This window comes from Quercus suber, unplaced genomic scaffold (assembly GCF_002906115.3).
Source record: "Quercus suber isolate HL8 unplaced genomic scaffold, Cork oak 2.0 scaffold_490, whole genome shotgun sequence".
NCBI lineage: Eukaryota > Viridiplantae > Streptophyta > Magnoliopsida > Fagales > Fagaceae > Quercus > Quercus suber.
The window spans coordinates 242382-305559 of record NW_027069939.1 but is presented as its reverse complement, the minus strand read 5'-3'; the positions used below and the strand labels follow the sequence as shown (position 1 = coordinate 305559).

The window sequence follows — 63178 nt, the reverse complement described above, 5'->3', positions numbered from 1 at the left end:
AATTCCTGAAAAACCATGGATGGATATTAGCATGGACTTTATCACTGGTCTTCCCAAATCTCAAGGGTTTGATGTCATTATGGTTGTGGTTGACAGGCTTACAAAGTTTGTACACTTCATGCCTTTGTCCCATCCCTACACTGCTGCCAAGGTGGCTCAAGTTTTCATGTCTAATGTGTTTAAATTGCATGGTCTGCCTAGATCCATTGTGAGTGATAGAGATGCTGCCTTCACCTCTAATTTTTGGAGGGAGTTGTTCAAGCTTCAAGGTACTGAGTTGGCTATGTCTTCAGCCTACCACCCTCAGTCTGATGGGCAAACTGAGGTAGTTAATAGGAGTTTGGAACAGTATTTGAGAGCTTTTGTGGGTGACAGACCTCACACTTGGGCTTCATGGTTATATTTGGCTGAGTTTTGGTTTAATTCTAACTACCATACTTCTACCAAAATGTCCCCATTTGAGGCTCTTTATGGTTTTGCTCCTCCAAGGATTTTGGATTATGTGCCTGGCTTGACTAAAGTTGCTGCTGTAGAGACTGTGTTACATGACAGGTCTGTCCTGTTGGAGCTTCTCAAGCAAAATTTGGTGGCAGCTCAAGCAAGAATGAAGGCTCAGGTTGATCAACATCGAACTGACAAGTCTTATCAGGTTGGTGATTGGGTTTTCCTTAGACTTCAACCCTATAGGCAGCTGTCTCTCAATTCTAAAGGGTTCCACAAGTTTTCCCCAAGGTATTTCGGGCCTTTTCAAATTTTGCAGCAAGTTGGACCAGTGGCTTACAAATTGGATCTACCTTCAGATTGTTTGATTCATCCAGTCTTTCATGTTTCTTGCCTTAAGCCTAAATTGGATGCACACACTACTCAAATCCCTACCCTTCCACCTGTAGATTCTGATGGGTTCCTCAATCCTGAACCCATTGCCATTTTGCAGCAGAGATCCAAACAATTGAGGAGTAGGCTGATTACTGAGGTTTTGGTCCAGTGGTTTGGGCAGCCTCCTGAGTGTGCCACTTGAGAATCCTTGTATCAGCTTAGACTTCAATATCCTCACCTTGTGGGCAAGGTTCTTTGAAGAGGTGATGCTACTGTGTTGAGTTGTTCTTGTGTTCATGTTTACCTTGTGGACAAGGTTTTCAAAAGGGGGATGGAATGATAGGACTACTAAGTGGGGTTGTTGTTGCTGATCTGGTTTGCTGATGCATGGGATTGGTATTAGTTGTAAATAATGGGATTGGTATTAGTTGTCAGTTACAACTGATTGGGTAGTTAGTTAGTTAGAAATAGTTACAAGAATGTACCATTGTTGAGAGTTCTGTAAAGCCGTGTATAAAAGGATTAAAAGGTTGATTGTAGCGGATTATGAAAAGGGTAATACAAATTCCAATTCTTCTTCTCAATTCTATATTTCTCTCTACCTCTATCTCTCTCTCAACCCTCTAATATCTCTCTACTTTGCTCTGTTCATGTTCCCAATTCTCTATAGCTGTTTGTTAGAATAGGAAATTCCTATCACAATCTATACCAAAAAATTGACTGGTGACTTGATCTGATGATAAAGAGCTATCATCATTAGTAGACACCATAAATTAAAACTCTTTTAAAAAAAATAAAGATTAGTTAATTTCCATCTTTTAATTAAGAAAAAAAATAGCTACCTTTTTTTTTTCTTTTATACAAGATATAAATTTTTTTTTTTTTATAGAGAGGCTAGTTTATAAAAATAGCTACTTTCTATTTCAAGAGAAATACTTTTGAGAGAGGTACAATTAACCATGCTTTCGTTTTCCATAAAAAAAAAAAAACTATGCCTTCGTTATAAACGGTCAAATATGAAATAAAGTAATTCTGTAAAGGAAGAACGGAATATAAGCATCAACTTATCATTCTTCATCATCACCACCACTACTACTATCACACACACACAAACACAACAACACTGTCCAAATTCCAAAATCCAAACCAACTAAACCATACTCCCATTACCGCCACATCCACCACCAAAATGTAACAAAAACCAACAAAACTTCCAGAACCAAAAACCAAAATCCACAACCCAAAATGGATTTATCCAGATGGACTTCTTCTTCTTCTTCTTCATCTTCATCCTCTTACTCCTCCTCTTCCTCCGCCTTCATTCCGCCGCACCGCACTCAACTCCACCCCCGTATGCACCTCTTCCCCCAACCGCCAAACCCTAGCAAGCAACAGCAGCAGCACTCTTTCCACTCCAAATGCCTCCTCCTCCTCGCCTCTCTCTTCACCGTCCCTTTCCTCTTCCACCTCTTCTCCACCGCCCACAAGATCCACTCCTCCACCAAGTTCACCGACCCCAAGTCCTCCCCGCTCTTCGGCGTCGTCATCAACGCCGGCTCCGCCGGATCCCGCGTCCGCGTCTTCGAGCTCCTCGGCGACGCCGAGGCCAGGATCCCCCTCATGGACGGCTCCGGCTCCAGCTCCATGAAGGTCCGACCCGGTCTCGCTCTCGACCCGGACTCGATCGCGCACTTGATCGCCTTCGCGAAGCGCCGGGTCCCCAAAAAGGAGCGGAGGAACACTAAAATTCAGTTGATGGTCGGTGCGCATTTGAACAATTTGGGTCCTGAAAGTAGGAACACGGTTCTCGAGTCGTGTAGAAAGCTTTTGAGATCGTCTGGGTTTCTGTTCAAGGATCAATGGGCGCGTGTAATTCCAGGTAAAACAAGTTTACTTCTTGACTGAATTGTTTCGCTTCCAAACCGAATTTGATTTTGTTATCTTCATCGATTTTGACCTTCAAATTTCATGCTTAACCTTACTCTTCAACACTATTGCTCTCATTTGATTTGAATTGCCAGTCAAATGTAGTGCCTTTTTGCTTTAGACATAAGACTTACAATTTGATGCATTGTTAATCACGAAAAGTTTATTCATACATTTATTTACTATGTTGTTTAAGTCAAATGCCAAGTCCATGTAGTAAAATTTGTAGTACCTTTGACATTTTCTTTGGATAAAACTTAAGTAAAGTTCCTTAGGTGTAGTACGTTAGGGTAAATAAAGCACAAATAATGTTGTCTTTTACAAGGACGATTAAATTCAATGTAGCTATGTGTCTTGCCTTGCTTTAATTTCTTCATCTTCTACTTATCAATAAGCTCCAAGCTAAAATGGCACCTATCCTCCGTCTTCCACTTGTAAGAGTAAGATGGAGTATGAGGTTGTGCGTTCAAGACTTTATTAAATGCATGCATCACTTTATTGGGATTCAATAATTAAATTGCTTAGAATTAATGTAAATTCATCAACTACTTGTCATCATTCACTTTCTACAGCATCCTAACTTTTGATGATCAGCAGCTTGTCCAAGCAGTCACCTTTATTCATTATGATTGCAACTGTTTTCCTCATGAAAAATGTGAGTTAAAATTTTAAAGATTTGGGAATTGGTTGGAAAAGTAACAGCTCACCACTTGCTGGAAAATTGAAGAAAAGTCTATGGAAATATAAAATAACTACTAGCATCATTCTAGTAGTTTCCTAGAAATCAATCCTAGTGAAAGAAAGCATCACAACATCACATTAGTGTTTAAGGAGACCCAAAACTAGCCATCAAAATTTTGATTAATCATGAATCATAATAAAAGTCCCAATACAAAGCTTATATAAATGTCTAAGAAAAACCTGACAACACTTAATCTTGACCATTGAAATAAAATAATCTGAACCACACATTATTATAGAATAAAAAAAAAAGAGTAAAAGACCAAATGCCCCTACTTATTACATCCACGAATTATTAAAATACTAAATTTCAGCACTATGACAACATTGTAACTACAGTGTCATGATCAGTAAATCCAGCACTCATCTTTAATTCAACTCCAGTTAGCATATCTAACATATCCTCAAGTTGTGGAATAGGGAACCAGTATGTGGCAGTGATTTTGTTGATTGCTCGACACTTTTAATTTTTAAGCACATTCTCCATCTGCCATCTTTCTTTGGAGTTAGCAAAGCAAGGACTGCAAAAGGGCTAAGGCTCTCTCAAATGAACCCTTTTTCTTAATAACTCATCTGCCGGCCTTCTAAGTTCAACATATCCAGTGGGATTCATACAATAAGCTGGTAAATAAGGTAGAGAAGACCCTGGAACCAGATCTATGGCATGCTGCACATCTGGTAAAAGGTGGCAATTCATCAGAATCGGGTTATAAAAAAGTTGACAGTAACTCCTGAACTTCCTTTGGCACTTCTTCTGTCAACTGTTCCAGATCTAACTGTGTTCAATTCTTGCCTCATCAATACGCAAACAACCTTTTTTTCCCTTGTTGGCAGCTTCAAATTTCTTCCTAGTAAGGAAGTGAAGGGCCTTTTTTGGTTCAGCTTTTGTTAGGCTTCCATTCTCCCTTTTCTTCTTTTCTTCAACACTCATTGGGCTCAAATAATTCTCCAGAGTGGGAGTTGGCCATCCGAAATTTGAAGAGGTTTAATGGTCATTACTTTATTGACTTTCCAATATACCCTTGCCCTTTATTTTATTTTTTTTTTTCAGGTTTAAATTCTTGAAAGTTTATAAGGGCACAAAATTTTTTTTTTTAGTTTTTTTGAGCGACAAAGTATTAAATAGATTTCCCTTAAAATGTTAGATTTTCTAAACTGGACAAACAAAATTGGTTGGAGGGGGTTTCAGGCAAAAGAGTTGGTATGCAGGTAATGTATTTATCATAAATATCTCCATTTTGTATAAACATGACACATGCACAGTAGAATCTGGTAGCTTAGTAATTAATATATTAACAGACTATCTTCTTTACTAAATTTATTAGCTTTTTTTCAATATCTTTGTTGTTTCCAGATTTATTAGTTAATTTAATAATACTTTGTCTGTTATGCTAGGTTGAAAGGTCATTGCTTATTGTTCTTGTTCTTTTAGGAATTCACCTAGCACTCTTATTGTAAATGACACTTGAAATGATCATGAAACAGGTGAAGATGAAGGTTTTTATGCTTGGGTTGCTGCAAACTATGCTCTTGGAGCTTTGGGAAGTGAACCACAGGAAACCACTGGGATAGTTGAATTTGGTGGGGCTTCTTTGCAGGTTATTATCATTCACCAAGTGTCTTTTGACCACAATTTTAATGCTTTTAATATGTAAATTGTATGCCTTCATGTATGGCTGTACATGTGGGACTCTTCTTCTTATTGACAAGTACAACTCATTTGTTGGACTCCTATTCACAGGTTTCTTGAATGTGTCTGACATCATAGTTTTGCTTTGTTGTTGAAATTCATTTCTCACGTTCATTTTTTTTTTTTTTTTGATAAGCAATAAAAATATATTATTAAAAGAAGAAAAGTGTGACTGGAGTATTTAGGAAGTATACATCAGGAACAGAGTGCAAATCAAAAGCATAAAGTACAAAAGTCCAAAAACCCATGAACAGAAAATAAATCATGAGCTGAAGTGAAAGAATGACATCATAACTCTGCAACCCAATCCAGAAGAGACTTGAAGAAGAAAAGTTTGAAATCTGAAACTGTTTTCTCCAAGTCCTCAAAATGCCAGTTCATTTCTCATGTTCATGAACCCGCATCCTTTTATTTATTTTGTTTTTTTTTTTTTTTGGGGGGGGTGGTATAATACAAAGGAGAAGCAGTTTCTACTCTTAATACAGGAATTATTCATCAAACCTTTTTTTTTTATAAGTAAATTATTTATCAAACCTTGGAAACAAATAAATTAAAAAGCTTACAAAACTTATACATTCAAACCGTAAATTTTTATTTTTTATATAACTAAATGATTTATTAAAAAAAAAAAAAAAAAACTACCACATGAACAATAGAACACACAAGATAGCCTGAAAGAAAGCAATTCAATGAAATCTGTTATTATACCCCTGTCACTGTGACCTAGGACAGTTTGATTATATAAAATACTAACTTGTGCTTATCAGAAAAAAGACCTAGGACAGTTTGACCATTCACTGAGTAATTTTAAAAGAAAAGTCTTCAAATGCATTTTTGAAACTTCCACATCTTCAGAAGTACAATAATTCAACTCCCTCCACAAAATCCACACAGCGGAAGAACATTGATCAAGCCAATTTTGCCAACCAGCCAGTAGATCAATCACTCTATGCAGCATCACCCAATGAACTCCGAAAAGACCAAAAACATAACTCCACAATGCATAAGCTAAAGCACAATGAAGTAACAAATAATCCACCAACTCCCCGTAAATTAGTGAGGTAAGAACAATCGATTGATGTTACTCTCCTGTTTATGAATCTGTTTGAGGTTCTTCTTATTTATGCAATAGTTTCTGAAAGCAATAGATTAGTAGGGTAGAAGTGATTTTATGTTTACTCCCTCTTCTTTATTTATTTTCTCCATGCTTATCCTCTACCTAATGTAACCTGTATATTTCATTCCCAGGAAAACTTAAGTTTCTGCATGTTTAACTTCTACTTTTCTTAGAGATCTCCTATCATTTATTGACTTAAGAGGTTGTTTTTCTATGTTGCGTTGAAACATGTTTAAGAGGAAGTGGTTGCAAGATGTGATGTTTGGTATTATTTTATCACCAAATGCATGGGTATTAAGAACAAAGGGTGACTATTTATATTGACCGGTAAACAATGAGGTCTGTAATTTTAGTTTTCCAATTAAGCATGATTATTAATGGTTACTTAATCTGTAAAATCCCTTATCATTGCTTTTCTCAGCAAAGCTCATGGAATATTGACAACCAGCAATCATGCTTGTCACCTATCAACAGCATTCAGGAATAAAGCATGATATCTGTTTATACATTCTGAAATATTCCTTAAAAAAAAAAATCAAAATGACTGAACTTAGATTGCTAAATTGTTACATAGTTCTTATTAAAGAAAGTAAAGTTATTGAATAGGACTGGAAAGTGTGGTGCAAGTGATTCTAGATTCTTAAACATATAATTCCATTTTTGAGATTTTAATTTCTGTCTAAATCCTGTTATAAAGTTTTTTAATATATTCAAAATAGACCTCTAGGGACCATAGATGACATCATATATATATAATTTTTTATTTTATTAATATAGGTGTTTTTTTAGCTATTTATTTATTTATGATTTCTGGTGGGCTGCTTTACATGTCAATGGATAATTTTTATTTTGAGAGATGCTGAATTGAAATTGGAATCATCCTATTGCAGGTTACATTTGCTACAAAAGAAACAGAACAGCTGCAATCTTCAAGAGTTGTCAAATTGTCTGGAGTTATTTATTATCTATATACTCAGAGCTTTCCAAAATTCGGTCAGGTGTTTCCTGTGTAACCTTTGTAAATGAAAATACTAGACTTTAACCTGTTCTTCTGTTCAGAATATGTTTTTTTTCCTTATAAATATATATATATATATATATCTATACTATTAATAAGAGGATTCCCTGTTTAGGTTTCATCATTTTGCGTGCTAAAATATCCTCACACAAATTCTCAAACTCTCTAAAATACCTATATCTTTTAGTTAGATAATTTTAAATTAAAAAAAACAAATTGGTTAAAAGAGTAATTTACTATTTTTTTAAAAGTCCATAAGTTTTAGGCTTTCAAACTTTTATCAACTCTCACGTAGAGAAAAATCCTAAAAATTAGGACATTATCTCTATCACACTTTTAAACATTATTTCACTAAACCTAAAATAAAAAATAATTTTTAAAAAAAGCTTCATCGCACGCGCAAAGCACGTCTGATGAGGCTAGTATATATATGTGTGTGTGTGTGGTCCATTGGATGTCCATTGGATTCTATGAACTATATGGAGGGAGGTAGCCCTCTTCCTTATGTTAAATTCTCAACATTAATATGTTTTTTTTTTTTTTTTTTTTTTGGCCTTCTGGGCTTTGGCATGCCTGATGTGGATTTTCTTTGCTACTAGAAAAGGCTGTATGTGTAAAGGGTGAATGCATTTGCTCCACAGCCATGCAAACAACCTCATATTTCTGTTTTTGTGTCTTTACTGAGTATGTAGGTGGTGGTGCCTGCCCAGGGAGGGGGGGTGCAGGGCTTTGTGCTTGGTGGTTGTGGGATATGGCCTCCCTTTAATGAAAGGGAGATGGAGTTGATTGTGAAATAGTGAGAGAGATGGGCCCAAGTACTTGAGAGGGAGGGAGAGGAATTATGATAAAGACAGAGCCGTGCAAAACTCAGTTAGGATGCTAGTTCATCTTTATCTATTTGACTATTTGTGATCTATTAATTAGTGAAATTGATTATGAAATATATGTTAATAAATAAAATCTGGTTTGAATAGTTTAGAGCAATTAAAATGTAGGACATATTAAGCAGTTAAAAAAACTTGAATATATATGTACACACACATATATATGTATATGTATTTATGGTTGATGTGTTTTGTTGGTTTTTTAATGTGTTGGAATGCCTACACTCAGCACTCGTAGTTGATCCGTTCATTGGTTAGGATTTTTGCATTTAATGGATATCAGCTCACAATTTCTTTGCATAGCCACTTAATTGTTTCAACATTGACTGGATTTGGATTTAGTGTAGCACATGCTTCCTTTCAATTGCGTGCTTCAGCACAATGTTTTCTGGTGGTGTAGAGTGACAGCAAGTGTTGGTAGGAAATAGCAGTTTGGTGATAATGATAGCAACCATGGCATTGTGGTGAGGCTGTTGAGTAGGTATATTTGATGTTGACATGAAAGCTTGGATGATGTTTGTGAAGTACTGTCCTTTGATCTGGCATTATGTTGTAATTTGCTTTCCAAGACAGTGGAAATACATCTGCAATGCTATTGAGATAATATCTGAAATTATTGGTTATCTTCTTTTAAGGCTACCATCATACTTTTTTTAATACTTTTATAGAGGGTGAGCGGTATCATTTATTTGTGAGAGAAACTTGAAGCTGTATGATAACATTTTAATAAGGTATACAATGAGTTACTATTGACAATTGAACTAACGATTGTGTCTTTTGCACCACTGCTGCTACATAATTTTTTGCAGTGAGCTCTGCGTTATTTGATTATTTCTCATTTTTTTTTTTAAACATATATGGTGGAAGGTCCCTGTTCAAACAACTCTAACAGTTCTTTCTTGTATAGGATGCAGCCTGGGAATCACTGCACGAGGCTCACAATTCAAGAGAGTTGATATCTTGTGAGTTAGACTTTCCTTTTCTAGTACTGTGGGATAAAACTTGCTTTGAATACTTGAGTCCATATATGACTGACACCTGTGCTGTTGCAAAACTTTCAATTGCTTGGGGAATATTTAGTCTTGAAGCTTTCTTCCTCCATTTCTTTAGTTTATATATCTTAATTGTTTTTGTGACATCATATGAACAATTTGTGACATGTGATTTTCAAAGACATATGCTCAGCATAAAATCTTACCTGGCATGTCTTGTAAGCTCAATGTATTACATCACATGTAAGAGACAAAATTTGATGTCATGCACAATGTTCCATTTTCAGAATTCAATAAGGTAATTGAACCATTGCTAATTGGAAACTCTATATAATTGGTAATGCAGTGTCAAGTTCTACTGATGGCATCATTGGTAACCCTTGCATTCCCAGAGGATATAATCTGCCGCTGAATGCTAGTTATGCTAAGATTCCGACATCTCATCCAGCTGGAAACTTTTCTGCATGCAGAAATGAAGCATTGGCATTGTTAAAGAGAAAAAAAGGTAGAGAAAATTCTTCTGTTCCTTCAGTATGATGAGTATGGACTTTTTCATTATAATTTGATTTTCTGCTGATTGTGAATTTATGCCTTCTTTTGACCTGAAGTTTCACTGAATACTTGAACAGAAATTGGCCTCTTTTTTTTTTTTAATTTCCAGTAAACATGTCTTGCATTTGCATTTTAATGCCATGTATTAAAAGTGTGCATGAGCCATAAAGGGTGTGCCACCCTAGTACACCAGAGGTATGCATTATAAACAAAAATTTCCAAACATCTAAAGCTTAGTGATTCAAATAAAATCCAATATGCACCGGATCCTATAAAAACTCCGCAGTTAAGTGTGTTTGGGCGAGAGTAATACTAGGATGGGTGACCCCTTGGGAAGTCCTCATGTTGCACCCCTTTCTATTTCTTCTCATTTTACCTATCAAAAAAAAAATCCAACATAGGAGAAAAAGAAAAGAAAAATTGTAGCAGCTATTCATTTGTGTAATGGTCTAAGAAACAAGAGCTGGATGTCTTCAGCAGCAATTTCTCATTCATGAAAATATATGGGAATTTCATTTGCTCCAAAAACACCACATAAGAGCCAATGGCACAACATTCCAGATCATGGCATTCTTATGTTTCAGCAACCAACCTTTCCCAAAAACCAATGAATCTGCCCATGAGCCTCATGGCTCAGTGGACACCTCCCGTTCGCCCACTGGGGAAATCCAGGTTTGAACCATGGACTCCCTATGGGGATGTCCCAAATTACCAATAGAAAAAGCCCAGCAAATATACCATAATATAAGGTAACTCAACCCTTCCAACAGGCCAACAAATCTAACATAATATAAGGCGTAACCCACATTTTTTATTTTTGATAAATAACGATATTTCATAAAACAAAAGCCCCAGGTACACTGGGAATGTACATGGAAAGAGTTACATCAAGATTGAAAATTACAATGATCAAGCATAACAAAAGATTAGAGCAAGAAAAAGAAGAGAAAACAGAACACCAAGCAAACAAAGAGTGGAGGAGGAGAGATTTAATCTCAAGAGTTGACTGTTCCGTTCCCTCAAAGCACCTATTGTTCCTTTCCCGCTAAAGACACCTTAACACACAATGGGGGACAGCCCGCCATAGGTCTATATTGCGCTGTCTACGGAACGGACTCTGCCAAGACGCAAATAAGTCTGCAACACTTTGAGGCATCACCCAAATCACAGCAAAGAGGCTCCAAACCATAGACCATAGCTTGGAAGCAATGGGACAATGAGGCTCCAAACCATAAGGCGTAACCCACATTACACCAAAAGGAGAGAAAACAAACGACCAAATATCTCTTGCTATTGAGCAGTGGAGTAAGTCATTCACAGTCTCACCACAATTTGAATTAACCATCTAATTCAATGAGTGACTGTCAACAACTGAATTATTATGAGGTAAAATCCTCGATAGTCTGCCATTAAAAGGGATGGGGGCAAAAGATGCAGTTGGTGCTGTTGATGGATGGTGTAGATCCTTTATAGGAATATGCTTTTTCTACTGGATTAATGACCTGTAGAATTTGCTCATTTATTTCTCTCTGGATGATGTGATATACAAGTTTTTTTTTTTTTTTTGGGCAATAAGATGCATGTTTGTTAAAACGTCTTTGGCATAAATGAATTATGATAGATTGATGATAGACCAAAATCAGGATGATACTTATGAGAGATGGCAGTGATGGGAGTGGGGTGCAAAAATGACACCAACGTCCAAAAAAAAAAAAAAAAGGGTTTAAGAAACAATTTGTTTTATGATTTTAGAATTATTTAAAAAAAAAAAAAAAAACTAACTTAGGTCATTTTGGGAGGGGGTTTACGGCAGCCATTCAAGGGCAATGGACAGACGGGCCACATTGAAAACAAAACTTTAAGGACAAAAATGACAATTGACTCAAACTTAAAAGAAGGAACCAAAATAACAATGAACTCTAGCTTAATTGGCACCTTCTCTTATTATAAGTTCTAGGTGAAAGATGAGGTCATGGGTTCTAGACTCATTGGATGCGTGTGTTACTTTCCAAATAAATATGCCAAATGAACTTTGCCTTGAACTTATGGAACTTGATAATGCCTCCTAGTAAAGGATTTTAAACTAATCATTAGTCATCTGGTAATGGAGTTGAAATCATTTTTTTGGGCTAGGGGTCACATATTTTGAAAACGTTGCATTTTAAAAATGTTTGCTCCTTATTGCAGCGGTGATGCAGGCCTTTTTAGGATTCTTGAGAGTTGTACATGGCATGTAATTAATTAAAGCCCTAATTGAGATCCATGCCATCAAATTACATCAATTTCATGAATGATGGTTATTGATTGGCCATAATTGTTAGAATTGAAAATTTTTAGCAAGTTGATTTTTGTTAAATTACCGATTGTCCCAAAGGCTTAAGTTATTAGGAAGTGATAAATTTAATCACTTAACCATAATTTTAGCAATTTCTTATAAGTATAGGGAGCGAATAGAAACTACGTGAACTACACATTGAGAAATTCAATTTAAATCTATGTTTTATCAACCATTTAGAAGTTCAAATCAAATCGATGTTTTATCAACCATTTAGAAGTTCAAATCTGAAAGCCAAATTATGGCATCTATAACTAGCTTATCTTGTTCCAACCATGTGTGATCCTATACCTCTTAAAGTTTTAGTGTACCTCATCTCTTCTCTTGTTACTGTTTTTATTTTCTTTTGTAAACTCATTAGATTTTAAGATTTCACAATACTTGGGAAAATGGTATTTGTTGACAATTCTTCATTTCTATGCAGATAAATGCTTGCATCTGCCTTGCAAAATTGTTTCATCCCTCTTTCCTGAGTCACTAGGCAAGCCAGTTTCTTCGGAAAATATTTTATTTACTTCTGAGGTTTGTAAACTAATGACACATAAGTTAATATTTTAAAACAATTTGGTTTATAGTAGTTCATGCTCTACGGATTTAAATTAGTGAGGTGAAAAATGTGTTAGGCGCATTACAGAGGGCACAATTATAGATTTTGGGCAGATCGAGAATGAAGCAGAATTGAAATTTGACATGAATGGCTGGAGCAGGATATTTCGTTTCAGAATAAAAAATAAGGACTTCGAGCCTGGCTTAGGGAAGAAGGCTTGGGTGTTATAGTTATAGAGAAAAGAACAGTTTGATATTGTATTTAGGGGCTGTCATACTGTAATAAGACTCAGGTGCATGCACTTGCACTTGCACTTTATGAGGTGCTGTATATACATAACTGATCTAACCTGGGATCACAAATCCCAAGTTGGTCCATGAAGAGCAGATCTAATTATAAGTGCCACTAGATCTCATACATTGGAGCCCATGGTTTTGGGCTTGAATCCATTTGTATGGAAAATTTTCTTTTTCAAGCAGAGTCCCCTACCATATGAAAGAGTGAAAAAAGTGCATTTGCTGTGGTGGAATAATAAGCCTTCATCATTTTTTTTAAATTAATAAAATTTTATTGAGAAAGAGGGATACATTATGAACACAGGATACAGGTCCTAAAAGTTTACAAGCTCTAATTATCAAAAACAAGCCTTTGTATCTTTATGCATGTGTTTAATTTATTTGGAGCTATTAGAGCAGGATCTACTTTTTGGGGACTTTGTGCTGAAGCAATAACAAAAATTACTCTCTCTCTCTCTCTCTCTATATATATATATTTACACACACACAGACACACATATACAGTCCTATTCTTTAGTATAGCTTTTTCATCAAGTGGTCACTCCAAGAGTCAAATATGTGCACTTGTGCTTAATGAGGTATGCCCCCCCCCCCCCAACACACACACACACACACACAAGTTTAGTTTTTTAGGCACCTAGATGCCAATCCATGTGAGGCATCTGGACATCAAGCAATGTGCTATAACTCAGCCTAGATGGGAATAAACAAATTTGCAAATATCGAGACTAAATATATTGGAGGCAAGCTTATGTATAGCACTGATTTTCAAGTCCCAACAAGTGAACAATTCAAATACCATTTTGTATAACTGGAATCACTTCCAAGAAGTACCTGATATATCCAAAATAAACCTTTGGAGGTTTTTTTTTTTTTTCAATTGAATTGGCATAATGAGGTAACCCTCATCTCAGTTAAGCCAACTGAATTTTCCATTGAGTGAACACTTTATCATCATCTAATCATATTTACATACGTTGTATCATGTTTCTCTTTGTTTCTAGTCATTAATCTAGTACTTATTTTCGCTGATTCTACCTTCTACAGTTTTTTGGGCTTATTCCTAAGGCTTCTTTGTTGGTGTTGGAAGCAGCTGGTCAACATTACTGTGAAGATGACTGGAGTAAACTGAGAATCCAGCATCAAAACATTGATGATTTGGATTTGTCAAGATATTGTTTCTCTTCAGCATATATGATGGCACTTTTGCATGACAGTCTTGGAATCCCTATGAATGAAAAAAGGTATTGTTACTCTCATGCTTTGGATTTTACTTAATGGGTTCATCCACTCTCTTCTACAATTGACATTTTTTATAGGACTCTTCTACAATCTACATTACTTAGCAAAAAGAGTAAGAAGGCATGATAGGAATTCTCTTTTGTTGGCTAGATATCAGACTGTTAGGATCGTATCAAATAGTATAACGTTTCTTTTAAGTGGAAAAAAGTATATGTCCACACATGTTGCAAATATCTTTTGAATCTTAGTGGGACAGGGACAATGATCTGGGTGACTTGGCAACAGAATCGTGGTATAAGGATGAACTTCTAGGTAGTAGAGCTGTCGTGCTCTGTTGGGGGGAAGGCGAGGACCCTCTGTTTGGGGAGCCTCTGGCTATTTCAAACCCTATGGAGGAAAAGGCAAGCTTAGTGGGGGAGGAAGTCGCAGTGATTCACACACACACATCGGATTGTGTAACGAGGAAACTCAAAGGACTTAAAAAACTTTTGGGCACTTCCTATGCTGGCTTTGAAGTGGAGGTTGCGGGCTTTCTCAAGGCTATTGAAGGGTAGCAAGGAGTTGAAAATTTTGTTTAGTACAATTAATTATGAGTCTAGTTCAGCTAAGTAAAAAGTGTTAGCAGGAAAAGGGCCTTGATCTTGCATTAATGAATCTTTAGATCACTTCTTGGAATGTTAGAGGGTTGAATGAGAGGGACAAAAGGCTCTTGCTTAGGAACCTAATCAAGACTTGTAAGGCTGACATTATTTGTTTGTAGGAAACAAAGTTGGAATTAATAACAAGTGGGGTGGTAAGGAGTTTGTGTCGCTTCCATCATGTTGATTGGATCTACTTAGGTTCTGTTGGTGCCTCAGGGGATATTCTATCTATGTGGGATAGAAGAGTAGTGGAGGAAGCAATGGGGCAGTTCTCTGTCTCATGTAAATTCAAAATGTGGTAGACCATTTTGAATGGGCATTAACTAGGGAGTTGCTTAGATAGTGAGTGAAATTTATTGTGGGAGGAGTTGTCCGAGCCACTTAGTTGGTGTAATACATCATGGTGTGTGGGAGGAGAGTTCAATGTGGTTTGCTTTCCAACAGAGTGACTAGGAGCTGAAAAGTTCACTCATGCAATGCTTGAGTTTTCCTATTTCATTTCAGCACATGGTTTGGTGGATTTACCATTGGAAGGGGGTTATTTTACATGGTTCAATATTTGTGGGAATGTCTATAGACCCAGAATTGACAGTTTTCTTTTTTCAACGGATTGGGAGGATCACTTCCCAAATATCTCTCAAAGAAGGTTGCGTAGCTTTCAAACCACTTCCCAATTCTCTTAGGTTGTGGGAACTTCTAGAGGGGCAGAAGATGATTCAGATTCAAGAATGTGTGGTTAAAGGCAGAGGATATGTGGAGAAGGTGAGGACTTGGTGGGAGTCATACTAGTATCAATAGTCCCCAAGCTACAGATTGGCAAATAAACTTATAGTACTGAAAATGGATCTGAAGAAATGGAATGAGGAGGATTTTAGGAATGTGGAGGTTAAGAAGAATAAATTGTGGAGTGACATCAATGAGCTAGGCACCCTTGGAAACAGTCAACAACTAATAGCTAAAGAAAAGGAATTAGAGAAGGATCAGATCCAAGTAGAGCTTGAAAACACCACTCTATTGGAGGAGATAAGTTGCAGACAAAAGTCAAGAGTTCTATAGTTAAGGGACGGGGATGGAAACATGAAATTTTTTTCATTGAGTAGCCAACTCACACAGAAGGAATAGCTCCATTACCAATGTTGGTAGATGGGAAATTGAATTCAGATTTGGCATTCATAATTGTATTACACAGTTCTAAAAGTGCTTGTGTACGAAGGGTGGCTTTCGAAGACCCTTGTTGGATGGAATGGAGTTTTCAAGGATATCAAAGGAGAATGCAGAGTGGTTGGATAAACCTTCTAAAGAAGAAGTTTTGGGGGTGATAAAAAGTTTCAATGGCAATAAGGCACCATAACTAAATAATTTTGCTATGGTTTTCTTTCAGACCTGCTGAGTATACTGAAAACTGATGTAATGGTAGTGTTCTAGAATTTCCATGTTCAAGGTGAGTTTGAGAAGAGCCTAAATGCAATCTTCATTGCCTTTATTCCCAAAAAATTAGATGTTGTGGATGTGGACTTTTGGCCCATCAACTTAGTGGGCAGGTATACAAAACTATTACTAAAGTCTTGGCTGATAAACTGAGGATGGTGCTAATGAAATAATCTCCAGTCTCAAAATGCTTTTGTGAAGGTAGGACAGATCTTAGACTCTGTTTTGATTGCTAATGAGTGTTTGGACAGCAGATTGAAGTCAGATGACTTTTATGGAACTAAATTACACTAATAAAGTGCGAGGGAGTGGGGCTTAAGTTAGATGATACTATCGTACTTTGATTTCTACTAGTGCCATGTCTTTTCCTTGGAAAAGTATCTAAAGGAGATCAAAGGTACCACTAAGAGGTGCTTTCTTTCGTGGATTGTTACTTTGGGGAAAATTCTTACTATTGATAGTTTGCTAGGGAGATATTATTGTGTTAGATTGGTGTTATATGTGTAAACGCAGTGAAGAGATTGTGGATTATTTACTTCTTTATCGTCCTATAGCTACAGAGTTGTAGATTTTGGTGTTTGGTTTGCAGTTCAGCGGGTTATGCCACATAGTGTTATGGATATGCTAACTTCCTGTCAGGGTTGGTTTGGTTGTCATCGGAATATAGAAATTTGGAAAGCCGTCCCTTAGGGCCCATTTGGATGGAGGGGGGAAGGAGGGGGAGTGGAGGGGAGTAGAGTAGAGTTGGCTAAAAATAGGCTAATTTTGGGCTAAATCTACTCTACTCCCCCTCCCTCTCCCTTAATCCAAATAGACCATTATTGTTTGATGTGGTGCATTTAGCGAGAATGGAATGCTAGAAGTTTTGACGGCTGTGAACGAACTATTCTTGATCTTAAGCTGTTATTCTTCAAATCTTTGTTTGGTTGGATGATAGCATTGGGCTCATTTTCCTCTACTTCACTATTAGATGTGATTGATTTTGTACTTTGAGAGCTTGACTTTGTTGTACCCATAGGAAACTCCTTGTGTACTTGGGCTATCTTTTTTATCAATAAATTTTTGTTATTTATCCACAAAAAAAGAAAAAAAGAATCTATTGATTAAATTTAGCCACTTTAGTGACATCCCATTTTCTGCAAAATCTTTTGGAGGTTTAAGATAGATGCATAATGAAAGGAAAGCCGAGTTCTTGGTTTGCTAACCTAAAACCTTCCTCGAATACGGTATAGATGTGTTCTAATGCTATAAATGTAGTTGCAGCTTCTAGTTGAGGCCTAATGTCATGCTAATATTTCTGATTTATTCTCCATTTTTTGCAATATTGGATTTGGGTGCCCATGACAGTGTGTCTTGCATGTTGAGAAGCTGAGATGTTAGTCTCTGTATAACCTTAAAATTTATAAATCAAATCCTACTTTCAGAGGTTTAAGCTATACCACAATGGCAGTTTGAAAGTATTCACATGGTGACATTCATAGATAGTAAACTTGTTTGAATCGTTATTATATTTAAATATTCTGTTTGAAAACCAAATTATGTGAAATTGAGGTAATAATATTATTTGTAGGGTTGGGTTTGCAAATCACACTGGCAGCATTCCTCTTGACTGGACATTTGGAGCTTTCATTGTCGAAACAATGTTGGAGCCCCTTGAGTTGGAACCTGATAACTTGGGGCAGATTGTTGGAAATGAGTCAGTTACTTACTTTTTGTTGTTTGCATTTCTTTTAACAGCTGTACTAGCTATGTTCTTTGTACTGCAATGGCAGAAACCTCAATTAAAGACTATCTATGATCTAGAGAAGGGGCGCTATATTGTCACTCGTGTACCTAGATAATTATTTCCCATTCTTCCCCCAGCCCTTTACTTTTCTCTCCTCATTTTAATAGAACCTGTAAATTCAGCTATGTATTCAAGATCAAACAATTCTTTAGAAAATATATGACAGCTCTGTAGCACAATGAGCTTTATTGCTTGAAACCACAGCTACCACCCTGTCCAAAATATACAATGATAATAAACAGCAAAGGACTCCCACTGATCTTGTAGGGTTCTGTTCTTTGACTCTTTCCCGCTTACTAAAATATTATCGCGGCAAAGTTCAGAGAATGTTTCTTAATTTCTGCAATGGACTTCTGGGAAACTTTTTTTTTTTTCTTTTGAAAGTAAAGGATATCTGGGAAACTTCCCATTTATATTTTGCTTGATAGAATTCGCAGAAAATTGCTTGTGCATACCTGATGGAGATGCTGAGATTCTAAATTGCAGTATGTGAAATGATTGCCTCTGTTTTATTTGTCTTCCTTAAGTAGGGCTTGATTTCTTTGAAAAGGAAAGGATAGATAGGAACAGTGTGAGAGAGAGAGAGAGAGAGAGAGAGAGAGAGATGTGGGGAAGGTTGGGTTTTTTGGACAACGCAACAATTATTGATTGCTGGAATAGGTTGTTGATGGAGTAGAAATATAAGATTTCAAATAATACATCAAATGTCGATTGGAAAAGGACTCATTCTTCCCAATGTTGGTTGGTTCTTCAGGAGTTTAACCAATGAAAAATCTTTGTATTGCACCTACTCAACTAGAAGTTCACATGGCCCACCTGTGACATGCAAAGTTCATGCATGTTACTTTTTCATGGATTGCTGGAGAATTGTTAGAACGTACCTTTTACCATCCAAACCACAAAACCCAAGATTATCCCAGGAAAGTTCATGGGTTTGAATCATGAATCAAAGTTTGTATTGACAAAACTTTTTTTTTTTCGGTCTTTTGTGAAGATGTGAATTGAACTCACATGGTGTTTTAGTGGAGGAGAAGTGAACTGAACTCCTATTTAAGCTTCACACATGGAAAACATTCTCCTATCTAGTTCCTTAATACTCCTTCACGTAGAGTTCATGTGGTTAATCACCCATAGAAAAGATTTACGTCGGATCCATGTTATTCCAAGGGATGGGTTAGATGAATTGGGTTGTTTTGGGGGCCCAAATGTGGTATTCCATCTATCTAAGTTGAATAAAATAGCCCAAATGAGCTATTTTATTCATTACACTCATTTTATCTGTACTTGTGAACTTTATTAAGAGAATTTATAAGCTTCTTATCATGGTTTAAAATACCCTCACACATTATTCACAATTAAAATTTTAAAAATAATATGATCAATTAGGAAAATAATATATTTTAAATATTTCAAAATTTAGGTCACATCTTAAAACCTCCTATATTCGCCATATTTTTTTCTGGAACAACCATTTGTAATCATCTGTATTTTCCCAATTGAAAAAAAAAAAAAATTTAGAATTTACTGTTTAGCCTATATTGATATTTGAGATACGGGATCACAATAAAATAAAATAAAAATCATTTTTTTGGAAAAATAATATTATTTTATCTATAATTATTAAAAATAGTGCCGTAAGAATTATGTTAATGAATAGCATATTTTTGAAAATTGTATTTAAAAAACATGATTTTAAGTATTGAAATTTCAAAATTTACACTAAAAATTAAAGAGAACAATACGAAATTCTAGAAGATACGCAAATAGAAATAAAGAGAATAAAGAGAGAAGAACAAATATAGTTCAACCTAATGGCATATGTCCACACCCCTAAAAACTAAATAGCTACATATTTATAATGGAATTACATACGCTAATCAAATATAATTTATATTTAAATTACATATTAATATTTAATTGTATAAAATTTCCATAATCTTCTCTTGAAATCAATCTCTTGATTTAACCATTCATACAAATGGAAAGTAAAATATTCTTCCTCAACACAAAATTGTGTTTCCAATAATTTCAACTCAACTTTTTAATAAATAATAGTAAAAAAATATATATTATTATTAGTTTTTAAACAAAGTTTCATTTTGTGAAATAATTATTCATATATAAAAAATGTTAACAAATGTACTATAAAGTGGACTAATTTGAGAATTATTTTGATAATAGGAATAGTGTGTAGCACAGCCTAGACGCGCCATCCTTCCCCAAAATCCCTGAATCGAATAAAACTAGAAAGCGCCAGAAACTAAAACGAAAAACCCCAAATTATAAAATAGAAAAAAAGAAAAGAAAAGAGGCAGAGAGCCCTGGAACTTAAGTGAAAGTAACAAAACCCTAGCCTTCATTTCCCTCCCATACTCTCTCTTTCTCTCTCTCACACTCTCAAAAACCAAAACCTCCACAATCCACAACAATGTCAGCCATGATGGTACTATCTCTCTCTCTCTGATTTTCATTACTCTCATTATCACTAGTACTTGTTGTTGTTTTAGTCTCTTACTAACATTGTCTCCTTTGTGTTTGTGAAAAAAAAAAATCAATCAAACAGCAACCGCAGATCATACTTCTGAAAGAGGGAACAGACACCTCGCAAGGAAAGGCGCAGCTAGTCAGCAACATAAATGCCTGCACCGCCGTCGCCGATGTGGTGCGGACCACCCTGGGTCCCAGGGGCATGGATAAACTCATCCACGACGACAAGGGCAGAGTCACCATTTCCAACGACGGCGCCACCATCATGAAGCTCCTCGACATCGTCCACCCCGCCGCCAAGATCCTCGTCGATATCGCCAAGTCCCAAGACTCCGAGGTCCAACCCTATTTCTTATTGTGATTTCAAAACCAAACTCTGTTTATTTATTTCTTTGAGCATTTTGTTGGCAAAATATGGGTTCTTTGAGTGTTAGGTCATGTTAAAGGGATCACTAGTAAAAATATGGCATGTTAATTAAGGAAGTGACAGAGATAATGACTTTGGATAGAATAGAATGACCGAAAGTGAATACATGTGGCTGACTCTGACTAATTTGTTGAGGATCCATAGTTGGACTCCAAAAGATTTGGGACTAAAGGGTCTCTTTCTGTTTGGCCTAAAACTCTTCTAGGAATAGCTTTATGTTTCTTGATTATCATTTGACATGATAATTTAAGAGAACTACCCTACTCCACAGATCATGTACTGTTAGAGAAGTGTGGATCCACAATGTTCATGTTGTGGATCTTGAATTAGTTTTTGTTTTTTATTTTTTTTTGTTTTGGTTGAGAGTAATGTGATATGCTAGATATTTAATCTAACCCGGTTCATCTGTGCAGCTATGGGTTACATTTTATACTGGGTTTTTGGAGGATTTAACAATTGTTATGTTTGTGGTGCAGGTTGGTGATGGAACCACTACAGTGGTTCTTCTTGCAGGGGAGTTTCTGAAGGAGGCCAAGCCTTTTATAGAGGACGGGGTCCACCCGCAAAATTTGATACGCAGTTATCGGATTGCATCCAATTTGGTAGATGATCTGACTCAACCTCCCCCCCCCCCTTTTTTTATTATGAAGTGTTCACCTTCCTGCATCTTCCTGCATCTTACATGTTATGAACAATGTTGCAGGCACTTCAAAAGGTCAAAGAACTAGCAGTTAGCATAGAGGGAAAAAGTCTAGAAGAAAAGAAAAGCCTGCTGGCTAAATGTGCTGCTACTACACTCTCTTCAAAACTCATTGGGGGAGAAAAAGAATTCTTTGCCTCAATGGTTGTTGATGCTGTAATTGCAATTGGGCATGAAGATAGGTTGAATATGATTGGAATAAAGAAGGTAAGTTCAACTGTTAGTCATATAAGCTTGTATTTATAACTACTGTTGTTTTGCTGTTTCAGCTTTTAATAATTGGTAATTATAAAAAAAAAAAAAAAAAAAAAAAAGCTTTTAATATTTGGAAGTCTTAATCCACTTGCTTGGCTGGGAATTATGACCTAATGACTTGTTTTTTATTACTTGCACTGTAAAATGCATATTATTAAGATCCATGCTGACACTGACCTACTTGCAACATGGTCGTGTTTTGCCCCTTTCCAAGCCATATGATCCTTTTCCTGTCTATACAGAGAGTTTGAATACAACAAAGTGCAAAAAGGATGGCCACAGATTCCAGCTCTCATTCCCGAGGACTGAGTAAACTAAGGATCCCAACTTCGTATTCTTAGACCTTTTTTCCCCCTAAAAAACCAGATTAGATTACAAAAGATTTAAGAATTGTGGTCCAGCTTCAATGTAGGGCTTTTGTGGCACCTTTATTAGGCTACTTTTGTTATACTTGAGTCTTAGTATTAAGTCTCTTTAAGTTAGAATGTTGTTGGATTAATTTTAATGAAGTTTTACTAAAATAAGGGTAGTTTTAGAGGCCCATGAGATTTAGTTTATGTTTTGATTCCTTTTTCTATTTGGTTATTAGGAATCCTAGTCTTTCTAAGAAAAGGTTATTTATCTCCTAGTCCTTCATTCCTTTTAAGACCAGTATTGGCAATTTGGAGTGGTATACCCTTTGTCTGATGTGTTCAATTTGGAAGGAGCATGACTGTAGAGCATTTTAAGGTGTTGAGAGGCCTTTGAAGGAGTTGAGGTTGTTCTTTTTAAGGGCTTGTATTAGTGGATGGCTGTGCTACCCACCAATTCCTTGTTTACTTTGCTTGCTTTCATTGGCAGTTGTTTTTTCTTGATGTTTTTACTCTCTTAGTATATTTCTTGTGTACTGGGGCTCTTTTTGATTAAAAAAATTGCTATTCATAAAGCAAAAAGGTTTGTACCTAGCTTGAAATTTTTTGCAAAATCAATGAATTGGGAAATATGGGCTGCTTGTACAGGTTCCTGGTGGAAACATGCGCGATTCCTTTCTGGTAAATGGTGTTGCCTTTAAAAAGACATTTTCATATGCGGGTTTTGAACAGCAGCCAAAGAAATTTTTAAATCCCAAGATACTTCTCTTAAACATTGAGTTGGAACTGAAATCTGAGAAAGAAAATGCTGAGATAAGGTAATTGTTTCAGATTTATTTTGTTTGTCATATTCCTTTCAAGAAATTGCTTATACACAACTTTTTTTCCCCAATGTCTGTAGACTTTCAGATCCTTCACAATATCAGTCAATAGTCGATGCTGAATGGAATATCATATATGACAAGTTGGACAAATGTGTACAGAGTGGGGCTAAAGTTGTTCTTTCAAGGCTGGCTATTGGTGATCTAGCCACACAGGTATCTATTGTCCTGTTGCTAAATTCATTTGTTCATTTTTCAGATTCTGCCTGCTATAACTATAAGTTGTGTAGATTACTTTTTGTGTATAACACATGTCATGAGCAGTTGCATATTTTTTTTAATAGTACACTCTCATGCGCGGCGGCCCCCCCCCCCCCCCCCCCCCCCCAACAATTAGATTGAACTTAAGAGTTATGACTGTACTATCCAGACTTTGTTTAATGGTGGAAAAGATGCTGTTTGTTCCGAAAGACCATTGGACATCAATGTATTTAATTTCAATGCTTACATTTTAATGTAAAAATTGTCATTAACTTTTTGCTAGAGTAGCCATATAAATGTTTTGCTTATTAACGTGTTTAAAAGGTTTTATGTGGTGAATTAATATAAAAAAAAATGGTTATGTAACTTTAGGATTTGCTGGAACAAATTGTATGTAGCCATGCTATTTTCATTTTACCATTTTAATGGAGCCATAGTTTTATGTGAATAAAATAAAAACTGTGACTATTATAAGAATCTTATTCATACCTACCAAACTGGTTGTTTTTTTACAGTATTTTGCAGATCGAGATATTTTCTGTGCTGGCCGTGTAACAGAAGAAGATTTGCATCGTGTTGCTGCTGCAACTGGAGGGACTGTACAAACATCTGTCAACAATGTTATTGATGAGGTCTCTATGTTGCCTTTCTTGCTTTATATATCCCATTTCAGACCAGAGACATTCTTATGCTAAATGTTGTTCTATTTGTTACTGGAGAGTACTTCCTTCTTTTGTTCAATATCAACTGAAATTATTTAGATTTTTTTGTCATCTAGGTTCTTGGGACTTGTGAGCTTTTTGAGGAAAGGCAAGTTGGAAATGAGAGGTTCAATATATTTAGTGGATGCCCGTCTGGCCTAACAGCTACCATAGTTTTGCGTGGTGGAGCTGATCAGGTCTGTCAATTGTTAAAAAACTGCATGACTGATATTCTTATGCTTGTGTGCATGTGCACGTATTTTCCATCTTGACCTTGAATTTGTCCTGCATTCAGTTCATTGAGGAAGCTGAGCGGAGTTTACATGATGCAATCATGATTGTTAGAAGGGCTATGAAGAACTCCACTGTAGTTGCTGGTGGTGGTGCTATAGATGTATGATTTTGCAACACTTTATTCAATATTGGTGGTTATTTTAAGGATATTTTGGTGATTCAAAATGTTGTTTTCTGTTGGCAGATGGAGATAAGTCGATATCTTAGGCAGCATGCTCGCACAATAGCTGGGAAATCTCAGCTTTTTATCAACTCTTATGCTAAAGCTCTTGAGGTATGTCTTCTTGGGCATCTTTGTTTTATTTCAAATGAAAAAAAAAAATTGTATGGTTGGTTGGACATGGGGGATGGAAAAGTTAAGAGGATAGAAAATATTTGTATTTTTCATCATGTGTGTTTGGTAGAGAAGATGGAAAAATAGAAGGATAAAGAGGAGATTACTGTTATGCCCCTATTATTAAAATTAGAATGAACAGGGATAATTTTGTGCTTTTCATCTCGTTACCATTTTCTCTCCTCTTTTCTCACCAATTTGGTGGGCTTGTGTGGAAAACTCAATCTACTCTATTTTATTTCTTCTCCCTTTTCACTCCAATCAAACAGTGGAAAATCACATTTTCCTCTCCCTATTCTTTCCCCCCATTTTCCATCCTCTCGCTTTTAACCCCAACAGAATGTAGTGTTAGTGCTTCAATTGTAGTGGAACACATTATCTCTCTTACCTGTTAAGATTCCCCCCTGCTGCTGTTGACCCAAAAACCAAATTGTTTGGAGCATAATGCACCAATACTTTTACAGGGAAACTTACTCTAATGGAGCCTCTTAAAGCATCATAGTATGATGGAACATTGAACATGCCCTCACTAGTCAACCAACACCTCAAGTGATTCAAACCCTCCCATCTAGGATATTTGAATATAGAACCTTAAACATAGATTCTATTGATTTCAATTCCCATTATCAAGCATGTATAAATTTGATATCCCGTGATTGCATTTCCCTAGCCCAAGTTGGAATGAGCATAATAAACATTCCTATCATGAAAATACTTACAAATAAGAAGAGCACAACCTAATTGATCTCTCCAGATGTTATAAAAAAAATGTTAAACAGAGCTAAAAGAACAAACATGAGTTGAAGTGGCAAAGAAGGTTTTTTTATAGGGCAGAGTAGTCAAAGAAGATAAGTGTAGTTGAACCCATTTAGGTGGTAAAGAATTCATAGAGCTGACCTCAACCATTTGTCATGCTTAATTGAGTATTAGGGAGGAAGGGAGGGAGTCCCCAGTGTGAATAGTTTGAGGCTTCAGTCATGGGTTCAAGATCCTACTGATAGCATGTGTGTGTGCGCGCGCGCATGTTTGCAACTACAAATTTGCATTTATTGAGACGTATATTTCCTAGCCTGGTGTGGTGCCTGGTTTGCCAATCTTTGAATCCAACCTTGGCACAGAGCTTTCTTTGGGTGTGATTTTGCTGGAGATTACTTTCTGTCCTGGAAATTTTTATTCTAATCTCATGTTAGAAACTAAACCTATGTCAGGATCTTAACTGTCTGATTCCTGGAACACAGCATAATAAATTAGTGTAGATGTCGCTGAATTTTGAACCTCAATCATTTCTAATAATTATGAGATAGATTCGGTTGAGGAAGGTCACTGGTTTAATCTGTGCAGGTGTTTTGAGTTTGTGTACCTAACCCAAAAAAAGAGAGGAAGTATTATCTGCTTGTGTTGTTTATAAAGACTTTTTATTTTTGATGGGACCATGTGATGAGGTATGTTCCCCTGATATTGCAGGTTATTCCACGGCAATTGTGTGATAATGCTGGATTTGATGCAACTGATGTTCTAAACAAATTAAGACAGAAACATGCCCTACAATCTGGTTGGTCTCTTTCTGTTATAGATTTTATTTTCCTCACTTTGGTTAAATAAGGGTTGGTGACTGCCACTTTCTTTGTTCTGCATTTATAACCACCAGAATTAATTGAATTAAGTAATATAATTATATAGTCGCCAAATTCTATTCCAATAAAGGTGTTCCCTTTCCTCGTTTGGAGGAATTTCATATAGGAACAGATTCTATTGTGATTTTACATCAAACAGTAGTTTTTGAGTTATTTTGTTTACACATTATTACAATTAATAGGTGAAGGTGCAAATTACGGGGTGGATATCAACACTGGTGGAATTGCCGATTCATTTGCTAACTTTGTCTGGGAGCCAGCGGTTGTGAAGGTATTTTTCAGTTTCCAGTCTGCTTATTTGTTTTAATGCAAAATATTTTGCTGATGTTTTTACTTGTTGGCTCTTTGGTGACTTCTTAATTGCTGCAGATCAATGCTATAAATGCGGCTACTGAGGCTGCCTGCCTTATTTTAAGTGTGGATGAGACAGTTAAAAACCCAAAGGTATTCTACATTCTGTTTCATGTTTTGCAAGAGGAAACTGATACTTTATTTGGGTACCTCTCTGTTGAGACTTGTTCTTGCAATTGTATAATGTCAGTTTGTAAAATCTTTAGAAATTCAGCACGAAGTTAGGATTTGTGATGAGAAAAAATAAGGCTTCTTGAATAGGCTTTGATGTTTTGAGTGTTTAGGTAGGAATAAGACACCCCCCCACACACACACAACAAACAAAAAAGAAAAAGAAAAAAGAAAGTGGATTTGAGTGAATTTGATGGCTGTTTGGTGTTAAAACAATGAATAGAAGGAGAAACAAGGAACGATAGACCCTACTCAATCACGGTTAGGAAGAAGGAAATCACACCCAAAGCTTAAGATAAGATTTGAATCTCTTTATTAATGTTAATAATTACAATAAAGCCTTTAATAGGTGCCAAAATCTTTGACAAATTGGCATTAAGACTGGTAAGCTTGTATTTAAATTTTGATTGTGGATTACTCAGGGAGAGCTCTAAAGTTTCTAGCCTTAAAATGAAATGAAATTTTATAAACAAATCAATGCATGTCTTTTCAATTTGTTATTGGTTATATAACTTGGTTTAGTACCGCTTTACCACATCTATAGAATCAAGTATGTTTATGCAGCTATATAGTTTGAAAAGGCTAAATATAAGTGGAAAAATGGTTTTTTTGTTTGGGCTAAATCATATCACAGTGAGATGTACACTAGGCTTTGTAGTTTCCACAAATTAAGCAATTCAAAAAATTATTCGAAAACTTGAGGCAGCACGTGTATTGGATAGTGTTCATTGTCCTAGGCTCATCCTTATTAGATATGAGGGTAATAGCACCCTTTAGAGTAATTTGTGCTTTGAAGATTTGGTGGTAATATATTGCTATTGCTGGGAGAACAGGTTTATAGCTCTTGCCGTATAAGGTTCGTTGTGCAACATGGCATATATGTAACTGTAAATGTATAGATATCTTTAGTACAATTGCAATATAGATGTGTCCTAAATCTTTCCATTTACCGGATAGTTTTATGGATTGAGCTCTATGCATATTGATGTTTATCAGAAGAAATATGTCTAGGCATGTTTTATCAATTCAAAATTATGGCCATTTTAGCATGCTCTAAGTTTTGTCTGTGCTCAAGCTTGCTTCTAATATTAGATATATTGATTTATTTGTCCTTTTTGTTCTGAAGATATGCATAAGCCATGTTAAGCATAATGTATTTTGATAAATGCAGTCTGAAAGTGCACAAGGAGAAGCAGCTGCTAGTGCCATGGGTGGTAGAGGGCGTGGAGGAGCAGGTTTTCGTGGTCGCGGACGTGGCATGCGAAGGCGATAAGCACTTAGAATTATAATTTTTGGAAGCCTTGTATGCATTCCAACTGTTAATTTTGCTATTTTGACGTGTGAAATTTGAGTGACTTGTCTTTTCTACTGTCATACACTTTGCCACAGGAAAGGCTTTGTTATGAAAGGTGATGATGACCTACTGGTAGTTAGGAGCAGCACATTGTACTTAAAATCAGAATTCTATATGCAAGGGCAACGTTTAATTTGTTATTTTAGAATTATAATTGGTGGTAGCAATTTTGATTGGAGCTTTTTTATTGTTTGTATGTACAATTCCCATTTTGTATTTATTTTAAGTATTCTTTTTGGAGGATTAAATTTGTGTTTTCTGGCTTGTACTGAACATGACGAATTTGTTCCTAGTTGTGATATTTTGATTGTTAAGGACATATGATATGAAATGTGAAAGGTCTGTCCAGATGCTTAATTGCATGGTTTAGTAGCAGTGTTTTGCGGGTAAAAAAGCTATTTGCAGTGGTGATTATCCAAAATTATAAGTGCATTGGATACATACTATCTTAATTCTCAAATTTGTGACTTTAGAATCATAAAACCAGGAGACCTAAATCCTATAAAAATTGGTGCAAGAAAAATAAGGATGCGCACGAGCATGGGGTGCATGTGCACACGCTGGTGAGTGATCCTGTTTTTCGTGTATGACGCGCAATAGTAGTGTGTTGGTAGTCGATTTTCTGTAGAGCGAATTACACCACTCAAAATGAAATTGTGTTCCACGTATGCTGTTGAGTCATCCCAAATATTTTGTATTGCGTACAATTGCAGCGCGTGTTGGTAGTCGATTTCTGGTTGAGCAAGATTCACTATCCGGAATGCAGTGTGTTATTTCATTGCACCCCGTGTCCTGTGGATACAGGGATTAAATTGGTGGTAAGTTTAAACCCTAAAAAACCCTTGATCGGACCCAACCCGATCCACTTGCTATTTAGGCCGAACCAAATCAAAACTCAAACCAAAACCTAAATACAACTAAGCCAAAGGCCCATTCAGTATACGTTCCTAACACAAATTCATGCTCAATTAGAAGCTAACCAAAATTCAAGTCTACCACCAACTTGGTAAAGTGTAATTTAGATTTTAGCCAACAGATTTTCTTTAGTTTAAAGCAAATAGAAAAGATCTTGATCCCATTAGTTGCAGCAAGTACAAGAACTGAACAAAGGAATTTCAAGTTGTAGCACATAGGTTTACAAAGAAAAATTAAAGCCTGACATGTTCTATAAATGTGCAAGTTTTGAGCTCCTCCCGTTTGAAATGACACAACGTGGGCCTCTTCAAGCTACTTTCAGTAAAACTGTTAGGCCTGGAATTGCATAAAGGCCTCATTGTTATGCTACGAAATGGGAAAAAGTAAAAGATAGAGCTCCGCAGATGCTTAAAACTGGAACTGCATTTGGGGAGCATATCCAAGATTATCAAGGTGAGCAGCCATGGCTTTGTTCATGAGTGGTGGCCCACACCTCAATATCTGCAATTAGACGATAATTAGTCCTAGTCAATGGCATTAACTAATTACTGTGTGATGAGAGAGAGAGAGAGAGAGAGAGGTTTAAGAAGACTGGTTTTAATTTCACCTGAATATCAGGTGCTGGCGAGGGGCAGACTGTTTGAATCATTTCCTTAGTTACATACCCAATACCACCTTCCCATCCTTCAGGTGGCTGTAGATTGTATTCAATCAGTATGACAACCACAGAATAAAAACAAGAATCTTCAAGCAAATTAACTTGTTAGTTGTTATAGGGATTTTCTATTGGGGAAGGGGTAAATAATGGAGGGGAATGGGGAGGCAGAAACCGAAATGTACCGTGCACATGGACTAAGCTAGTATCCAACCACTTTCAAAATTTTCAAATAAATCTTTAATTATCTGTGCATATCAATAATATTTTTTATTATTTGTTTTCTAGTAATAAGACTATGAAAGTTTATATATTTTTAACAGGATAACTTTTTCAAAAGGGAAACAGACGCTATTTGTCTCTGGACAAGAATGATGGGAGATTTGTCAACCAAAAAGCCATGGAAAGCAATTTCAAACGGGTGCAATCTGACCTTAGTATATCTCAAGAGATGGCTAACGCCAACTCATAGTAACATTAATTCTATTCCAATTTCTGAGCATAGTTTGAACATATAAAACCATTTTTCTGGTTTATACATAATATACCTCAAATTGGACAAGAAGAATCCATCAGTAATGCCCATACATATATGTGACTGGATTCTGTCCATCAAATCTCAATCTACTCATGAATTGAGGTCATAGATACCCTGTCTAGAGTAACTTTATCTCTATTAGCTTTTACTACTAGATGCTTACATGACCAAAAGTTCCATTTCAGTGAGCATGATCCTGATCCTAGAGCAACTAGTGCACAATGAAATAAACTAGAAAAAACTATATCAAGTGCTTATGGGAAAAAACAAGGATGAAAGCATGGCAACCTTGTCACACCCATCAAATAACAGGCCAATCTTTGCACCAGTTCATGGATTTGCATCCATGCAATCTTTTCAAGCCAACTTTGCTTTGCATCCATGCAATCTTTTCTTGGCAACTTTCAAGCCAAGAACCATTGAGAGGCATGTAATTTTATATCAAGTTGCAAGTAGGAAAAAAGGTTAAAAAAACATGTCCGCTCCCAGGATAAGTCAGGTTTATAAAAGCAAGGCACTTTACAAATTACAAGTAAATATGACACACCTACAAATTACAAGCCTAATTAATAAGCAACAAAGCATACAAAGGTTCTACAATAATGGAATCTCTGTCCCTTGACAGGAGTAGACAATCAATCCCAAGCCCTTGAGGCCTCGACCCTAGTCCCGGGAGTTTCAAAAGTAAAAGTCAAATCCTTAAAATTGTAAAATGATCCAATTTGATCTGCACGCTAATTTGGATGCTAATCTATCATATAGTTGGGCAAATCAATGATTAAAAAGATGTAAATGGCTTAAAAATTACATGCCAGAAATCCAAGTAGATGAAAAGTGCCATGTGGCCACCATGAACTAAGGCCCCGTGGAAAGAAAATGGAATAAGATTTTTCGCTTTCTGAACTTGAATTTGCTGAATAATTTCTCTATTTCATGTTTGGTTGATGAGAAAATGTTGGGAAAATACAAGGATATTTAAAGAAAAAAACATGGAGTAATAATTTTACAAACTTTTGATACTCTAGGAACCAAAATTTGAAAATAAGGAAAACTTTAAGGACCAAATTGGATAATTTTTTACAAAATTTAAGAGCTTGATTGCTGACTAGATTGGATAGTGAGAAAACTTTAAGAGAAAAAGCGATATTTGCCAAATGAAATGCAAGATGAAAGTTTTCATTATTCAACTCAATTACTAAGAAAGGGAGATCTGCAATACACAGAAACATTTGTGTAATGAATAATACCACTATCCAAAAAATGAAAGAAAAAAGTAATGAATAATACCTGATTCAGAACATAATAGACACTGAAGCGGTCGGAAAGCTAATGGCAAGGTTATGATAATTTTTTACAAAATTTAAGAGCTTGATTGCTGACTAGATTGGATAGTGAGAAAACTTTAAGGAGAAAAAGTGATATTTGCCAAATGAAATGCAAGATGAAAGTTTTCATTATTCAACTCAATTACTAAGAAAGGGAGATCTGCAATACACAGAGAAACATTTGTGTAATGAATAATACCACTATCCAAAAAATGAAAGAAAAAGTAATGAATAATACCTGATTCAGAACATAATAGACACTGAAGCGGTTGGGAAAGCTAATGGCAAGGTTATCCAGTTCGTCCTGTACAGATAAAATTGTGATAAAGTTAACTTAATTGATAAGAACTTCTCACATCTACTACTTTCCAAGCCACTTTTGACTAGAAATTCATTAATTGCATCCAATTTTTCTCACATGTTGAAGTGTCTGCTTGGGAGTCCATAATTTATCAGTCACTATCATCATATGATATATCTGATCTCATTTATTTTCTTGGTCAAGCCCCATAATTTCTAATTATTCTTTTCTATGAAAATTCAAACAAATGCTTCCACATGCTTTAGCTTCTTCTAGCCTTTCTCCATTCTCCCAAAATTATGTTTCCAAAAATGATTTTTCTTAAAGATGCCAAGAGCCTTATAGCTCAACTGGCATCTCTTGGCGTTTTCAATGGAGATGTCTTGGGTTCAAATCTCCCCATCCCCAATTATTGAATTATCAAAAGTAAAAAAGATTGTTCTTAAAGATTTAAATATATTTGTTGTTCTCATATATTAGTACAATAGACCTATGATTTTTCTCCATTTATGTAACAACTTATGATTTTGGAAGAATATGAATCCTTTCTCCTCTTCAATTTTCCAATCATCCTGAACTTTGAGTCTATGAACATACAAAGTAAGAAAAGTAACAAAAATCTTAGACCTCATCTCAGTAGGATTGCCCCATATCCCTAAGCCTAAGCCTTTTTCCCCCTTTTCTTTTGGGGAGGTTTGAACAAATGGAGTCAAATAACACTTGGTGGATTGGGACACAGTGCTCTTCACAAAATGTTGAGTCTTCAGGTTAAGAAGTTTTGGAGTTTTTTTAATCAGGCTAGAAAAATGGTCGTTTATGGATAAGGGGGAACAAAGCAATTTTTGGAGGTGTACATTGAGCACTAAATAAAGGGACGAGATGAGCGTTTTACACATTCGTATCCTATGTAATCCATAGGGATACAAGACCACCTTAGAGAGTTAATCACAAATAGAGAGAGAGAGAGAGAGAGAGAGAGAGAGAGAGAGAGAATTTTACCTTCAATAGAATGTCCTCATATGTGACATTGGCATAAATAAGATGTACGATGGTTTTGTCATCTGGGTTTTCTAAGATGGCTCTTGCAACCTAAAGAAAGCAGAAAGAGGAAGCAATAATAAGACTCAAAGTAAAAGCATTGGGATTGATGAAAACCCTCCAGCATCTACACTCAAAAATTCAAAACCTGGAACATGGGAGTAATGCCAGTGCCACCAGCAAGCATCCCAAAAGCTCTAACTTGGTTGGGCTGATACTTGAAGCGTCCCTGGAAGTGACATAATAAACACATAATTAACCATTTAAGATAATTTCAAATTTTGATATAAACTGGAGGATCAGAGGTTTGGGAACATTTTCCGGATTACAAAAATTTAAATTAATCACAAAAAGACCATTCACAGACTCAGAGAGAGAGAAAAATTAAAATTTCATAGATTGCTTGTAACTTTACTCATATTTGGACAGTAAATAGTAATGGATATATAAACCATAATTCTGTGTTCATTTTTTTTTTTATAAATTTTTTTATAACAAAAAGAAGTATTTTTATTTACTTAAGCATCTCATTTGTAACACTCTTAATCTATTGTGTGGCATAAATTTTTTTGGTTACAAATATTGTTAAATAATGGTCAAATGATTATATTCACCATTCCCTAACAATTTAAGTTTTGGAACAATTCAGTAATTTACCATATATCGTTTGGCATAAATTCCTAGAAAGGCTCATCATTGTATGTGAAAAAGGAAAAAACACTCTCCGATAACAGATGATCCCATCTGTATTGTGTGTGTGTGTGTGTTTTTCCTAGCTCAGTAATTCCTACTTGATGAACTATGAGACCAAAGATTAGAGAAGTTTATCTCAAGAAGCAAATATAATATGACTTCACTTTATATAATGGGTTCAGTACAGTCATTAGGTAGAACAGATCAACTTGTATAAGAAGACCCTACATAATTTTCCACAGTCATTATTACTCAAGTTGTTCACAGTGAATGTTATTTCTATTTAAATGATTCATAATTGAATCAAACAATTCAAAAAACTACACAATAGGTGAAGCTCACCAACCATCTCAGAAAGCAGAATGGATAGAAGGGGCACAAGAGATGGGAATTGGAAATAATGTATCTCAAAAGGGAGTAACTTTACCTTTGGTCCCTTCACTGCCAAGTAATCACCTTCACGCATCTCTCGAAAATGGTGGGACATCCTTCCTTGAGGATACATCTACTTAACATGAAACAGACAAATAATAATAATAATAATAATAATAATAAATAAATAAATAAATAATCATGAAAAAAGTAAGTTTGAAAACGGTATGTTGCAGAGCACATGAACCTTTATAACTAATTCAAAGTATCCAACATCAGAATCCAAAGTTGTTGGGGTATATGGTTTAACCACTTCATCACCAATACTATCTTTTCCTCTGTAGAAGAAAGTGATGAAAAGTGTAAAAAAAAAACCATGATAGCCATAAAGCAACTAACAAGTCTAGTACAATTAAAAATTAAAATATGTATAGGCTTTGTTCGATGATGTGGGTAAGTGAAAAAAACAAAACCATGAAATAAAAACCTGCAGCTCATATGCTGTCCGATTGGAAGTCCCAAGACCGACATTGGTGTAGGAAGAGCAAACTTGAACTTAGCCACATTATGGCTCAGCTGTGTGCGTTTAACAAGTTCGAATTCCTTGAAGTTCTGGGGGTCCAAGCAACCTATATTATGACACATCTATATTAAAACTCAGTTTAATAATAAAGGCCATAAAATACTCTAATTCTACTGAATTTTTTTACAACATTAGAAACTCTATTTAATCAATCCATTACTCGACTAAAATAGGAACTAAAATTTTTAAAATAAATGTCATTATTTCTTAGTAAATTTAATCTAAAAGCAATGAAAGCTGTATGCACAGACACTTCATTTGAGGTGCCGTACCTGTTTTGTATCAGTGTCCTATCTACTGAATCATATTATAATTTTTCAAAAATTGCTTGTTTCGCTATATCGTACCCATACCTGTATCCCTGTATCCGTGCATCCTAGGAGATGTGTACTATAGATACAAGAGAAAAAGTAAACAATATCAAATTTCCTTTTTCTATTTTCTATTTTCGCGAAAAGATTGTAACTATGAATTTGAATTCTAATCACTAAGCACAAAATTCTCCATGATTGGAATAATCTCTAAGAGTTTGAATGCTTATTACTGAGCATAAAATTCTCGATGATTGTGACAATCTCCTAAACTAGAGTGAGTTCAAAACAGCATCAAAATCTTGTAATGGTCCAAGATTCACGAAGAACAAAATGCCTGTATAGCAGAAACTTACTCGCCAAACCTAAATGAAATTTGACTCTTTTTTTTTTTTGCTTAAAAATCGTACAGAGCATCGGATCTAAGATTGAAATGTTAGCATTGATTAACAAGAGCTAAGGAAGAACGATCAGAAGCATTGTGAATTTTGGAGAAATCGAAAAAAAAAAAAAGTGAGAGGTTGAGAAAAGTGACCTTTAGGTTTTTTGGTGAGGTAGTAGTAGTAGGCGGTGGCACCAACAACGGCGACGAGAGCCACCGCAATGGTTATCATCTCCGCCCTGTGCGACTGTAAAAGTTCCATGGTTTTTAGTCCAAATCTTGTTTGAGAGTGAGAGTGAAGCCACTTCAGAATATGCTATGCTAGGCAAGAATCATCATCAGCTTGCTTTTTATATGAAAAGAATGCAGGGTTGCCAGGGAAAAGTTGCCCACACTGAATCAGAATCTCTCTTTTTCTTGCCACGTGTTACTCCTAATCTATTGCCGGGAATATTTTTTTATTTTAAATTTTGTTTAAACTTTAATCGGACTGAAAGTTTGGTAGGAAAAAGAATTTTAGCGGTGAAGCTTTTGCAATATACTACTACTTTAAATATTTGGAAAATTACCATTTATAATGTTTTAAAGGTATTTAAAAAGCTTTTTCTTAAAAACAAGGTTTTTAAAAAGGTAATTTTTTTAAAAAGCTATGTTTAAAAGTTTCAGATTTAGTCCAAATTTCAAATTTTTAGTTTTAATTCGTTTAAATATAAAGCCTTTTTTTTTTTTTTTCATTTTTGCAATCAGACACTTTTCTTTATTATAAAAAAAAAAGTTAAGTGCTTTTTTTCCTTAAAAATATATTTTTTAATTCTTAAAATGTATATGAATTTGTTTTGTTTTTGTTTTTATTTTGTTTTAAACTAGAAAATGTTTGGTTTTTGTCTATAAACCATTGAAAATGTTTTGCCTTTTATCTTTAGAGACGTCTCCAGTGCTATGGGTTTTGGCTTATGTAGATCAAAAATGATGATTGATGAATAGGATTGTGGCACTCCACTCGTTGCCAAATGCGAAAGGATGCCGCCGAAAAGAATGGAACGTTGTTTTACTTTGTTGGATGCGTTGGATCCCGTATATAACAAGCAAGCTTTTGACCCTCAAATTCAAAGGTGTAGGTGCAAAATGCTATCTTGCTCTATTATTGCATAGCAATAGAAGCCATTTAAACATTTTATCCCTAAATTATTGAAAAAAATAATTTTACTTTTTTTTTAATCTTTAAACTAATGAAATTCTACAAATTTTAGGGATAAAAAACGAAAATTTTAAATTAAAAAAAAATCAATACAAACTTAAAGACAACAAGATATTTTAACCCAAAAAAATAGAAGCTCTATATTCTATAATTCTTTTTGGGGGAAAATTAAGATTGTCTTATAACTTTACATAAAAAAGTTCTTAAATTCTATACAAATCTCATCTTTAAAAAAAAATTATTGAACTATTTTATAATCTTTTAAAAAAGTTGAAATTAAATTTTAAAAAATTCTATAATTTACCCAGAATTTTAAAACTCTTTCTAGTTTTTTTTTTTTTTTTTTCGAGGGGATAAAACTCTTTCTAGTTAAAATTCTATTTTTCTATAAAAAAATTTTGTAACTCAACAGAATTAATGCATTTCTTTATAAATTTTGTTTTTAAAATTTGTATGTACTTACAAAAATTATAAATTAGAATGATCCAACTTGATCCCTCGTTTTCAGTTGCAAAACACTTGTGCGTAATAAATACTTCTAAAAAAAAAAGTTGAATTAAAAAAAAATTTGTCAATATCAAACTAAGGGCTCATTTAATATATGTATTTAAATAACAATTTTTAATTTTTAAAAAAATACATATAAATAAATATATATATAAAAAATATAAAATTATTTAAAAATTAAAAATATGTATTTGAACACTTAGCGGCCTAAATATTTTGCCATTCCAGTCGCACAAAGTACTCTCGGTCGGACTCAAAATGTTTTTGTTATCCAAACCAAATCCCTTTCAGAGCAATAAATGGCTGCCACATACTCCACCACCAATATCCAAACCAAACTATATGAGCAAACACCTAGTTTTTTAGTGCCACAGACTGAACAACCAGCACTGCACAAATGGAAGTAACTGCTCAGTCTCTTTCCTATGCCAAGCTTCCAAAGCCTTCAATAAACTTTTCTTCACCTCCATCACTTCCATTCTTTCATTCTAAAGCTTCTTATGCTGGTTTTAGTTCAGTCACCTTTCAGTCCTCTAAGAGCTTTCTCACACAGTTAAAAGGTGTTGGAATCAAAACAAGACAACTGAAGAATGTTGGAGCCATAAATGCTTCTGAGGCTGAAAGCCCTCCAACAGATGTGGCAGAAAGATGGCTTCTTGAACCTGTTGGTTAGTGAACTCTCTTTCTATATTGGTATAATGTAGTTGAATCCACTCTGAACTTTAGTTGACCATTTTTGTGATCTAAATTTGTTATTCTCTTAAACCCATCCTGTATCATATGCTCAGTGAATATAAGTAAACCAGTGACTCATATGGGATCAGAAAAAAAGTAGTGATCTTCTTTTGATGACATGCTTGGTGATGTAAATTTGGACCTTGAAACCACATGACTTCTTCTAATAAGTCCACGGGACTTATTGATACTCTCCTGCAATTCAATGTCTAATAGAAATGCAGAAATATGCTTCACCTTGTGCTGAGTTTTAATGCTTCACAATCCCCATAGAAACTGCTCCCTTATTCTTGCCAAGAGCCTTGTGGCTAAATGGCACTATTCGGTTCTGTCTTTGAAGAAAACTTAAGTTTGAATCCCCCTTCCCAATTGTTGTAAGAAAAAATTGCTCTTTTAATGTTGCACTGTGCGATAAGTAACCTGAGTTATAGCACCAAATATGCCAATTTTCTTTTCTTCATGGGCCACTTCAAGGTCCACAGGACTCACATTTGTGCTTTATTCAAAATTACAAGGAGGAACTTCTGTGCTGTTTTGATTGATACCCTTTACAAAATAATCTAACGATTATTTGGCTTAGGTTGCAATCAGATTAACTCCTTTTATATTTCATTAATGAAGCATTCTTGTTTAAGATTTAACAAATCATCTACATATTTGCTATGTGGTAGGTGATGGAGATTCAAGACACATAGGTTCGAAGGTCAAAATGCCAGATGCATTTGAAATTGTTTCTGTAAGAAGTCTTAGCATCTGTTATAATGATTCTGTGTAGAACTTAACCATGCAATAAGATGACATGTTTGTTTAAACTTTATCTAGAATGAGGTCACAGTTGGCCGTGTTCCTGAGAAAGCCAATATCGTGATTCCTATTGCGACAGGTATTTCTACCTAAATCCCTTCTGATGCTATGTCATGCACTACAGTCATACAAGTTTCATTGTGATTTCAATCCAGTTATTCCAACTATTTTCATAAAGTCACAAAGATTTATGGTATAATGTTTCAACTTAAAATTTCCTAATGGGTTTTCCAAGGTTTCTAATCCTAATTTTCATGTGTGGTATATACCCCTCATGGAGTGCACCGTGGATTGCAAAAATTCTGAACCTGATTTTTGCACCAACTATCACCACTGAATTAAATCTTTGGATCTTTTCTGAAGATGAATTTGTTAGTCTAGCTGATTTATAAACAAAATTTAATTTTAATTAAAGCCATTTACTTAAAAAAAAATATTTAATCAAATTATTGTTTATTTATGTTGTTTTATTAGTATTTTTTTAGAGTATTATCTGTCATCAGGAAACCTTTATGTCTGGATTCCAACAGACAGACAGTTATCATGTTACTCATAAACTGAAGCTAAAAATTGAGTTCTAGCAGTATCTGGTCTTCATGCCCGCATTCAGAAGAAAGATGGAAATCTCTTGGTCACAGATTTGGATAGCACCAATGGGACATTCATTGATGACAAGCGGCTGAGACCTGGAGTTCCTGCCACTGTATTACCTGGAAATTATATTATATTCGGTACCATTCAGTTAACTTCTCCTAATTACTTAATTCTTATCTTTTTTGTGGGAAACTTATTCACTTAGTCTGTTTTGCTGCATTCATGAGCTGCAATTTTTAATTCTTAAACCTGAAATTTAGTCAACCTCATCACCTGCTGTATGGACATGTTTTTGGTGTTATTTAATTGATGACATATATGTTGTTTTCATTCCTATTGCGTCCTGTTAGTGTAAAATGAATTTGATGAACTAAACACACCCTTCTATAATGAATTCAATTCTCCAACTCAAGTCCATGAAAGCTATGATCTGTTTGATACTCCTCAAAAAGAATATGATTGAATAAACACACCCTTTATAAATACAATCTGGACTTAATAGTATCAGATTAACGTCAGCAAAGAAAATCAAAAGTTATCCTTCTCTAGAATGATCTATTAACTAAAAAATGCCAAAACATTTTCACAATGTGTGAGAATAAATCTTGTCCTTCTATTCTAAATCTGAATCTTTATGTTTAATGATTGATAACAGCCACTTTAATTGGCAATGAAATATTATTACAAGTTTTCATTTTTCATTCTTATGGCAACCAACTTAATTTTGCTATTAGTACCCCACCAAATAATCTGACATTTGAAGTCCCAAGGTACCTCCTAATTTGAGCAGTTTTTTTAGCAGACATGATGATTGTGTAAGTAGTGCAATTTGGCAAAGTTCCAAGACTAGATCATTGGAACCAAGAATTATATTTATTGGTTCCAACACTATTTTCAAAGAACTTCATTATTAGTAACGCATATATTCCTATAGCCCCTCTATTCCTCTCAGATAAAATAGTGAGATCTTGTTCAATCCTGTATAAAAAACACTGGGTTTCTTGAGCTTTGCATAAATTATTTTTTGAACATTGACTTCGATCCAAGGTGGTCCTAAAGGTGCCAATCTCTTTGTAATCATCTTCAATTATGTAGTATCCACAGTGAGTGAGATGGTATCCCACCATGTAATTATAGTTCAAACAGAAATATTGTAGGAATAGCAAAGCTCTAAGTCTCGAGGAACATGAGGCTTATTGTTCTGCAGGTTAAATTCTGTGGAATTAGTACAATTTCCCACAGTTGGTCAAATTCAATCAAACCAGTTTTTCTATTCTTGGTTTCAAATTCAGAACCTTTGTTGGAAGGGTAATCACAGGTTAGTGATAACCAATAGAAAAAAAAATGATGCTCATATGTAGATGCTATGGCAGGTTCTAAATGCCCATGGAAAATATGAAGGGGCTAGAAAATCAAATTAAAACTTCCACATACTGAAACAACACTAGATTCTGTTGGAATGGGGTGCATGATTGACACATTGACCATATATCTCCCAAATATAACTTCAACTTAATAAACTTGAATTGAGAAGAATAAAATTGTGCTTAAGCCAAAATCAATACTAGCCAGAACCCTACAAAGATGCTGATTCAGTTCATGGCACAAAGGGTTGGAGTTTTTTCTTTGATAATAGAAGCACCCCAATAAATCCTAAAATTCTCATGTTGATGGAATGAAAAGCATGATAAATTTATGATATTGCATAATCGAATTTGCTTTACATGACTTGAAAATGCAATTCGTTTTCTTGTCAAGGTCTATATGAGTTGAGTGTGGTGTACTTGTATCAAATGACTATACTAGGTATAACTTGAGTTGTTTGATTGTGATAATGAAAATTTGTTGAGTATTCTGTTATTTTTAAGTCTCTGGTATTATCCTTCTTGATTCACCATCTTTAGCACTCAAACTTCACTGCTCTGCTACTTTAAATAGTTTATATATCTAATTAAGAACTGGCATTAGAGCTGGTCATTTTGCTGGACAGACACCAACAAATGCTTGGATTAATTGCCATTTGTGCCAATTAAGTAATAAAATTTGATACTTAACAAATTACTTAAAACATAGACTTTCAGTGTTGAATATCTTTTGCCTTTTTCCCTGAACTTGATCTAACTTATACAGATTCAAAATCTTATTCTCCTAGGGAAAATCTATAGTCAATGAACAGAAAATTAGTACATTGTTTATTACAATCATAAAATGGATGCTATGGAAATTCTTATCTACTTTACCATACTTTCTTTACTTGTCTAAGAGGTTAAAACTAGTGGTTTTTCACATCCCATATGTAGAATCAATCTTTGTTTTATATTTCATATGAACACGGTAATGTTCAAAACAAGTTGCCAAAAAACAAAGAAAAGAGGTTTTATAGAATGCTTATGGTAATATTGTTTTGAAGAAGTATCAAGAAAAAATAATTGATCTTCTCAATTTCTTTAACATAGGGATTCAACTCTAACCAAGTATCCATGTTGCATTGTTGAATGTAGCAGATTATAGCATTGTTTATTTCATGAGCTTCAGAAGTTCCATCTTAACAGCTAAACTTTGGGTCTCTTTTATTGCTAGGGGATATTCATTTGGCAATGTTTCGTGCTACCAAGCTTGAAAATGTGGAAGCTGCAAACAAAGCAGAAGAATCTGAAGATAAAGTAGAGACCGGTAGTCCAACTGGGAATAGTGAAACAAGTTGAAATAGAGGATATGAATCATATGATTGTAAAATAAAGAGTTAATGAATGAATAAATTCAATTTTCTTGTTGGAAATTTGTTCTTCAAATTTTTTCTGGATTATGAAAGAAATTGTTGATGCCTTCTACAAATTTTCCCGGCAACAACTTCTAAATCTAATTAATTGAAAAGAGATGTACTGGATCATCCATTTCTATATTCAACTTCTTATTCTCATTTTACCTTAGAACTAGTGGAAACCGTTTCAACACAATACAATGAGATCAAAATGACTCATTTTTCTTTATTTTTCCTCCTTTATGGGTTTTTTCATCACTCTCTCTTTTCTTTCATTACTCCTCCCTGTTATAACCCGGAAAAATCCAACCTATAATAATGGTCAGAAGCTTCTTGTAACTCAAAACCCAAGCTCAGATCTCAATCAACTAAACTGCTGGCACAAAACTTTGCTGGCAAGTGGAAATTTGGAAACAACAAAATCCAACCTCACATCGAAAACCACAAACGCACAAGCCCGGTCAGATTCAAATGCAAAAGAATGCACTAATAGACTTAAAAACAAACACAATTAAATTACATTAAGCACAATTACTTTTTATGAGAACTTTTAACATAATATCTGAGGCAATTTTCAAGAGAATACCTTCCATCATTAATGCTGTCTCATAGATAGGTAGGGCTATAGATGAATCAAGTTCTTCATAAATAGCTCGATCATAGCTCACATTGAAAGCTTGTTTACGGACTATTTGCGAGTCTCACATGAGTCTTGCAATAATGAAGCTTTTTTTTTTTTTTTTTTTTGCTTCCACAGCTTATTGTTCAACCACTTTTGGATTTATTTGCGGGTCTCACTATTATGTTTTTGGTTAAAATTATCTGTAAGTCTCATTCTATGATTTTTGCTCAAAATGTCAAGTCTCTTTTTGCTTATTGTAGGTCTCACTCTACTTTTTTGCTACAATACTTTCAGTAAAAATTCAAGTTTAGCTTTTAGTTTTTATTTACAGTATTTAAAGCAAAAAGTTAGATAAATTGTGCTCAAATAAATTCTCATTTGTTTAGTAAATAAGTCAATTTAAGCTCAAGTTAAGACTTGAATATTAAATGAGTCAAATTCAAACATAATAATGTATTTATGAATAAACTTGTGAGCATGAAGCTTGATTTAATTATATATAATATTATATTTTTATATATTTATATTTGTCTACAAATATAATTATATTTGTCTACAAATATAATTATATAGAGTTAAAATTATAATGTATAAGTTTGTAAATAAATTCATATGATGTTAAATTATTATTGTTAGTTTATTAATAATATAAACAATTAATTCATAGTAAAAAACTATAGATTTGTGAAGGGACAAAAAATTTTAGTTATGGTTTTACTATATGCGCGAAAAGAATTGTAAATTAGGTAATTTGTGAACAAGCTCGAACTTGTTTAACGAGAAAATGAATCAAGGTTAAACATATAGTTTTATTTGGCTATTAACTTGAACTTGGATCGTATTCGAAATAAAATTAAATAACCATGTCTGAACTTTTAATAATTGACTCAATTTAGCTAGTTGCATTCAATTTTAGTTGAAACTTAACAAATGCTATATGTTAGCAAAATTAAGTAAATAAGGCCAAAAGTTAAAAATTAATTACTTTATATTTTTTTAATAAAATATTTTTAAAATAGTTCTTAAACCAACAACTCTAAGGTGGTTAACATTTCTCAAGTTTCATAGCTTACATTGCCTAATGTACTTTATAGGAAAAATTAATGTTCAAATTATCTTCAAACTCTTTATAAACCGTTTGGCTCCACAAGAATCAGCCCGTTTGCATTTTCAAAATCCAGATTTTTCACATTTACAAAACATTACAAAGCTCTTCTTTTTCAGAAACGCAAATTGGGTTACTACAATTTTTTTCTTCAGAAAATCAAAATTGCACCAAAACGATAATCAGTTTTACCGAAATACCGGCTTTATCCCTTCCCCTTGTATATCTCTTCAAAATTTTCTCAGTCAGTCTATACTCCTCCATGTATATCTGCTACCCTGTTCTCTTAGTCTCCACGGGCTCTCTTCTGCTTTGTTTATGGTCTTCATTCTTCATCTCGCTTGCTAGGTAACAATTCTCCGTTCCTCTTTTGCTGAATTTATGTTATAGATTTGGGCTTTTTGCATAGTGGGTTACACATTGTTAGAAATCTAAATGTTAGAACTTATTTTGATTGTAGGACTTGTTGCTGGTGTTGTTTTTGTTTCTGGGTTGTAAATTTATTTGGGTTTTCAGTTGCTTTTGATACATGCCCATTTGGGTTTTGTTTAAAATTGCTTTTTATTTTTAGACACAGATGTCATTGAAATCAGAATTTCGTTTTTTTTTTTTTGGTGGGATTGAGAATAAATGGATAAAGGAGTTTTCTTTATTTTGTTTCTCATTCAAGAATCAAGATTGTGTTTATGGGCTTTTAATAAAAATTCAAATTTTAATTTTCTTTAGTGATAAAAAGCTTAATGGGTATTCCTTGCTATGTGAGTTGTTGGATGGCCATATAGGAATAAGAAAAAGGTGAAATAAGAGGATATTCACCATAATTAGTATGTGAAATTTCCCAATAAAGCATGGCTTATGTTAATTCAAGGAGATGTAAAAACCTATGTGGAGGTAAGTATGATTCCAAATCCATATCCTAGTTGGTGGTTAAGGCAATTATTGATGGTATTAGGAAAATGGTGACCAAGTGCAGAGCACCCTCCTTCAATTGGGTTCCTAGAGAGATGAATAGAGCTGCCCATGAACTAACTGGGTGGGCAATATACTCAAAACTTGAAATATATATATATATATATGCTTTTTTTTTTTTTTTGAGTTTGTAGGGAATTTTTTTATCCTAAAATCATATTGCCACTCCAAAAAGATTAGTTTTGATTCACTCCAAACTATAACAAATTTGTAGTTCCTATCATGTCTAGAATTCCTTAGCAAGACAAAGAATTTGAGTAATGTTGATAATACCAACCGGTCCTGAATTAGGAACTATAATTGTAACTAAGGCCATAGAAATAAAAGCTCCATCATGCTAGGAAAACTCTGCATAACTTATTAACAAAGAGTCAAAATTTTAAATGAACATGTACATGAATAAATGTATAGGTACGTATTGATTCTTTTAGTTTTGATTCATAACATTACCAAGTTCATTCACTCACTATATAAAATTTTAACTTTTTGTTAACATTACCAAGTTCATGTAATGTCCATGTCCACTCCAAAATGTCCACTGGTGTTTTAGTTTTGATTCTTTTGATGGCAAAAGTCGGCAAGTTAATAGTGAGTGAATCATTAGTCATAAAGTAGTTGAGAAGCTTGGGAAATCTAAAACAAATGCTTACTACTTGGTAATAAGATATTAATTGAGAAAGCAATTATAATAATTTAAAATTTGAGAACTAAAGGGATTTGTGTACAATTAGGCAGCCACTCCAAAAATCAGGGAGAGCTTGACATTGCATCATGAAAGTTGTCGTAAGGATTGAGGTTACTCAAATACATATGTCTAGAACAGTAATTGTCAAAATGCAAGTATAAATTGAGACTATATGAGCAGGAGGGACAAGATTCATGTTAAGGTCTTAGATGGATTGGTTTGATTAATGGTGGAAATTGTTGTGGTTGTTTAGAGGGAATCTGACCTCAAGAATAGCTGTTGGGGTAGAGTAAGAGAATTAAGATGTTACAGTAAGAAATTAGAATGTCATGTAGCAAAGAGCGATTTGCAAGATAGGTAGATTATTAACATGAAAATCAGCTAAATAGCAGGAAACAAGCCTTTATATGACTGGCATTTGTCAAGATAGGTAGATTATTGTTGACTCAAGATTGAATTTTGTTATCTTATTTGATGCATCGTGATTAATTTGAGGTAGCTGATGGTACTAGAATAAAATTTTGGTTGGATGTTTGGTGTGGCTGCTGTTTCTTATTATGCCTTCTTCTTCTTCTTATTTTATTGTATTTTTTATTTTTCCTGCTAGAAGAGTTCTGATTATACACTGTGTTTGAATGTCTAGTCCATGTCTTCTGCAATTGCATTGGATTGATCTTCCTATTTTCCTCTAAATAACTGTTGATCTTACTATTTTTTTTTAGTAATTATTGTAAATCTCTCTCTTAATCAAATGAACCCATGTATCTTTGGGATTCTAGCTGTTCTGTTTACTTTGCATGACTGCATTTGTATATCAGATGTGTTGCCAATTTGGTGTTGACAATCTATGTCAGACTATATGATGAGGAAATTGGAGAATGCTAATCAATAATGATTACAATGTCTTAACTCTTAACTCTTAGGCTTCTCTACTAGGGGAGCTTTTTCTAAACTTCCAATTGAGTCTTTGTAATTAGTACTGTTTACAGAGTCTTGGTAGTTTGCTGGATTTTTCATTCTTCTGATATGCTTCCATCTATTTAACTCAGCTGCACAACTTATTAATATTTTACCAAGCAGCTGAGTTATTTGGTGTTGTTTTAATATAATTTTTTGGTGTGGAAGTAGCTATTAAAGTCCTCGAGTCTAAGCGTGTGAATTCAGATATGTAGAGAGAGTTTAGGCAGGAGGTCTTTTTAATGAGGTGTGTTGAACCGTGTTATTTGCCAAAATTTTGACTTGGGATAAATGTTCTTCATATCTTGTTTGTTGAGGTTGTGTAACTAGGCTTAATATAATTGTTTGTGGGCATTAGAGTTATTTATGAAGACTTAATTCTGTGGAAAAACATGCAGCACAATAAAGGAAACATAGCAGTGATTGGCAGTGCCTAAAGTTTTGTTTTAATTATATTTTGTCACTCTTGATCAACGTCAAAATTCAAATTTAAAAACACAAATCATATATTTCAACCATGGTATATAATAGTCTAGTTGAGAGGTGGGTAGGGTTTGAGTTCAACTACGGTGCTCATTCTGTTTTTGCACATGCACTTTTACTAATATTGGGTTAGCTTCATTTTTTGGGATAACCATAAGAAATTCTTTGATGTTTTAATGACAACCTTGAATACTCACTCTTTTGAAACTACATGGATGACTTAATAACAACTCCAAGGGAGCAGCATAATCGGTTGGGGACTTTTGGCTTATGAAGTGGAGGTCACTACTGTTCCTCTTCCTTAGGGCCAAAACTTGTTCATCTTAAAAAAAAAATGGATGACTTAATGATAACATTATCTACCTCCACTTTCAAGTTTCAACTCTTTGTCAATGACTTTGATGAGCTCTGCTTATTTCATGATCTTAAATTTACTTTAATACTTGTTTGATTCCCTTGAGTTATACCAATTAACTTTGCTTATTTTTTTTTAGTAATTATGTTAATATAATTATTTTCCTAATCATTTTAAAATCTTCCTCTCGATGGTTTTTTTTTTTTCAATTTTAAATTATATAAATTTCTCTCCATGAATTCCAACGACGACAACATCATTATTGTTATTATTATTAATGTAATTGTCAGGCTTAATTACATATTTTCAATAATAATTAAAAAAAACACCGATTAAAGAAAAAATAACAAAATAACCTGAACAAAATAGTTTAGTCATATTTTAGAATTTATACTCAAAACAGTCATTTTTAAAACAGTTTATCCAAACGCTTAATATGGCTTAAAAATAGAAAATGCATATTTTCACATTTTTACCAAACGCTTATTTGTGGTTTTTAAAATGGTGTTTTCAAAACGCATGTTTTAAAAACACACTTTTGTAAACAGCCTATCCAAACGAACTCTTAGAATAGCATGTTGAATGTTAACTTATTTAGACAAGAGAAAATAAATATAGTTTGGACTTTATTCTAAATTCGGGTTGGGATTATGTTTTGAAAGAAAGTAGACTCTAAATATGGGACTCCTTTGAATTTTCAGCCTTCTTCTCCCCCAAAAAAAAAAAAAAAAAAGAAAAAAAGAAAGAAGAACAAGGATTCCATTGGTCAATCTAGAGCTTTGGGCTTGGTAAAAGATGAAGGTTGTTTTTTAAAATTCCAGGCCCCGTTAAAAACAATTGAAAGCAGGAAGTGGTGCTATATTTTTTACTAACAAGTGACCCAATTAGTCTGAACCCAATAAGAATGGGCTTTAAAAATTCCGATCATTTTTTGAGTGAAAAAAGAGTAATAATAATCTTTTTTTGTGCTTAATTATAAAGTGACGATGTCTCTACGTTTATAGTCTTTGACCTCCGAGTCTCTCAAATCTCAATCCACTCGGGCTCTAGCTCTACCCAATTTCCCACCTCACAGAATTCACGCTTAATCTGCAGAAAGGTATTAGGTTTTTCCTTTTTGGATTTGATTGTTTGAGGTTGAGGTTGAGGTTGAAGGTGGAGAAGTGAGAGTTGATGAAGTTGGCTGTTTTGTGAATCCAAGAGATGGTCTGTTGAGTTAGTAAACACAAGATGAAACAAAGAACTTTTATTTAAAACTTTGAATTTTTAAATTACAACACTTTACAAGCATCACTGCTGATATACCAGAGAACATACGGCACTTTTACATTCACATACAATATCCTCAAATACAATTACACACACCTAACACCTTTTTTTTTTTTTTTTGAGAAACCACCCCCTGAGAGAAGGGGGGGGGGGGTAAAATTTTGCTTTGGTCTCCTCTCGTTTGCTTCAGTTAACTTCCTATGCAAGGGTAATGAAGCTCAATTCTTGATTGATAGAACTCAGCTATTGGTTGATTGATTGTGATGATCAATGGTTTTCTTGAGGTTAGTAATGGATTCATTCATGTGGGAAGTAGATTGAATTTCTGTCATGATTCAGGAAAGATTGGTTCTAAATACCAAATGTTAATGTTTTGAAAATGGAAGGTTATTGATAGGAAATTTATGAAATTGGCTAGATTCGAGGTTAGCCAGACCTCCTAAAAGAGAGAGAAAAAAAATTAGAAAAAACAAAGAAATTGATTTATTAAGGACCATGGCCAAAAATAGTGGCTAAATAATCGACCGTCCCATTTTATGCTACTTGTCCATTCCATCTACATATTAAAGTGGTATATACATCCCACCAGCCAGCCCGAGGGAACAACTAGTTGGCAAACTTAATGCCTAATTTTATGGTGATTAGAGCTACTACCCTAACACACTTTCCCTTAGTTGACATGAGGAAAAAGGCCAATTAGCAAATCTACTACAAGGTTTTAGGGTGATTTATGCAAAAATATTTATCCCCATGCTTTGCCCATTCACTTAGGGTATGCTTAATTGGAGATAAAATAAGGAGGATGGAAGATAAAGGAGAGAAAAAAGACTTGGGTCTAGTTTTTTTTTTTTTTTTGAGAAACCACCCCCTGAGAGAAGGGGGGGAGCTATGCTTCCATTAAAATTTCAGAAAGATAGACTACAACAAAGGCTTCAGGAACATCCTCAATCCAAGTACAAATAGGAAAAAAGTTACATGCTGCCCTAGCTATGCTATGGGCTACTTTGTTTCCCATCCTGCGTGTATGTTTGAAGACTAAGTGCCTAAAATTAGAAGATAAGACCTTGATGTCAGCGAGAATGTGTCCAAAGCTCGCTGCAGAGAAGCTATCTTCCTTCATGGCTCGAATAGCAATGTCTGAGTCGCCCTCCAGGATGATATGATCGAAACCAAGCTCTTGTGCAAAGTAAAGAGCTCGTCTTGCTGCCAACACTTCCACCGTCTCCACTGAGGTGGGCAATGGAATTACTTGTGTCAATGCAGCCATAACTAGACCATGGTCGTTGCGAATGATGGCTCCAAGACCTGCCTCACCTTTCGATTGAAAGATAGCGCCATCAAAGTTTATTTTCACCCAATCTGAGGGAGGAGGCTCCCATTTGCTGTGGATTCGGGCAGGGGCAGAATGTGATGCCGGGGTGTGGGCGTGTTGGAATTCCTGTAACGCCTCCTTTGCCGTAGAGTAAAGAAGCCGCAAATCAGACACTGGTTCACCTATTCGGAGCTTGTTCCTTCGCTGCCAGATTAGAGATGTGACCATAGCAACCAAGTCAGAGGGGTGCCCATTCTCCAAGCCTACTCGAAAGACATCCAGCAAATTTGTGCAATCTTTAGTCTCATTCCTAAGTTTGCCAAAATGCGCATCCCAGACCACAGCCAGGTTTGGACACAACCACAAAGCATGCATAGAAGATTCCGGCTCCAATCCACATACCTGACATGTGGCCTCATTAAGGACTTTCCTTTTCATCAAGTTGAGCCGAGAAGGAAGAGCATTCGAGATTGCTCGCCACATCAGCGTTTTTGTTCTGTTTGGAATCCTCAGTTTCCAAAGCTCCTTCCAAGGATTTTTTGCCTGGGAGGGGGGCAATGGATCTGCGTTTGGGGACCTCTCATCCTCAATCAAAAATCTGTACCCAGCCTTTACCGAGTAGACTCCATCCACTCTCCCCGGCCAGTACAATTGGTCTTTTGCCGCGCTGAAGCACAGAGGGATTGATTTGATCAGCTTGGCTTCATGGGGTAGGAAGTTATTGTCTATTGCATCTTCGATCCAGCAGCTTCTTTCCTTGTCTATTAACACTGAAACCTGCGCATCACAACCATAGAAAATTGGGGGGGATTGGACATTAGCACAGTGAGGGTCAGGCAGCCACCTGTCAAGGTAAATGCGGATATTATCTCCGTTACCCACCCTCCAATTGGCACCCTTCTTAATTATCTCCCTCCCTTTGAGGATGCTTTTCCACGCGAAGGACCCATTGCCTTCCTCTGCCTCAAAAATATTCCCATCCGGAAAAAATTTAGCTTTGAAGAAGCGGTGGAAAAGAGAGTTCTTCTCCTCTGACAGTCTCCACACTTGCTTTGCTAACATGGCGTCATTAAATTTCTGGAGTTCCTTAAATCCCAAGCCCTCGAGGTCCTTAGGGAGACAAAGAGTGCTCCATTTTGACTAGTGAATTTTCCTTTGCTCCCCTCTATGACCCCACCATAATTTCCGGATTAGTTGTTCAATGTCATTGCACAAAGTGATGGGAAGTTTGAAGCAACTCATGGCGTAGGTTGGTATAGCCTGCACTACCGCCTTTAACAACACCTCGCGCCCAACTTGGGAAAGAAGTTGTTCTTTCAACCCTTGCAACTTTGCCCAAACTCTTTCCTTAATGAACATGAGGCTGGCCTTCTTGTTTCTCCCCACAAGGGCCGAGGTATTTTTCATACTGCCTAACCTCCTGAACCCCTAGGAGAGTTGTGATTTGATCAATGGAGTCTGCTGATGTTGATTTACTGAAGAAGAGAGAGGTCTTTGACTTGTTTAGTTGCTGTCCTGAGGCACTTTCATAGCTACTCAAAAGGTCCTGAATTTTGTGACACTCCTCAATGGAGGATCTGCAGAAGAGCAGGCTGTCGTCGGCGAAGAAGAGGTGAGTCAGTCTAGGACCATTTCTACATATCGAGACTCCGCGAATTTGGCCTGAGTCCGCTGCATGTTGAAGGAGACTATGAAGGCCTTCCGTACAAAAAAGAAATAGGTAAGGGGAAAAAAGGTCCCCTTGCCTAATGCCCCTGGTTGGATAAAAGGGTGCTGATGGTTCACCGTTGATAAGGATCGAATAGCTAACCGATGAAATGCATTCCATCATTAAGTCCACCCATTTGTCCGCAAAACCCATGCGCTTCATCACAAGTTCCAAATACTTCCATTCAACGCGGTCGTAAGCTTTACTCATGTCAAGCTTCAAAGCCATGAAGCCCGACCGGCCAAATTGAGAGTGCTTCATATAGTGTAGTGTTTCGAAAGCCATTAAAATGTTGTCTGTAATCACTCGACCTGCCTAAAACGCGCTCTGATTTTCTGAAATTACTGAAGGGAGGATTACTTTGAGCCTATTTGCTAAAACTTTTGACAGCACTTTATAAATCACACTACATAAACTTATCGGTCGAAATTCAGAAATATTTTCCGGGGATTTAACTTTTGGAATTAACGCAATATGAGTACGGTTTATATCAGTAGGGATCTTACAATTTTGCAAGCAGTCAAGCACAGCAGAGCAAACGTCTTCTCCCACCGTACTCCAAAAGGTCTGGAAGAAGAGAGGGGGCATGCCGTCTGGGCCCGGAGCTGTGATGGGTGCCATTTGTTTCATGGCGATTTCAATCTCTTCCCGATTGAACTAGCAGAGTAGTAGTGTATTCATATCTGCCGTGACAGAGGGCTGAACCTTGTGAAGTACTTCATCAAAATTTGTAGGGGAGGAGGATGTGAACAGGGACTGATAAAACTCGAGAGCAATGTTTTTTATCTGAGTCTCCTCAGTACACTAGACATTCTGACTATTTCTTAGCCCAATAATTCGATTTCTCCGAAATCGTTGGGAGGCCTTGGTGTGAAAGTAAGCTGTATTTCTGTCTCCACATTTCAAAAAAAGCGCACGAGAGTGCTGTTGCCACATTTGGCTTTCCTTATCAAGCAGGTCATTTATTTCCTTTTGGAGAGATTTTACCAGCAATTGATCCCCCCCTTTAGCTGCTTCTATCTCAGCTTTGTCTAGGTGTTTCTTCTTCAGCTCCAGGAGCTTCCTAACACTTCCAAAAGAATTTTTACTCCACACTGTTAATTTTTCTCCACAGTTCTTAATTTTCCCTGCTACCTCAGACATTGTAGCCCCCAATATAGGTGGACCCCATGCATTGGTTACAGTGTTGCTACATCCTCTGTCTCTAAGCCACATTTGTTCAAATTTAAAAGGGCGATTTGGTTTAGGAATGATACCTTCGGGTTTCACAATAATGGCTTGGTGGTCCGAGGAGTTGGAGTGGAGGTGCTGAACTTTTGTACCCGGTCTTTGGGAGAGCCACAGATTGTTGGCAAACGCTCGGTCCAATCGTTCAAGCACAAGGCCTCCATGACGATGGCCTTTCCATGTGTACTTCTTGCCCACAAAGCCCAAATCCTTCAACCCCGATTCGTCTAATACGTCACGAAAAGCTTTCATTTGGTTTTCCCTCCGCGGACTTAAGCCACATTTTTCATGCGACCAAAGGATTTCGTTGAAATCCCCAGTGACCAGCCACGGCAGCGAGAACCTTGAACGCAGCTGACGGAGCAGGGCCCAAGTTTCATACTTTTTTGCCGGATCAGCAAAACCGTATAAGCCCGTGAGACGCCACTGCCCAATCACCGAATCCCCAACCACAGCATCAATATAGTTTGGCGACGAGGAGACAACTTCTATCTTAACTGTGTTCTTCCAAAACATAGCTAGACTTCCCAAACGGTTTGCTTGAGGCGAAGCCCAACAATGATCAAAACTCATCTCAGTACACAAATTAAACAGTCTTGCTTCACCCGCCCATGTCTCGGCTAGGAAGAGGGCGGTGGGATCTTGTGCTCGGATGAATCGTTCGAGCTCTTGAACGGTGCGCCGGTTCCCAAGCCCATGCACGTTCCAGAAGAGGAGACTTATCTTGATCGGCGGGGCTGCTTGCCAGCCACCGCCGTTTGGGGTAAGGGGGTTGCAGAGCCATCAACGGACACTGCTCTTTTTTCCCGAGAGTAGGAGTTCTCTGTGGTGGGAAGTGAACCACGTTTGCCACAAGAAACTTCGAGGTTTTCATCCTCTGCTATTTTTGAGGATTGCTGGATGTGTACCCAACGTTTTTCATTTCCTTGGCACAACGGGTATTGGGCTGGGGAGTGGTTGGTAATGTCTTTTAGTGGGCTTAGGTTCGTGGCTTTGGTGGGGGTACTTTTGGGGGTGTCATTTCCTGGATTTGGCCCTTTAACGTCAAGATGGTTGTGGGCCGGGTGGAGCACATTTACGTTTTTATCAACTGAGTCCACTTTGTCAAAGCAGCAGATATCCTCATCTATGTCAGCAATGATTTGATCGAAATTTACCTTTTGCGTGTATTTCGTTGGGTTTACCGAAAAGGGTGGCTCCAGGAATTTCGTGTCAGTAGTTGACTGTCCTTTGGACCTATTCGAGGCGAGGTTCACGTCTTGTACCAGGCTTTTTGGTGACAGGTCTGGCTCCTGATTTCTCGGTGGCATAGCAGGTGATGATTCACTCGCCGACGAGGGAGGAGAGTCTTCACTCTTTGGCTTGGGTCCGGCCTGTTCCTGACCTTTTTTATCGGTTTTCTTGCTGGCGTAGAAGCCCAGAACAGAGAGAAAAGCTTTCCTAGAAGCCAAGAAGGGAGCTGCTTTCAGCCACGATCCAAAATGTTGATCTTCTTTGCTTAGCGTTCCCTCACTGTTAATCCAACGTTCAAAGTCTTTATCTGGATGAGTGAGGCAACCGCACCAGTAGCAAAGGTTGGGGAGGCGCTCGTATTTAAACGAGACCCAATGTGCTTCACTGTTATCCAGTGTGATGAGGCGGCCACGGCAAAGGGGAAGGGAGATGTTGACATCGACACGAATCCGTATAAAACTTCCTCCGTCACAGTCCTGGGGGTTTTCGAGTTGGGTAACCAAACCTATCACCTCGCAAATCTTTTCCGCCACCTCTTTGTTTCGAAAGCGGAGGGGAATATTGTGCACCTGCACCCAAAAGGATACTATGTTCATGTCCGATGTAGTGACTGAAGTCGAAAGTTCATGCCTTGATAGAACCATGGTGCACTTGTCAAAGCTCCATGGCTCAGCTGCAAGGATTCTGTCCACCTCTTCCTTGGAGTCGAACGAGAAGAGGATTAGGTGATCCCCTATGAACTTCATGCGAAAACCGGATTTTGATCTCCAGAGGGGGTTGAACATGTTTGCAATGGCATCCAGGTTAAGAGGACGTCGTGTTAGGAACCTGGCTACCATGGAGAACTCCGATATGACTTGGTCAGAGTTTAGGGTCAGACCGTTGCCTTCCTTCTTTGAAAGAGAGAGGGACTTCCAACGAGTTGACAGATCATCCATCGAAGGTTTGACAACCGTAGATGAAGGAGAGTAGAAAAAGTGTTTCCCTGGAACCCCAGAAAAACAACCCAACAAGCCTATGAATAACTTAGTTATCCACGGGGACACAAACTCCTCTTGACAAGGTACTACAATGCTACACTTTCTACAGGGAGGTTCAGGGGCGAACCAGCCTCAGAAGCGAGCAACCAACGTAAGGCCAATGATTTTGGCACTTCAAAAGCACAAGACTTTATTCCTTGGGTCTAGTTTAATAAGGAGAGAAAATATAGAAATCTTTTAATGTAGTTCAGACATTTTCTTGTCTAACCCACGAAAAATTCATCTCTTCAAATCAAAGAGAAAACAAGTATGAAAACTCATGTTCTAGTGAATGACCAAATTGGCCTCAAATTTTAATGCTTTTCACAGGTCTCACCTACCCCACCCACTTCACCACATGGTCCACACACATGACCAGGAGGCCTAGGACCATATATATAAATAAGACGGAATTTGTGTTTTAGGTTTCAAGCACCTAATAAAGTCTTCTATTCATAAATAATAAAAAAGGAAAATGTCCAGATTTGCAAAAATGGTCTTTCACAGTGGCAGCTCTTAAGATTTTTTTTAGGGGGTCAATGGTGTCAATAGCTAGGATTTTGTTGAAGGGAGTAAAAAAATAAAATTATTAATTTTTTTTTTGTATATATATACAATTGTCATATTACATACAATAATCTAACATAGTATTTTAAATAGTTTACAATACAACTATACTGTACAATAGTCTAAAAAAATTATTAATAGTTTAAAGATCAGTAAGAAAACAACAATTGAATGCATAAATAAATAAAAATAATAACTAATCATAATATTTGTCAAATTAATAATAAGTTATTATAATCATGTGTAATATCAATTAAATAAAAATATATGATAAAAAAGAATAGTAACATACTTAAGAGTATGTTTGGGGGTAAACGTGAAACTAAGGGAAAAAAAATAGTAACTTATATGCTTTTGAAGTGTATGAATTTTTAACCACACACGTGGTCGTTCTCTTGGAATTGAAGCAAATACTAAAAAACTTTTTGGACTCAAAAAACTGTAGAACACTTATTAAACGGCTTGATTAGACATAAAGAAAACATAGAAGGGAGAAAGAGAAACTGAGAAAAGAATCATAGATGTAAATATAGATTAGTTAATTGCACAAGTGTAATTTTTTGCTGACAATGAAGAAAAGTGCAAGAAAAACCAGTTTCAATATTCTATCATCAATGTCAAAGTAAGCCAAAGTTCAGAGAGAATATTTATTTATTTTTTAACAAATGAGCAATTTTAAGAGTAGTGCTACTAACACAATAGTTACATAATAAAATCTAGATGGTAAGTTGTTAAAGGTATGTAAAAAAGTGACGTCGGTTATGAGTTTAGATAAAAATCTAATTACAACTTCTCACTTAACCTTTATTGTAAAAAATATTATAAAAATAACACTAAGATGATCATATTTCAAGTTTATTTCAATTGGATTTGAACAAAATTTAGAGTTAAGGTGTTCAAAATTTTATTTTAAGGGTCACAAAAAAAAAAAATTACATATAATTTTTTTTGGGGCCAGGCCATCTTTGAGCTGTATTATAGACCGGTGAATATGTCCAGCACCGTTATTGTTGCCCAGTTTTTTTTTTGGTTTCCACCCAGTAACAAGTCCAGCCCAGTATATATTAGATTATAATATTTATAATAATTAATAAAGATAAATAATATAATTTTATATGTATGATTTGTTAATTTTTATATTATTTAATAAGTACAAATAAATTATTTATTCCATATTATGTAATAAGAACATAGGAGTAAATTTATATAAACAAAAGAGTTTTCCATCATTTCTACTTTTTCACCCCTTCAACTAAACACAATTTGGTTAAATTCAAAGCCCTTGTTGCGATTTTATTGTTCCCCCAAATTCATCAATCTACAACTATGATGAAAAGAAAATTTTAAAGTGCAGATAAACACAGAAGAAAGAGGAGAGATGAGAGTATTTATTGAGAAAGCTAGACGAGAAACGTAGAGAAGAAGATTATTAAAAAATAAATAAAATAAAAGAGTTTACAATTAGGAGTGTATTTGTACGTGAATACTCCTTATTTTTCTTTTTGGAAAAGTATGATGTGGTAATATTTTATTAGATACTATAAACATAGTGATTTACACGGAATTGTTATTGAATTTAATTCCTTTTTATTTTTTATTTTAGAGGTTTAAAAACAAAGAAGTTGTTTATTAAAAAGGAAACCAATAGGTCCAAACCAAATCACTTAAACATGTTACAGCAATCAAGGCCTTCGTTACGATAAGGCCTTGCGCTATTGTAGCCAGTGTCACACTATGCTTAGACCATTGGGCACTTCACTGTTCACATATGCATCCTGTATGGCTGTATGTGCTATTCTAGGAGATTTGGAGTTTCATATAAAGCTGTGCCCGTGTCCGCGTGCGTGGTATGCAGCTGGTACTAATTAAGTTCAGCTTCACTATACAATCATCATAATTTTCCAACTACAATTCCAAGCACACAAATAAATTGTCTCGATGAAGTCTTGAAGAGAATGAAAGATGTGTCATAATCCGGATGATTTTGACATTAACATTTTTCCTGCATACACAATGATCGCATAAATGAAGTCTAAAATACTACTACTTTTCTCAAAAAGGACGTGGAGAGACAACTAAGGCTTATATTTATGGAGGTATATGTACTATTGGCTTGAGCTCTTACAATGTAACAAATTCTAGCATCCAGACGCGAAATCTTTTTATGACTTACAGCATATATTCTCTTATTCACAAGTCAACCTAATTCCTCCAGAAGCACCATGCATTTTGCATGGATGTGGATACCTACATTATCAATAATTCAGATTTGTTGAATAGAGATCCAGGGTGGATATAGAAGAAGATCCAGCCCATGTTGCATCTGATGATTGAGTAAGACTCTCGGCTTCATTTGAGCTCATCGGTTGTTGTAGGATCTGACCAGACTGGTCTTTTAAGGCTCTAATGGTCAATTCATCGCCATATATACTTGGATCCGTGCCATGTTCCTGAACAGCTGTTTGGCCTTTAAGCATGCTTACTACTGCAGACATATTGGGTCTAAGTGCTGGTGATGGATTAGTACATAAGAGTGCTACTTTTATCATTCTAACTGCCTCTTCCTTATTGAACTCTGATCCCAACTTTGGATCCACCAGCTCCATTAGATTACCCCTTCGTTGCAGAAAAAGGGCCTGCAATAAGTATAGAAAAGATGATGGAAATGAAAAGTAGCAAGTTACCAGAAGAGAACAAATTAACCAAACGAACATAGGAAACAAAATAAATGCGTCAACTAGCTGAACTAATGCCTGAAGTGAACTAGTCAAGCAATTTTCAACATAGTTTAGGCTATTTTGCTTCTCAAGATTAGATTAATAGATCAGGATGACCAAGTTAGGTGGAGGCACAAAGAACAACCAGCTCTTCAGACTGTGTTTTTGTTGCAGATACTAAAAGCAAAACAAAGATCTTACCCAATCTAGAAGGCAAACAAAATTCTCATCTGGTCGATATTTCATGTTGTTCTTTCCAGCGACAATTTCCAATGCAACGACCCCAAAACTGTACACGTCTGCTTTATAGGTTAAATAACCCCATAATGCATATTCTGGTGCCATGTATCCTCTGCAAAGTAAAGATTATATTATGACTTAGTGGTTCACTTGTATGAAACTCTGGTCTTTCCTCCTCAACAAAGCCCAATATGAAAAGAAACTTAGGTACCAATTTATATTTCATTTGCATTCAGCATGTGATCATGCAATCAATAAGGATACAAGAGTTGATTGGAAAATTTCATTCCATTGAAGATACAAAACAATTTATCAGCAAGGAAGAATTAAATTGTCTCTTTTGCAACTTGTAAGTGACAGCTGATGTAGTCATGTACACCTAACTGAGTTCCTAGAAATGAGTGAGGAAGATTTTTAGGCCCGACAACTAACAGCCATTCTAGCCACACAAGTTGTTTGGTCATTAAGCTCAAGTTATTATGATTCAGCAAAATCTGGGATTTCTTTTTTTCCTTGGGTAACAATGGAGCAGATTTTGAAATTATTGTAAATGGAGGCCACGGCATAGAAATTAACAGTATGGGAAAACAGAATATTCAAACACAAGTTTATTCTCTATGCTATTTATTTCTTAATTTAAGGGAGTCAGTGTTTAGGGTTAGCATTTATCTAATGGTTGAGTAAACAGATTCTGTGCGCGTGTGTGTGTGTGGCTTTTTGTGTTTTATATTATTTATTTTATGAGGAAATAGAGCTGATTGTTTGTTGTATCAAGTATTGAGGCATATGAAACTACCGCAAATTATTAGTGCATATTTCACGTTTGGACTAGTTTTCAAGGCATGAAAATTGGTTGATAATTCTGGAATCATGTTGCTCTGAATTTCTCTACAAGCATGGTTGTGTTGCAATCCTAAGAAATACTGAATGCAGGAGTTCCATATTACTTTCCATATCCAAAACTTTTGGTATACGGACTATCAAATGCTGCTATGTTCTGGGGACCAAAATGAAAAGGAAGAGTAGAATCATAAGTAGACTACAAATTGAAGGAAGGAGGGAAAAATGTAGCTTACATTGTTCCAGCAACTCGGGTGCTGATATGGGTGTTTTCCTCTTCATCAAGCTTGGCCAAACCAAAGTCAGAAATCTTTGGGTTAAGGTCCCTATCCAGTAGCACATTGGTGGTTTTGATGTCTCTATGAACAATTTTTAGCGTTGACTCCTCATGCAAGAAAGCCAGACCTCTTGCTATGCCAACACAAATATTCTGCCTCGTAAGCCAGTCCATTGTCAGTCGATGTTCATCTGAACCTTCATTTTCCGCAGATTGTCCAATGAGGATAGATCAACTTAGGTCTTGATATATATCATTTGGAATGCTAGGCTTATATGCTTTCCAAAGTTGATATAAAATGTGCAAATAAAAATATTGAGCTTACCGAACAAAGCACGTGCCAAGCTATTGTTTTCCATGTATTCATATACCAAGAATAGTTGATTTCCTTCAATACAACATCCATACAGTTTAACAAGATTTGGGTGCTGTAATGCAGATATCATGCCTATTTCAGTGACAAATTCATGGTTTCCTTGTTTTGATCTTGAAGAAAGTTTCTTAACAGCAATCATACTACCATCTAACAGTATACCCTGCATTGGAATAGAAAAATATATATTCAGGTATGTATTTTATTATGTAAGAATAAAGAAAAAACCTGTAGCAGAAAGAATGACATTGTGGGACTTGGATACCTTGTATACAGTTCCAAAACCACCTTCCCCAAGCTTGTTTGCAGCATCAAAGTTGTTGGTGGCAGCTTTGATTTGCCTGTATTTGAAAAAACCGGTTTGCAGATCTAATCCTTGCAGCTCTGTCAAAGGAATGTAAAGGTGAGGCTAAGATGTCTCACTGCATATTATTATGATAAATTTAGAGAGAATTAGACAAAGCAAATGCCATAAGAAGGCTCCAGGCTCCAGTTGATCAGCTACTTAAACCCAACTTGCAACAAGATTTAGATTTTCATTTCTTTTCCTACTTCAGTTATGGAATTGCAGGTGTATTGGGAGTCAAAAAACAAAGTGAAAAAGAGAGAATATTTCCATGAAGAATCTTAGGATGAGATGTGCCTTGTGCCTCTATTAACACTTGAAAATTGAAATAGGATCATTGTAGAGCTAAAAAAGAATAGTCAACGGAAAAACTAATTCTCATGTGACTTAGAAAACATTTTGGGCCCATTTGGATTGAGGGGGAGGGAGGGCGAGTTTTGGGGGGGGGGGGAGAGTAGAGTAAAGTTGGCCAAAAATTAGGCTTGATTGCGCAGATCCTTCTTAGACATTTGCTTTCCTCATCTCCCATGTACAAATGACTCGATTTATATTTTATAATAAGCAGTGATCTCATAGTTTTGCATGATTTCGTGAGATCATTTTCCTATCATAACTGGAAGCAAATGAGTCCAATTTACGCGGAATGGAAATTTCCAGGAAAGCTATTATGAAGAGAGCTTTGTATGCATTGCAATCAAGCACTATATTTTTTTTCCTTTGTGACTGTACATTGGATTGCTAACTTTTCATCTAGGAAAAGAGGTACAATGATAAAACATATAAACGGCAATTGTATATAAGCCTTAGGGAATTTCTTTATATTGTTCCAACTTCATGCAATAGTTGGAGAAGATAAAAAAATATCCTATCTAAATTTTACATCAGAATATGCGAATCTTAATTACCTTTTTCTCTTGATATCTTGCCTCCTATGTAGCCTTTCCACCAAAGAATGACTAAAATCATAAAGAAGAGGAATAACACTGATACCCCAGCTCCAACTCCAATTAATATCTTCATCTTGCTATTTCCAGGTGGACTAAAATCTGCAGAAGAAAGCCATGGAAAGTGATTATGAAATTGCATTCTGTAATATATGTAGCACCATACAGATGTGCATAGGTAGACCAAGCCACAAGAAGGTATAGATGTTTTAAATACAAAATAAGCAGTGTAAGGGTAGGTTGAAAAAAGATGATAAATTTTGATGCCTTCCACTAGTTGCACTTTAACCTTTTTTTTAAATAATAAGTTCTCATGGCAAATAATCATTGGTTCTACTTCCACTATATCCATGTACTTTTATTGTTCACCGACTAATGAGTGTGAAAGAATTGTTTACCAGCTTCCACAGAGATTGCTGATATGAGAGGACCATATGTTCCTCTCTGTGGCGCAGCTGTTGTCCCTTTCCCAGCCCAATGAAAGCGTATCTGTAAAACTTTGTTCCTCACAATTGCTTTATATTCCATAACTATTGCTTTATCAACACCTTGAGCAGCATTTTCAATATTAAAATCCTTCAAGACCAGTTGTTCCTGTAACAAATTAACTCAATAAAATTGTTTTCTATGCAAACAGAAAAACAAATATGACTTTATACCTGGATGTAAACATCAAATATCCGTCTTCCAAAACTGTAGAAAGATCTGTTATCTCTGAATACTATCTCTGCAAAGTATAGTTTCACTGTATAATTTCCATTTGCCAAGCAACGTGCATAATATGTGAGAGAAAGAGGAGAGAGCCGTGCACTCGTGTATAATTCAGAGTTGTTCATTCTGAGTATTGATACATTAGTTGCTATATACTGATTTGAGGTACTGTCAACATCCCAAAAATTCCCACTGCTACTGAGTCCCCAACTATTTCCTACGGGGACAAATTTTGCAATCCCTGCTGGGTCTTGATCCTCTTCAAATTCTATGTTTCCAATGGTGGTTGCAATTCCACCACAATTTATATGCAATGAATATTGTTCTACACAAAAAAAAGTAGGTTTGTAAGGGAAATTAGATAGAAGCAAACATCATAGAGCTAAAAGAAGATCAATATTGTCTTGTTTGTTGCTTAGTCGCCCAATACAAGATGAAATATGTAACTGCATTGTTTTCTACATTTACAAGGAGTTCTCAGAAGCCAAAAACATAGTTAAAGCATGCAACCTAAGTTTTGATTCTACGGTAATATAATTACCTTTTGGACAAGGATTGTTCTTCAGGCACTTGGCAAGTAATCTTAATTGGTGCAGCAAAAGAAAGAAGTGTGAGCTTATGCAAAATGAAAGCAAATAAAAAAAGGAAATACTTCTGCAAAATCAAAGAAAAAGAAGACAAAAATTTTCTGTTCTTATAAGTTTATGAGTTAGGAGCTTACGAGTTGTCCAGTCCAGAAAAGCTCTGAAAAAAGTTTCTGATGAAATGAGAAAATAGTTGGATTAAAAAAGCTAGGAAGCTTTTGAAGAGACAAAAGTACACAAAGCCCATGTACGGCCAAATTGAATTTGAAAAGGACAGGAAAAAGTTCTTACTGGCTTCCTGTACAAGTAGGTGGCACAGAGGTTTCTGAAAAATTATTGTATGAAAGGTCTATTTGGCTGAACACAAACATAATATTTGTTAATAAGTCATTATAAATTCCAAAAGCAAAAAAAAAAAAAAAAAACTACATTTTACAATAATTCTGATAAAATTTGTACAACTACAAATGATAAACAGCAGCAGATAAATTGTAAAAGAAAATGATTTCAATATTTTAGAAACATCTAGACAGATAAAAACTTTCATTTGGGCTGATAATTAATTAATCACCCTTGCAGCTTTCTGCCGTTAATCTGACACAATGGATGATTTAGGCTAATCCACACAATACTTACAGTAGTAGTATTATTGACTTTATCTAAATTTAGAGTTTAACCTATGTACCATATTGCACTTTCTAAACTAAACACCTTGCTTTTGTCAATGCTAATCCTATGTCAAATCAGGTTCAGACCACAAACTTGTCTGGCC

General features: G+C 35.6%; 6 protein-coding genes and 1 long non-coding RNA gene across 9 annotated transcripts in view; 3 read left to right on the top strand and 4 right to left on the bottom strand.

The window, feature by feature from the left end:
• The first annotated feature begins 1813 nt into the window (after positions 1-1813).
• Positions 1814-18209, top strand: LOC112033090 (probable apyrase 6). Its single transcript, XM_024065870.2, has 8 exons — positions 1814-2695; positions 4969-5081; positions 7181-7288; positions 9100-9154; positions 9531-9689; positions 12496-12593; positions 13962-14158; positions 17796-18209. The coding sequence occupies exons 1-8, from the start codon at positions 2062-2064 to the stop codon at positions 18064-18066; spliced, it is 1635 nt and encodes a 544-aa protein (XP_023921638.2). The 5' UTR covers positions 1814-2061; the 3' UTR covers positions 18067-18209.
• Positions 18210-20280: 2071 nt separating this feature from the next.
• LOC112033075 (T-complex protein 1 subunit eta) lies at positions 20281-28291 on the top strand. Its single transcript, XM_024065849.2, has 14 exons — positions 20281-20454; positions 20575-20835; positions 21402-21527; positions 21629-21832; positions 22879-23048; positions 23132-23267; positions 23828-23944; positions 24091-24210; positions 24309-24407; positions 24492-24581; positions 26106-26193; positions 26458-26546; positions 26645-26719; positions 27969-28291. The coding sequence occupies exons 1-14, from the start codon at positions 20440-20442 to the stop codon at positions 28068-28070; spliced, it is 1692 nt and encodes a 563-aa protein (XP_023921617.1). The 5' UTR covers positions 20281-20439; the 3' UTR covers positions 28071-28291.
• A 918-nt stretch (positions 28292-29209) lies between these two features.
• Positions 29210-35609, bottom strand: LOC112033083 (NADH--cytochrome b5 reductase 1). The gene is made up of 9 exons (XM_024065863.2): positions 35418-35609; positions 34476-34617; positions 34236-34326; positions 34044-34121; positions 33072-33152; positions 32885-32974; positions 31823-31888; positions 29674-29760; positions 29210-29567 (listed from the first exon to the last, which is right to left on the bottom strand). The coding sequence occupies exons 1-9, from the start codon at positions 35524-35526 to the stop codon at positions 29475-29477; spliced, it is 837 nt and encodes a 278-aa protein (XP_023921631.2). The 5' UTR covers positions 35527-35609; the 3' UTR covers positions 29210-29474.
• A 1632-nt stretch (positions 35610-37241) lies between these two features.
• Positions 37242-41917, top strand: LOC112033082 (zeaxanthin epoxidase, chloroplastic). Of its 2 annotated transcripts, none has more exons than XM_024065861.2 (5): positions 37242-37637; positions 38376-38440; positions 38527-38587; positions 39090-39239; positions 41683-41917. In XM_024065861.2, exons 1-5 carry the CDS (start codon positions 37367-37369, stop codon positions 41805-41807), a joined length of 672 nt encoding a protein of 223 aa, XP_023921629.2. In that variant the 5' UTR covers positions 37242-37366; the 3' UTR covers positions 41808-41917. The 2 variants fall into 2 exon arrangements, with proteins under 2 accessions (XP_023921629.2, XP_023921630.2); XM_024065862.2 differs by having other exon boundaries at positions 37249-37637; positions 39093-39239.
• On the bottom strand, positions 41454-42604 carry LOC136063141 (uncharacterized). The gene is made up of 2 exons (XR_010624841.1): positions 42450-42604; positions 41454-41733 (listed from the first exon to the last, which is right to left on the bottom strand). It is a non-coding gene; the product is annotated as an uncharacterized LOC136063141 (long non-coding RNA).
• Positions 42605-52132: 9528 nt separating this feature from the next.
• LOC112025417 (uncharacterized) lies at positions 52133-53128 on the bottom strand. The gene has a single exon (XM_024058090.1). The coding sequence runs from the start codon at positions 53126-53128 to the stop codon at positions 52133-52135; it is 996 nt and encodes a 331-aa protein (XP_023913858.1).
• A 4274-nt stretch (positions 53129-57402) lies between these two features.
• The window catches only part of LOC112025406 (probable leucine-rich repeat receptor-like serine/threonine-protein kinase At3g14840), a 15037-nt gene continuing 9261 nt past the window's right edge, over positions 57403-63178 (bottom strand). The window contains exons 14-24 of one of the 2 annotated variants that reach the window (XM_065763064.1): positions 62698-62763; positions 62544-62579; positions 62364-62404; positions 61771-62147; positions 61510-61705; positions 61073-61213; positions 60087-60205; positions 59774-59984; positions 59408-59645; positions 58293-58443; positions 57403-58010 (exon numbers count right to left, since the gene is read on the bottom strand). In XM_065763064.1, the coding sequence (XP_065619136.1) occupies positions 57630-58010; positions 58293-58443; positions 59408-59645; positions 59774-59984; positions 60087-60205; positions 61073-61213; positions 61510-61705; positions 61771-62147; positions 62364-62404; positions 62544-62579; positions 62698-62763 (1957 nt within the window). In that variant the 3' untranslated portion in view covers positions 57403-57629. The remainder of the gene's footprint in view (positions 58011-58292; positions 58444-59407; positions 59646-59773; positions 59985-60086; positions 60206-61072; positions 61214-61509; positions 61706-61770; positions 62148-62363; positions 62405-62543; positions 62580-62697; positions 62764-63178) is intronic. The other variant, XM_065763065.1, reaches the window with a different exon arrangement.

Coding starts and splice junctions, on each gene's coding strand:
- LOC112033090 (XM_024065870.2), top strand. CDS start 2,062: ATGGATTTATCCAGATGGACTTCTTCTTCTTCTTCTTCATCTTCATCC. Junction 2,696..4,968: donor ATGGGCGCGTGTAATTCCAG/GTAAAACAAGTT, acceptor ATCATGAAACAG/GTGAAGATGAAGGTTTTTAT. Junction 9,155..9,530: donor TTCAAGAGAGTTGATATCTT/GTGAGTTAGACT, acceptor TTGGTAATGCAG/TGTCAAGTTCTACTGATGGC.
- LOC112033075 (XM_024065849.2), top strand. Junction 20,836..21,401: donor CCAAGTCCCAAGACTCCGAG/GTCCAACCCTAT, acceptor TTTGTGGTGCAG/GTTGGTGATGGAACCACTAC. Junction 24,582..26,105: donor CTTATGCTAAAGCTCTTGAG/GTATGTCTTCTT, acceptor CTGATATTGCAG/GTTATTCCACGGCAATTGTG.
- LOC112033083 (XM_024065863.2), bottom strand. CDS start 35,526: ATGGAACTTTTACAGTCGCACAGGGCGGAGATGATAACCATTGCGGTG. Junction 33,153..34,043: donor TGGCAGTGAAGGGACCAAAG/GTAAAGTTACTC, acceptor TGTCACTTCCAG/GGACGCTTCAAGTATCAGCC. Junction 32,975..33,071: donor GCATTACTCCCATGTTCCAG/GTTTTGAATTTT, acceptor TGCTTTCTTTAG/GTTGCAAGAGCCATCTTAGA.
- LOC112033082 (XM_024065861.2), top strand. CDS start 37,367: ATGGAAGTAACTGCTCAGTCTCTTTCCTATGCCAAGCTTCCAAAGCCT. Junction 37,638..38,375: donor ATGGCTTCTTGAACCTGTTG/GTTAGTGAACTC, acceptor GCTATGTGGTAG/GTGATGGAGATTCAAGACAC. Junction 38,588..39,089: donor CGTGATTCCTATTGCGACAG/GTATTTCTACCT, acceptor ATTGAGTTCTAG/CAGTATCTGGTCTTCATGCC.
- LOC112025417 (XM_024058090.1), bottom strand. CDS start 53,128: ATGAGTTTTGATCATTGTTGGGCTTCGCCTCAAGCAAACCGTTTGGGA.